Genomic DNA, 60,948 nt, shown 5'->3' with positions numbered 1-60,948 from the left:
AATCCTCTCAATATTCTGATACAGAATGCTTGAGATTGTGTACAAATTAATACATAAACAAAAACAAATTAGAGATTTATAAAGAAATACATTAGAGATTTACAAATTAGAGATTTATGAATACAAAATTTGCTGCAGAAGTACATGAAAAAAAGAGAGATATTTCTGCTAAGAAGAGAGAGATTATTGTAAAAACAAACATGAAAAAGAGAGATGATTGAATAAAATTTTATTGAGTTGGTTGGGTGACCAACTCAACCTACTTATCATTGTAATCCCTCAACTACTCCAAACCCTAATCCCTCAACTATTCCTACCACATGTAAAAAAAACAGAAAAAGTGATGTAATAGGGTTTAGTACATACCTGAGAATAGTGATGGAGGAGAATGATTGCTGTATATGTCGATTGCAAGCCACCTGATGCCTAACTCTTTCCCGGCAAAAGAAACCTGTCAATCTCATTTGAAAAAATGAGAGATAATGACAGGTTTCAGGCTTTTATAGTCATTGGTTGGGCGACCTACATCTTTTATTGAGTTGGTTGGGTGACCAACTCAATATAAACCCTAAACCAGTTGGGCAACCTGCTTAAACTGGTCACCCAACCATTTGGGCGACATGCATCTTTTATTGAGTTGGTTGGGCGACCCTTTTAAAAATATATTTCGATTGGGCAACCTTTGACAGGGTTGGGCGACCTCTACACAGGTTTATTTTTCGCGCCTTCTTCCTTATCGAAATTCGACGGTGCAGATCGCACGCACGCGCCTTCTCTGAGCAACCTGCGCCGTCTGTGGCCGCGATTCCCTCACCAGCCCTCTTTATGATTTGTGTCCTAATAGACACGTGGCATGTATGTATATATAATATATATAGTATATACATAGATATAGAGAGAGGTGTATTATAATTTATGCATTTCAGTAGATTCCAAACAGTACACATATTATCTGAATCTCTTTGCATTTGCTCTCACACTACAGGCAGGCATCACGTTGCCACATGATTCTTGGAGATGTTGGGTTTAGGCGAAGGTGCCATGGCTTCTTCAATAATAAATCAGACCCATATGGATGATCACCACTTACCCTCTCTACAGAACTATGCGGATATCATCTACCAGTGCAAGAAAGACAAGAATCTAGCGCAAGCAAGATCCATACACACACAATTGTGTGAATATGGCATCCAAACAGAGATGGGGAATTTCCTTGTTCCGTTATTTGTGCAGTGCGGAAGTGTAAGCAATGCGGAGCAACTGTTTCTTCAGTTAAATCATAGAAGTGATCATTCATGGAACCATCTCATTCAAGGATATGTGGATTGTGGGAGGTTAGAGCAAGCCATTGATGCTTATAAGAGTTCAAAAATGGATTGTGTTAGACCTAATAAGCACACATTTGTGGCAATTCTCAAAGCTTGTTCTAAGATGAAGAAAGAAGATGACGGAAGAAAAGTTCGGATAGATCTCGCTTCAAAAGGATTCGAAAAAGACCCATTTGTTGGTAGTACTCTAGTTTCTATGTATGCAAAATGTGGTCTTATTGACGAAGCAACCAAGGTTTTTGTTGATTTGCCTATTCGTGATGTGGTTGCCTGGAATGCCCTTATATCTGGGTATATAGACAATGGACGGGGTAATGAAGCATTGCATTTTTTTGATGAAATGATATCAGAGGGTGTTTCTCCTAATGTTATAACATATATTTGTACTTTGAAGATATGTTGTAGCTTGGGATATGTAAACAAGGTGAAATTTCTTCATGCCGACATTGTGAAGAAAGGACTTGAATCCGACCTCTTTGCAAGCAACACTTTGGTAGACACATATGCCAAATGTGGGTTGTTGGAGGATGCTTGGGAAATATTTGATCACCTGGAACTACAAGATGTGATATCATGGACTTCCCTTATCACAGGATGTGCAGATAATGGACACAATGAGAAAGCTCTGTTTTATATGAGTGAGATGCAATCACGAGGTTTTGCTCCTGATGGCGTTACTCTTACTTGTAGCTTGAAAGCTTGTGGAAACATGGGAAACGTTGAGAAAGGCCAAGAGGCACATTCTGACATTGTTAAAAAGGGATTTCATGAAGATCCATTCATTGGGAATGCTTTGGTAGATATGTACATTAAATGTCAATCCATCGAAGAAGCTCGTTACGTATTTGACAAACTGGCAAATCGAGATGTTGTCTCTTGGAACACATTAATCACAGGTTTTAGTGAAGAAGTGTTGGATGATAAGGTATTGAATTGTTTTGAGCGAATGCAAGAAGATGGGATAGCTCCAGATGATGTCACTTTCATAAGCTACTTGAAAATTTGTGGTAACATGAATGTTGCTAGTAGGGGGCAAGATGTATACTCTGAGATTGTCAAGAAAGGATTTGAGAAGGATCATTTTATTTCTAGTGTTTTGGTAGATATGTATGCTAAATGTGGGTATCTTTCAGAAGCAAAACAACTTTTTGACAAACTAGACAACCAAGATGTAGTCTTGTGGAATTCACTAGTTGCAGCGTATGCTGGAAAAGGATATCATGATGAAGTATTAAATTGTGTATACCAAATGCAATTGATAAAAGTCTCTCTAGATCCTGTCACTTATGCTCTTTGCCTAAAGAGCTGTGGCAGTGTTGGTTGTGAAGATGATAGTAGATATCTTCATTCTGAGATTGTAAAGAGAGGATTTGAAATTGATTCCTTTATTGGAAATACCTTAGTGGATGTGTATGCCAAGTGCGGTTCACACATAGAAGCCAAACACGTTTTCGATGATTTATCAGCTAGAAATGTCATTTCATGGAATTCCATCATATCGAGCTTTGCTGAAGGTGAGGATGTCGAGCAAATGTTTTCTTGTTTGGAACAAATGCAGCTTGAAACTTTATCTCCAGATTCAATTAGTTTTATCTTGATGTTAAAAGGTTGTTGTAATATGAGAACCTTAAACAAAGGTCGAGAAATCCACACTCTTATAATTCAAAAGGGATTTGAAAGAGATGAATTGATAATCAGTGCCTTGATTGATATGTATGCAGAGTGCATGTCACTTAGTGATGCGAAGTTTGTCTTTGATAGTATTCCTGTTCATGATGTGGTCTCATGGACTGGACTAATCACAGCATATGCTGAGTTTGGTTTTGATGAGGAGGTATTGGTTCTATTAGAGGAGATGAAATTAAAAAGACTATGTCCAGATGTGGTAACGTTGATGTATTTCATGAGAGCATGTGGAAACTCTATGGCAGTTGTAAAGGGCCAAGAAATGCATAGTGATATAGTTGCTAGAGGACTAGAAGATGAGATGCTCATTTACAACAATTTGGTGGATATGTATGTCAAGTTTGGCTTGCTTATAGATGCAGTAGAGATTTTCAATAGATCGCCTACTCAAAATTCTGTATCTTGGTCTGCACTTATTGTTGGGTATAGTGGTGAAGGGCTGACTGGGAATGTTCTTCACTCTTTGGAACAAATTGAACTAGAATGTGTGACATTTGATCCTGTCACAATTCTTTGTAGTTTGAAAGCATATGGGCGGTTAGGTTTCATTGATAAGGGTCGAGAAATACATATTCAATTGGTTAAGTTGGGACTGGATTCGAGATCAATTATTATCAATGGCTTAATGGACATGTATGTACAACATGGTGATTTAGAAGAAGCACGCAAAGTGTTTAATGAATCATCAGTTCGAGATGTAGTCTCGTGGAACCTTTTAATTACAGCATATGCTGAGTATGGATTTGATGAACTGGCACGAAACCAATTAGAAGAGATGCAAACTGAATTTATAGCACCCAATGCTGTCACATTTGCTTGCATCTTAAAATGTTGTGTTAATCGGGGCACAGGTCTAGATATACATATGGAAACTGTGAAGAAAGGTTTTGAAACTGATCCTGTTGTCAGCAGCATATTGATGGATATGTATGCTAAATGTGGTCTTCTTTTGGAATCGAGGGAAATTTTTAATCAGATCCCATTTCAAGATATTGTCTCATGGACCACACTTATTGCTGGATATGGTGAACATGGAGACTTTGGGGACGTGCTTGGATGTCTAGATGAGATGCATTTAAAGGGATTGTTACCAAACCCTGTCACTTTTGTTTGCATCTTAAAAGCTTGTGGGAGTGTACGGGAAATAGATAGGGGTCGGGAATTCCATAGCAAAATCACAAAATTGGGTTTCGATTTTGAAGAAATGCTTGAGAACCCTCTGCTTGATATGTATGCAAAATGTGGTTCATTTCTGGAAGCTAAGTATGTTATTGATGAGATGCAGCATCAAGATGTCATATCATGGACTACATTGATTTCTGGCTATACTGAGCATGGCTATGCCATGAAAGCTCTGAATTGTTACCATATAATGCAACACAATCACATCTCTCCAAATGCTGTAACATTTTCCTGCATTATGAAAGCTTGCAGTATGACAAGCGAACTATTAGGTGGCCAAAAAATACATGCTGACATTGTGAAACAAGGGTATGAAAGAGAACTTGTTGTGAGTAACAGTTTGATACTGATGTATTCTAAATTTGGTCGACGTAATGAAGCATTGGAAACATTTGACAGCATGTTGGTACGAGATGCAATTTCATGGAGTACACTCATGGCATGTTATGCAGATGCTGGGCTTTGCAATGAAGTGTTCTTATGTTTCCAACAAATGCAGATAGAGGGTGTGGCCATAGATATAATCATGTGGAATTCATTGCTGGCGGTCTATGCAAATCAAGGACAATGTGGACTTGCCCTCGTGAACTATATGCAAATGCAACAACAAGGCATACTTCCAGATAGCACGATCATTATGACCATCTTAAGGGCATGTGGGAATGCATCAATGTTAGAAGGTGGGAAAAGAATTCATGCTCAAACTTTAGTTGCCATTGAACTCATGGAATCTCGAGAGTATCTAGAAGCAGCTCTCATTGATATGTATGGGAAATGTGGGTGCATGACGTATGCACACAACGTTTTTTATTCAATGCCCTCTAGAGCTCTAGTTACTTGGAATACATTATTAACATGTTATGCTCGTTATGGAGAAAGTGATATTGTTTTTCGTTCTTTAGAAACCATGAGTCAAGAAGGTCTACAATCTGATGATATCACATTCTTGTGTGTTATCAATGCCTGTAGCCATGGAGGTCTAGTCGATCAGGGACAAAATTATTTTGAGAGGATGAGCGGAGAATTCGGTATCAATCCAAGTGTTAAACACTATACTTGCATGATAGATCTCCTTGGTCGTGCAGGTCAATTAGATGAGGCTTCAGAACTATTTAAGATAATGCCTTTCATGCATGATCGTTTAGTAATCAATAGTTTATTGGGTGCTTGCCAAAAATGGGATGATGTTGAACTTGGGTCAGAAACCTTTGGGTTCATACAAAATTTAGACAAAATGGATCATGCCTCATTCATCTTGATATCTAATATATTTGCTGGTGGCAGGTCAGATAAGATGAAGAAGAAATTTGTGAATGCTTGAGAGCTTATATATGAACATTTACTGGATGTTCATTCAATATATGATGATGGCCCATGACGAGTGAAAAATAAGCACTTGATCCAGTTCAGAACAAGTGGTGTGGATGACAGTGCGAGGCATGGAAGTGTGTATATGTACTTGTAACATAGCAATGCCAATTTTGTAAGTACTTTCCAAGAGGAATGAGAAGACTCCTCATTCCATATATTTTTGAGATTGAGTCAAAGAAAGACAATAAATGAAACTTTACATTTGACTCATGCTTTGAAGGATCTATACATGTTGCAATGGTTGCCCAAGTGCCCCTCTGTGCAGGGAGCGAGAATAAGCTTAATCATATTGATCCTCAACGTTATCCCCATAATAGCATCCAAAACTTTTGTGATGGCTAAGAAACAAATGTTTTCAGATGATAAAAGTCAAGCCAACCAACTCACTGTTGATAGCAAACTTTTGCAACATTCAACCAAACCAAGTGTTGTAATAATTTCTCTAACAATTTGTCCTTACCTACAATTATACAAAAAGAACATGCAGTAGCTACCCTAAATAATCGTGTTATTACCAAAATGTTAGATAGGAGTCTCACATTGCTTTGAACAGTGTTCCTCTTGTATGTGTTTACAGTGATTACTGGTTTATTCGAACTGTGGAATCACGTTGAACAATTAACTGTTAGGCATTAATTCTTACTAGTCTTTTAGGTTCAAATAAATATGAATGAGCAATAGTCCAATCAAACTATGGAATCATTTTCATTATGTTCATGTCCATAATGTTTTATATCACTCAACATGTCAAATATGAATCATGTTGCATTACAAATGTTAGTCTTTTAACTTCATTGCAGCATAAAACAAGAAACAAGAGTTTACATTGTGGAACATATTAATAACCCGAATTTTGGTTTACCTGTCAACTAGAGATTTAGTATTGCTTATAAGTGTATTTATCATGATACTTTGTAAAGTCATATGGATGTTTGGACGGTAAAAAGCAGTTGTATAAATGGTAATATTAACATGGGGTATGCAAGTAAAACTAGGAATAACTACCAATAAGAGATGTTAACATACTAGAAATGGTTTCATAAAGCAATTCATCACATTTTACAAATATAAAGACTAATTGTAGAAACATATGATATAGCAGTAAAAACTATCCAAGCTAACAACAACATAGAATATATAGGCTAAGAAAAGAAAGACAAAAACTAGGTTATTTACCACACCAATGACTTTGCCCAATTGTTGCTCTAAATATTGGGAAGAATCAATTTATCTAGCAAGACAATGTGTGAAGAAGCAATTCAATAGAACAGGCAAAACAATGGAAAGAAAGATATATTAACATCTTCTGAGACCAAATTTGGCCCAAAGAAAGAAAAATATATTAACATTTCTTTAGAGGCAAAAATGGCCTATGAAACAGAACCAGACATTACATCTTAAAATGGTGTCTCATCTTTGAGACCAACAAACCAAAATAAATATAATTAAATTTGTAGAATTGCTTAAGGTGCCAAAGACAATATCATTAGATAGGTAGCATTCTACCCTTGGAAGATCTCCAACATGGCCAGATCCGAGATGGACAGATCTCCCGACACCAAGGAAGCACCTTTAGTGCTAGATGATAATGAACTTTATTTGTAAGTGACATGGGTGACTGAAAGAAAGAAAGAAAGATATATTGATGTCTTTTAAGAGGCCAAAATGGCCTATAAGACCAAACAAGAGATTACATCTTAAGTGTGGTCTCATCTTTGAGAACAACAAATCAAAATAAAATAAATATCATTAAGTAAATATAAAAATAAATAAGATAAAAGTAGACTAAAGAATTAGGTTTTCGGCACATGGGAGATTCTCAAGTTAGATATCTTATAACTTTAGACTTCGAAAGATCTCTAGCATAGGTTGATCCAAAATGGAGAGGTCTGCAAAGCGAGGGAAGCACTTACAGTGGCAGGAGATAATGAACTGAGGACATGATCCGTGGGGCCGAGGTCTACGTGCATGACAAATTGCTATTGCCCGATCTATTATAACCCCTTTGTTATGTCCTAGTTTGGAGCACATTTGTGCTGCCCTTGATTGACTTGTAGCATTAGTAGGAGTGATGGGCAAAAGAAAGTTGTGATTGTTCTTCGTGGATGAGCTTGTGTGGTTGTACTATTGTCCTTCAACAATATTTCCCTATGTCTCTTGAGTTCTCACAAGGAAAGTCCTAGGCACCGTTGGTCCTCATATTCTATAACCTTGCATACTAGGCTAAAGCCTTGTTTAAAGAGGCAATGGGATCTCCCTCTTATTTCCTAAAAAACACTACAATGACACACATAGTGTTCTTCATATTCTACTCCTTGATGTCACAATTGGCAAATTCTTTCTTCTAGAGGTTTTCATGTATATCTGCCTACCTCAATCTCTAGATGATGTGATGATGTTCGCAACTGCCCTATCACACTGCACATCGCATAGGATATATGTATGTCCATATAAGGTAGCCTAATGATGAATCCATCTTCTGATGTTTGTAAAAAGTGTGTCTTGTAGTGGGCCATCTTCGTACCAAGTGATATTTTTGGGTTGATCTACGTTATCTTTTTTTCCAAGCTAATAATATCAATTCGGATCACTCTATTCTTTTCCACTTTGGTCATATTTAGATGAGCACAATCCAAGCTATATTGGATGGGGGTAGTGCATTTATGCTTATGCCTTGTGACTCGAACCATTGTTGCATTTAAACATACCAACAATTAACGTCTCCATTCTCAGTCAATTGTCTTTATGCCATAAGTGCCAACCTTAGGTACCTTCATTTAGGGAGCTCCCCAAGACGTTGGATACAAGTCATTGATTGGAACCATAGATTGACACATGCGTGATATTCTCTATGCACAATATTCGTAATATTCGAGAATACGAAATAGCCCCAAGAATATTATAAAACCATTCGTTTTGCAAAATAAATATAAAAAAATTAATTAATTCATTTTTTTATTTAAATAAATTTATTTCACCAAAAAAAGAATAATTATTCATTAATAGATTATAGTGTCAACCTTCAGGAGAGTTTATGAAACTTATTTTAATTAATTAAATTTTAAAATATAAATATTTTTATATTTATTATAAAAATATGATTAGTGTGAACTTTCCAGTCCTATTTTTAATGTCAAGATAAAAATATCCATAAATTTTTGAGGGAATAAAAAGTGAAAAATTAATGAACCTTTATTTTATTTTATTCATTTATTAAAAATAAAACGAATACTTATAATTATAAGTTACACATTTATTATAAAAATTGAGTAGTGTCAAGTCCCTCTTTTATTATCCCTATTTGTTGTCAAGTTCCTTTTTTTTATCCTAAGAAATTAAAATAGATAACTTTATGTACTCTCTTTTTTCTTTTCTTTTTTGAGTCAAACGAATACTTGACCACCCATTCGTATTCATATTCATTTGCATTCGAATGGGAAACCCCACGAATGTGAATATGTCAATCTATGATTGGAACAATGCCTCAATGATTATAGGGGCTGCTCCCATCTCTGCCAGGATTATGTCATGGGACACTGATGCTTTGCTCGTTATCATGTGTGATCATTGACACTAAAGGTCTCTCTAAATCTTTCCAATGATTTGCCTTGTTAAGACTTGGTCCCCACGTTTCTACTCCATAGAGAAGAGTTGGTATGACAAGTGTATCAAATAACCTTAGCTTAGTTCGAGGCTCTTGGAACTAAAAATGTGCACATTGTCTTTCGAGAGCATAAAGGGCTACATATGCACAAGAAAGTTAGGCACAAGGAGTCTCTCATAAGGAGAACCTAGGCCCTGTAAATGTTACTCCTAGGTATGTGTAAGAGCATGTATATTCCACCTTTTCCTCTCCCAAGAAGAATTCCAGTTCTGATCTTGTTAACCATGCTTGAGTGGTGCTAAACACCATCGCTTTAGTTTTATCTATGTTTATCAACAAACCTTTGTCTGTACAAAATAGTTTGAAGGCATTTAGATGTCTTTGTAGTCCCTCCGGATGAGTCAGTCAACGTATAGTAAATTAGTAATATTTGTATAGCTATACTTGCTAGGCATGCTCCCGAACTGCGAATCTCTCTATGTAATGTGATTTGTCTTCTATATAGAGACAGAAGAGAGTAGGCGATAGTGGGCATCCTTGCTTCACTCCAATTGTGCTAGCCATCGCCTCTGAAAAACCCTTGGAAGACCACACTTTTTCTGACATTGATTCATAGAGTGCATAGATTCCCCATTACATATCTGTAGGAACACCAAGGGCTTCTAGCCATTGCATAAACCAAGTACATGGCAGTGCCAAAGGCTTTTCGGAATTCTACAAAGCAGCAATAAATCCTCTTATAATGGGCTCTGCTCCCCTTGATAAGGTCTCAGAGGGTCAATATGTGATCCAAAGTTGAACCCCTTCCGCAATCCTGCCTGTCCAGCTGAACGGCAGCCACACATGCATACAAAGATACGGATATGTGATTCATGAACATGACATAAAATGGAAATGCAGATAATTATGAGAAGATTCTATCTTAATATGTCTACTTATTCTAAGCCATTTATCAACCTCCACTCTTGAGCTTTGTACTCCACGTATATAGTCATATTACTAGATAATTATAAAGTTTCTAGATGATTCTCAGTTGTCAATGATGCATGATTTGAATATACACATCAAATGGAATTGTTTAAAATCTAGCTAGGCATACCTTTGCTGAGTCAACATCCGGAACTTCCAGTGTTGAGATACTATTTTGTCAGCTGGATCATGAAACATCAGTATTGATCAAATCATTCCTTTGGCATTCCATCTTCTTCATTAGTCAGTAGCCAGAACATTGAATCAATCGAAGAAGGTTGGTGGTGACAACACCTGGATTTGGTATCGTCGAGTTCCATTCAGACTAATGCTCTTTATCTGCTAACACAGTGTAGTTCAACTGTGCCTTCTTTAAGTAGAGCTTATATGGTGATCCACACAGATGCTGGATAAGGGTTTGTGTCTGAAAAGTGATCATTACATATCAGACTGGAATATTTTACAGGTTACATTTATGGGAGGTGTATGTTTGGTGAACCATGAAATGTTGGCATTGATCGAATCGTTTGACATTCCATTTTCTTCATTAGTCAGTAGCCAGAACGGCCAAGCAATCAAGGCTGGTGGTGACAACTCCTGCATTTTTGTATCTTTGAGTTCCCTGCAGACTAATGCTCTACATCCTATAACAGGCTGTAGTCCACCTGTGCACTCTTTAAGTGGAGCTTATGTGGTGATCCACGCAGATGTTGGATTTAATAATTTCGTGATCTGAGATTTCCTATCCAAACTGTCTGATACAAACCACACTTATATAGGCACATAGTCCTTTGATATTTTTGAAGTGTCACACTCCAGACAAACCAGTCGTTGATACTGGTGTCTTCAACGATCTTGAAATTCTTAGTGACCTTTCTAACTCATGAATAAGTCTCTGTTTCCTCCAAAACATGCCTTTGTGTCTCATCATCTCAACTTGTTTCAAGAAAAATGTTAATGCAAGTTCATGATCTATTATCCGCATACATGTTCGCCATAAGAATATAGGAAGATTCTAGCATTGGATGCAAATGCACAGCACTCTTAAATGCTTCTTTACCTAGTTCAAATTTTCCATGATGACGGCATGCACTCAATAAACACAACCAAGTAGTTAAATCAGGATTCATTGGCATTTTAGACATTATTTCTTCTGCATTTCCGAAGTCCCCTGCTCGTCCGAGGATGTCAATCATAATAGAGAAATGCTCCATCTTTGGATTGATACCATAATCTTTCAACATCAATTTGAAATACAGTATACCATCACTTGTAACTCCGGCATGATTACAAGCACAAAGGAGCGAGAGAAATGCAACACCATCAGGCTCAATACCTGAAAATTGCATTTCCCTGAAGTTTCGTAGGTTTACAGAATAGTTTCCTTGCTGGGCATAACAAGTCAAGAGTACAGTCCATGATATTATGTCTGCCTCCTCAAGTATATCAAAAGTTGCTTGAGCATCTCTCACAGTTGCACAATTGCCATATGCGTGAATAAGGGCAGTTGCCAAAAGAGGAATCGAATCATATTCACATGAAACAATCATCCAGTGGATGTGTCTACACATGTCCACTGTCCCTATCATGCTGCAAGCTTGTAAGGCATACCAAAATGTGAGATGATCCATGGAAAAGCTTTCCTTTTGGATAGCTCTAAAAAGATGGAGAGCACTTTCTGCTTGGCTATTCTCGATATATGCTGCAAGCATTGCATTATGGGCTATGAGACCACAATATTGTGATGATTCAGACAAGACTTTTTCCGCTTCTTCTATGCTTCCACATTTTCCATACATGCTCACAAATGCACTCACAACGAAGGCATCCAAACAAAACTTACCCTGCCTTGCATCCATATGCAAAGCACGGCCAATCTCAAGAGACGTAGATTTGAAGGACTGCACTTCCACTCCAACTTTTTCTTCTTTCTCAGCAATTGCACAACATGCTTCAAGAGCCATTACAAAGGTTCGGCTATTTGATCTGAACCCTTTTCTTTGCATTTCTGTATATATTTGTAAACCTCTCTCGGGCTCACCTTGATACACATATGCATGGATGATAGAATTCCATGACACACTGTCTCGTTGCAACAATCCAGCAAACACATTCTCAGCATCCACAATGCTCCCGCATTTTCCATACATAGCAATAAGAGAGCTACTGACAAAGATATCTGAATCCATACCTTTTCTCCTTGCCAGAGAATGTTGCAATCGACCAAATTCCAATGATATTTCTTTTAGTGTCTTCCCTTCCCTAACTACATTTTCTTTCTGTGCAAGTTCACAACATGCTTGGAAAGCAATTAGAAATGTTATCTCATCTTGATCAATGCCTTCTTTCCACATTTGGTTGAGAAGCTGGAAAATCTTTTCTTCAAAGCCATGCTCGCCATAAATGGAAAGCATTATGTTCCATGGCACAACATTGTCTTTACATGAGCTGCCAAAGAGCGCCTCTGCTTCCAGAATGTTGCCACATTTTCCATACATACAAATAAGACTGTTATTAACAAATGGATCTGCAATAAACCCTAATTTTTCAATATCTTGATGCATTGCTTCTCCAATTTCCAGACACATCGTTTTGATGAATTGACTATCCACAAGAACAGCTTCTTCCTCCTCTGCCAACATACAACATGCTTGAAGAATGATCACAAAGGTCCTATTGTTTGGCACTACGCTTAGATCCTTCTGCATATGTAAGAAGAACTGTAGAGCCCTTTCAGGAAGATTTTGCTTAACATATGCCAATAGCATAGTATTCCAAGTCACCATGTCATAGAGAGATAAGCAACTAAACACATTCTCAGCCTCTACTATGTCACCACATGTGCCATACAAACCTATGAGAGCACTTCCAACATATACATTTGAAAGCATGCCTTTCTTAGTAGCATCAGCATGTAGACCCTGACCAATTTCCAAAGCCATAGACATGATAGGTCGAATAATCATATCTGTATCCTTATCCTTTTCGCCGAGCAAGTTACATGCTTGAAGAGCCATTACATAACTCCGCCCATTATCACCCAAACATCCTTCTTCTGACATTTGTCGGTAAAGCATTATGGCTTTTTCTTGATCTTGATGTACATAAGCTGACAGCATGGACATCCATAACATTGCATCACATGGAGAGGATCCATAAAAGACATTCTCAGCTTCTTCAAGAACCCCACACTTACTATACATACTAAGAATGGCATTACTTACAAATGTGTCTAGATCCAATCCTCTTTTAACAATATCAGCATATATCGATTCACCAATTTCCAAAGCCAACTTTTTCATTCGTGCATCATCCTGAGCCTCCACATTTTTTCCCTCTGCAAGTACGCAACATGCTTGAAGAGCAATCACAAATATTTGTTCATCAAGAATCAAATATTTTCCCTCAATTTGGTTGAATAGTTGTAAAGCTCTTTCACCATCACCTACTTCAACATATGCTGCCATCATTGCACTCCAAGCTATTGCATCGGGGTGCTGCAATCCTTGAAAAACATTTTCAGCTTCAACTATACTCCCACATTTTCCATAGGTACTCACTAATCTACTTCCAATAAATACATTCGAATGAAGGCCATTCCTTCGTACATCTTGGTGTAAAGCTTGGACAATTTTCAAGGAAAAGACTTTTATGCTTTGATTCACCACAACAAACACTTCTTCCTTATCCAAAAGCATACAGCATGCCTGAAAGACAATAGAAAATGTCCATTCGTTTGGCTGCACTCCCTCTTCTTGCATTTGTCGGTATGCAAGCAGTACCTTATTTTCTTCTTCTTGCTCCAAATAGATTGACAGCAATAACGTCCATGACACCACATTCCTAATGGGCATATTGCATCTAAACACATACTCTGCTTCACTGATACGCCCACACTTTCCATACATGTTTACGAGAGAATTGCCAACAAAAACACCCAATTCAAATCCTTTGAAACATGCATCCATATGCAATGTTCGACCCACATTCAAAATCGTTTCTTTGTTTTCTTTCTCTTGCAGAGAGGTATCTCTCATTGTCTTATCTGCAATCATGTAGCATGCTTGTAGAGCAATCACAAGGGTCCTTTCATTAGAGCTCACACCTTCATTTTGCATTGTGGGTTGCAATAACAATGCATCCTCTTCTTGACCTTGTTCAATATAAGCCGACAACATTGCATTCCATGTCACTACATCTCGCTCTGAGAGTTCATCAAATACCTTTTTAGCTTCTATGATGCACCCACACTTTCCATACATCGTTATAATGGTGCTCCCAACAAATGCATTTACTTTAAGCCAAGTCTTAGTCCATGCTTCTTCATGCAACACTTTGCCCATTTTGAGATCGGCAACATTGGCACATGCTTTGAACATATTAACATAATTATACGGATTGATGGATTGTGTGAATACCATTTCTTGCATTTCTTGATACATTCTAAGAGCATGTTGAGATTGCCCAGATTCAATATATTCAATGATCAAATTCGTCCATGTATTTGAAGTTGTATATGGTAAAACGTAGACCATTTGAATTGCATCGTCAAAACCACCACATTTTACAAGCATTTCTACTAAGCCTTCACCAATGAAAGTGAATGATTCCAAACCGTAGCTAAACAAGTGAGCATGCACAAGCTTAGCCTCGTGCAAACATTTCTTCTTACAACAAGATCTGAACAGAGTAAGAAACAGGGGAGGAAGAAGGCTTGATTGAGGATCCATAATCTGGAAGAATAACAAAGGCAGAGCTTCTTGAATGTGTCCATTTCGGCATAAACCCTCGAAATCTGAGTCATTCTGATCACAAGGAGAAGAAGGAGAAACATGAAGGTAGTGTTGAGAATAAGAAGGTACATGATAATATCTAGTACAAGAATTATGTGGTGGCCTCATGGTCAAGACACTCTTCTTCTTTATCACCATCATCAGGTGGTATTGGTGATGGTGATGGTGATGGTGATGGTGATGGTAGTTGGTCGTTGAAACATGATGATATGATGGAGAGAAATCCATGGCAACTGCCATCAAGAAGAATCCTGATCCTAGGTTCTCGATTTCTCTATGTCATTACTTGAATTGAATTGAATTGAAACAATTGCTATACATACTTGACCAAAACCCTCAAATATATGAATGGCTAATAATGGTAACAATTGGAGACAGTACTTCCTGCATTCACCCATTTTACTATCAAAGCCAATATTTTCATTGCAAAAGGCACTACTTTGTTCATTGATGAGATATATGTGGTGACCAAGCAACTTGTTATTGACAAACTTTCGCCGAAAATGGCTAGCATGTTAGCAAGGGCATTACTTTGTTCATCGATGATATATGTTTTGTGACCAAGTAATTTGTTATTGCTAAACTTTCGCCCAAAATTGCTAGCATGTTAGCAAGGGCATTATTTTGTTAATTGATGAGATGTGTGTGGTGACCTAGTAACTTGTTATTGCTAAACTTTCTTCGAAAAGAATCAAGTGTGTTAACTATAAAACAATATGACGAGTAAGTTGCGCTTATGGTGATGATGTAGTAGCAACGAAGATAAGTCAAAAAGTTGTTTATGTTAATGATACATTCATATTTTTTGTTCATTGATGAGATATATTTGGTGACCAAGTAATTTGTTATTGCTAAACTTTCGCCCAAAATGGCTAGCATGTTAGCAAGGGCATTATTTTGTTAATTGATGAGATGTGTGTGGTGACCTAGTAACTTGTTATTGCTAAACTTTCTTTGAAAAGTCAAGTATGTTAACTATAAAACAACATGACGAGTAAGTTGCGTTTATGGTGACGATGTAGTTGCAACGAAGATAACTCAAAAAGTTGTTTATGTTAATGATATAATGAAAGTGTATGCTTATGGAAAATTACCTAATAATGTTTGGGTTTTCCTTCATTGTACTTTTAGTTATAGGCATTAGTTTAATCTTGTATTAGAATTAACTTCCATAATATGAGTGTGTGTACATTCCATAATTAGTTTTCCTTAAAAATTTATGTGTTTAATAGAGTTGGTTAAATCTTTATTTGCGTGAATATTTCTATTAATTAAGTTAACATTGCAAGAGATCAAGAAAACTACATGAGCATTCATAGCACAAGAGTGGTTGACAATGATATTTACATATCACATTACCAATAGAGTAAACATTGGTTTGATCTTGCATAATGACCTTGGTGTGAGGAAGAAATTTGGCCATCTCAATGTAATGCACCTAAAACCTACACACCATCTTTTTCTTACGTAATACACATCGATAATTAGGCAATACATGGGATGACCATATGTGTACATATTCATATGGTCGCCACATAAATGATTTCTTAGTTGGAAGTCTTCTTTTGCCCATATCCAAATCATACTTCAATAAGAGTTTGTCACCTGATAACAATAAGTATCTTGTGCAATGTAAAGATGATTCGATAAGTTAGTATAAAGACTCGTACTTTTCGATGTGATTATAAAGAGCAAGCAAAGTATATTGTTCGCTCCTCACATTTTGGGATACTTCAAAATCTCCTAGGGTCCTTGAGTGTTTTATAGAAAGACGCATGATATCATTATCGAGTACGACAACGAATCGTAACTTGCACTCCTTGAATGTGTAGAAACTCAAATCCAATAAAGAGGACACTCTTAAGCCAATGTTTTGCATTGAGTTCATTGTTTTTGTGGATGGCAAGAAAATGGACAATATCCAAATCAATCATGCCCAGAACTCCATGTGGACAACTGCAATATGTGGTATATTAAACAATAGTAAAATCCGAGTTTTTTATGGATCATATATCTATGGATAGTGCCATTGAATATGCTTTAGTTAAGAGGTTGAATCTCATCAATATGAAGCATCCAAGAATACTTGTGGCGACAAGGATGTTTAGGACATAATTGTCAAGGACCTAGAAATTGAGGTTCACAAACACACTACAAGAAAAGCTACATGGGGGGGGGGGGGGGGGATATGACTTGAAACGAATGTTTCGGCCGATGTTAGCTCCGACAAAATCCCGACCCTATCTTCTACAAAGCAGTTAGTGGGATGATCCTTTCGGTGTTCGCGTCCGGACAACTTGTCAGAAACCAGGTGGAGATATGACAAGGTCCATCTGTAAAGAGCCATGGTCATGGATAAGAAGCTAGAATTGTTGTTCCATATATCTTTCTTTCTTTCTATATGTATAGGTATATGTATATGTATATGTGTATGTATGTATCAGTATGTATATGTGTATATGTATACAGTATATATATGTATGTATATTTACACATATACATGTGTATGTATACAGTATGTATATGTATACGGAATGTGATCTTGTTCATTGAAGGAACCATGGATGGAATCATGGGAACAGAGTAAGCGAAACAAAAGACAGTTTTGGGTATGCATAAGATGAGTACTCTGCCCCTGCCTCATGCTTCTACTTCCCCATATATCTCGCCTGACTTGTCTTATGTGGATCAGTATCAAGCCTCCATGGATCAATTTATCCACCTCTTACAGACCTGCAAAAAAAGAAAAGATCTAATCCATGCCAAGAATCTCCATTGTCAACTATGTTCCCACGGCATGGAATTCCACCCTGAGCTCGGGAGCCATCTTATTCAGCTATTTGTAGAATGTAGATGTATGGATAGTGCTCATAGAGCTTTCCATAGATTGTCTTATCACAATGAGTACGCTTGGACGTCCATTATACATGGATATACACAACATGGTGATTATTTAACATATCCCTTTGAGCTCTACATGAAAATGAAACAAGACCGTGTAATTCCAAGTAAGTTCACATTTATGGCTTTGTTGAAATCTTGTATGAAGGCAAAATGTGTTGAAAAAGGTCGAGAAATTGAGCATGAGATCTTTGAACATGGATTTGAGAACGATATCATCATAAGAAATAGCTTGGTTGACATGTATGTGAAATGTGGTTCGTTAGTGGAAGCCAGTGAGGCAGTTAAAAAAATGTTTGTTCGAGATGTGGTTACATGGAACACTATAATAGGAGGATATGTTGATCATGATCTGAACGAGGAAGCATTGGTTTACTACCAGGAGATGCAAAATGAGGGAGTGGCCCTCAATGATCTTACTTATGTAAGTCTTCTCAAAGCATGCAAAAATTTAAGAGATCTAGAACGAGGCCGAGATCTCCACTCTGTGATAGCAAAGGAAGGGTTTGAAAATGATTTGTTTGTCACCAGTTCTTTGCTTGATATGTACGCCAAATGTGGAATTCTACGAGAAGCACAAGATATATTCGATGAGTTACCACTAAGAGATGTCGTTGTATGGACAACACTGCTGACAGGCTACATGGATCATGGTCTCAGTGCCGAAGCATTAAATTGCATCGAAATGATGGAGAGTGACAATATCTCTCCTAACGTATTCACATATCTTTGTGCTTTGAAAGCTTGTTGTAGTTTGAGAAATATAAAGAAGGGCCAAAGTCTTCATTCCGAAGTAGTTAAAAAGGGTTTTGATGGAGAGGCATTAATTGGCAACATTTTGGTTGACATGTATTCTAAATGTGGCTTACTTGAAGATGCAAAGGAGGTATTTGATTTGTTGTGTGTTCAAGATGTTGTCTCTTGGAATGCTCTTCTGACAGGATATGCTGAACATGGTTTAGGTGACCAAGTCTTGCATGGTTTCCAGAAAATGCAACAAGATGGTATCCCTTTAACTTCAGCAACATTAGTCTCTAGCTTGAGAGCTTGTACGATCTTAGAAGAAATAGATAAAGGTAGGACTGTACATGTAGAAATTGCTCAAGAAGGTTATGAAGAAGATGCATTTGTGTGTAGTGCTTTGGTGGACATGTATGCCAAATGTGGCTCACTTGAAGAAGCTCGGGATATTTTTGATAATCTTCGTGTTCATGATGTTGTGACATGGACCACACTCATTGTTGCTTATACTGAGCATGGGCGTGGCGAGGAAGCCCTGCAATGCATGGAGAAAATGAAGCTAGAAGGATTCATGCCTGATGCCGTTACTCTAGTATGCACCTTGAAAGCTTGCATTAGCATTGGATCTTTTAAAACAGGTCAAGAACTACACGTGTATGCTCTCAAAGTGGGATTAGAGAAAAATGCCTATGTTGCTAATTGTTTGATAGAGATGTATGGTAATCATAGCTCATATATCGAGGCTAAGTATGTTTTTGCTAAGCTGCCATGTAGAGATGTGGTTTCCTGGAATTCATTGATATCAGGATATGCTGAACATGGGTTTCATGAGGAAGTGTTGGAGTGTTTTGAACAAATGCAATTAGAGAACGTGCCACCAAATGCTGGCACATACATCTATTTTCTTAAGTCTTGCGGGAGCATAGGAGCTCTAGAGCATGGCCAAAGAATACATGCTAATATTGTCCAAAACCAACTGGAGGAAGATCTCTTTATTGGAAATAACCTGGTCGACATGTATGGAAAATTTCAGTTGTTAATTGAAGCTCTGGAGGTGTTTGAAGAGCTTCCGATTCGAGATGTCTTTTCATGGAATGCGTTAATTGGAGCTTATGTTGATAATGGTTTTTTGGAGGAGGCACTCCTTTCCTATGAACAAATGCAACTCGAAGGTGTTCCTTCAAGCCACATAACACTTACATCTTGTTTAAAAGCTTGTGGTATCCTTGGAAATATAAATAAAGGTTATGAGTTTCATGATGAAATGATTAGAATGGGGTTTGAAGTAGACACATTTATTGGCAACAGTTTGATCGACATGTACACAAAATGTGAATCTCTTATAGATGCCGAGAATGTATTTGAGAAACTGTATGCTCCTGATCCAGTTTCATGGACGATACTGATTGCAAAGTATGTGGAACACGGGTTTGAAGAAACAGCTCTGAAATTTTTGGAAAGCATGGAGGTGGATGGTATTTCTCCTGACACTTTTGCTTACCTTTGTAGTCTAAAAGCTTGTACAAACATGGAAGATAAAGAAAAGAGTCAAGAACTTTACGCTACAATTGTGAAGAGAGGCTTAGAGATCAATCTTGTGATTGGGAACGCATTGTTGGATATGTATGCAAAACGTGGATTACTCTCAGATGTTGCTGTAGTGTTTAAGTTATTACCATGTCGAGATGTGATTTCTTGGACCACATTGATTTCAGGGTATGCTGAGCATGGCCATCATGAAGAAGCATTGCATTGCTTTGAGCAAATGCAAGCAGAAGAAGTACCTCCTGATACAGTTACATTTATGTATATCCTGAAAGCTTGTGGAAACATGGGGGCAGATAAGAAGGGCAAAGATTTCCATAATGATGTTGTTATGAAGGGTTTCGATACAGATTCCTTCGTTGGTAACATCTTAGTGGATATGTATGCAAAGTGTGGTTCTATTGAGGAAGCAAAAGTAGTTTTTGTCGGGCTTTCAGAACGAGATGCTTTCTCATGGAATGCACTTTGTGCTGGATATGCTGAGATTGGGCTTACGGATGAAGCACTAACTTGGTTCCAAAGGATGCAGCGTGAAGGCGTGGCAGCTGATGTAGTTTCCTGGAACACAGTGATATTGCTGTACATCGAACAAGGTGATAATGATCATGCCCTTCATTGTTACCTGGAAATGCAAGAACAAGGGTTGGCACCAGATAGTATGGCCTACACTAATATCTTGAAGGCATGTGGTAATGCTGCCGCTTTAGATGTAGGGAAGATGATTCATGCTCAACTTTCCAGTGACATCGAGGGGAAAAAAGATATTGTGCTCTCAACTTCATTTCTTGACATGTATAGTAAATGTGGAAGCATGTATAATGCACAAGAGTTGTTTGAAGCAATGCCAGTGAAGGATATTGTGGCATGGAATGCACTCTTGACAGGATATGCTCGCCATGGGGAGACTCATCAGGCCCTTGTATTGTTTGAAAGAATGAGGAGAGATGGTATTCAACCAGATATAGTTGCATTCTTGAACGTGCTCACAGTGTGCTGCCATGCAGGACTAGTGGATAAGGCACAGAAGTACTTCCAACTCATGATTAATGAATATAGAATCACTCCTTCAATTGAGCATGTGAATTGCTTAGTTGATCTTCTCGGTCGTGCTGGGCAACTCAGTGAGGCTGTGAGAATGCTAGAGAATATGCCTTTTCAACCAGATTTAGTTGTATGGAGCACAATGTTAGCTGCTTGTCACAAGTGGGGTGATGCTGAGATTGGTAAACAGGCCTTCGATGGTGCAGTGAGCTTGGATGAAGAGCATTCAGCAGCATTCATTTTGATGTCCAATCTTTCAGTAGACTCTCATAGAACACAAGGGATTGCAATGTAAGCGATGGGAATGGTAAGAGAACCCTATGGACATCCAGTTGTACATTGTAAACAAATATATACTAATCAAAATCAGCACATGTCAGCTGAGAAAGATTGTCCAGTGGAGAGGAGAAGGTCATGTGTTCAATCCTTACATTTGGCAAGGTCATATTGTCAGTTAGTGTGATCTGAACCCCGACGCATGGGTTATCATCATTAATAACCATATGGGTTATCATCATTGTATAGACCCAATTGGGAAAGTTCAGATACACATTCAGTGCCAAGGTAACTTGATGTGTGTGCATATCAAAAGATCTTGCATTTTTTTTCCACACCTTGTGGCACCTGGAACTCCTCTTTGATGAGAAATCACTCAAGTGCTTTCTGTACATGCCCTGCTAATAATTGAAGAGTGCTAGGACAACTAATGCACTTTTGAGCATTTCTGATATATGTGTTGTGATAGACACGATTGGATGGAGAGGAATTGTGATGACTAAAGATCATGGCCAGTAAAGATCATAACCTACATGAGTTGGACAATCTGTATTCTTTGGTACATATAGTCTCCATCATGCTGGAACTCGGTCTAATTCTAGAGTCTTGCTCATGGGCATGCAATGACATAAATCACTTACAGATGTGCAATTAAATAAATTGCTTACCGACATTCTATAATTGCAGGGTATTGTTGAGAGACTGAATATATGACCTACCCTGAATGTGCAATAAATCACTTGCTTGCAAAGCGAGATTAGATGTAGCTTAATTCTTGGTCAAGATTTGTATGCAAAATTAGTTGAGTTTCAGTTGCACACCGGCATTTGGACATGAAACTTGGGGGAAGGAAGATTCAGGCAATTTTCAAAATGCTCCATATTTCTGTAGTATTATTGCAAGATTGAGAGATTCACCGCAGGCCGATATGCTTCTCTCTTGCACCTCGTGGAATAGAGTTTTAATCCAAGCAAGCTTCTCACCCATGTGACTTTTTCAATTGATGTAAAACCCATGTCAAAATTCTGTCATGCCTTAGTTTGAATGTAACATGGGCATGACCCAATTAATCAGTCTTTCGACAAAAGCAAAACTACCAACATATTTAACAATTAGGTGGTGGAATAATCCAACTATATTATGATGGGTAGCCATGTCAATGTGTTTGCGCTCACCCATCAACTTCATAGAATGATAGATACTTTTGTAACACAACTTAAACATGCATTTTAACAAACACAAAGAGTGCAATAAAAAATCATAGAAGATTGATGATAGAAGTGTCTAGGCAATCATCCTTTATATATACCCTTTGGCATGCTTGCAAGATTGCTATATATTTTCTCGGAATCAAACAATGTGAAAAGGAACTAAGATGTGTTGAGCACCTTCCTTGAGATCTTCACAATCCTAGATAGTAACTAATTTATAGTTAGCAATTGGGAGCTTCAACCTCTTCAAATCAATGGAATTTTTGAGGCAATATAGGCTCTTTGACATTTTTTAACATGCCTTTGTGTGATTGTTGATGTAGGCCAACTAGTGGGTTGGTAACAACAACACTCTTATGACCGTAAGGTCAACAACTAGTTTGCAGAACCCCATATAAACTCGTATTCGATTTGTGGGGATGAGATAATAAAAGATGGGGAGCTAGAGATGGTTCCGTTGCGACATACAATGATGGGGCAAGTGTCAAAGTTCATAAAGCTTGTGACATTCGGCAATCCTCGATCAAACGCAACATTAAGTCAATGAATAGGGAGGAGGCGAGGAAATAACAGAAGCTTGTGGGCATTGGCGAAACAGAGAGAAAGGCGATCAGTTTTTTTCCGCGTTTTTCAGTTTATATTTGTTTAGGAATCCCCGATGCGGATGGCTCAACCCCATGGCTAAAACTCGAACGTGGCGTGTGATAGTGTCGATGGTTCTTATATTTTTTTTCATGTGGCTTGGGGGCTGGTGTGAATGGAACCCTTTCCAAAGGAGAGAAACCCAAAATTTATGTGGTCTCCTACAACACACAATTCTCTAAGGATTTGAGGATGACACAAATCAGCAAAGAAAAAAGGAAGGAGAAGGAGAGAGAGAAGGAAAAGAAAGCAGAGATTGGCCAAAGCAGCCATGGCCATATCCACCTGTTGCTGCAATTACATGGGCATGGCCAAGACAGTGCAGATTAATGTACATCCCATTAAACATCAATACTCCTACAACCAGTCCTTAAACTGCAAAACCATATTCAGGGCATCATCATCATCATCATCATCAGCAGCAGCAGCAGCAGCAACAGCAGCAGAATCAACAGCATCTCCATCATCCCCACCACCATCAACATCGCCATCAGTACCTCTCATTAATGAAGATCAACAGATGATAAATCGACCTCTTTGGCTTCCCGGTTCGAATCCGCCTTCTCATCTCGATGGATCGTAAGTCCTCCTCATCATAAATATCCTTTTATGTTTAAACTATTATTGTCATTCCTCATGAAATGACGGGACATTGCCTGTAATGAGTGATTTGAGGTAGATAGATGATTTGAGCACATTGACATCCTCCTCCTGGGAGGGTCAAATATGAGCTATTGGAACATTTTTGTGCAGTGTGTGAGGAGGTGATAATTGAGAATTCCAGTAATGAATTTCAAAATGGAGATTCTACATTGTGGTTGGCAGACAGAGGTGTGTAGAGATAGATAGGGAGACGGATTTGGATTTACAAAAAATAAAAGGATCTCTCTCAGCGTGATGTAGCTCAATTGGTAGGATTGTTTTACGACGATCGGAACTTCATGCGTTCAATACCCACGTTACACAATGTCGTCTTGCATATTTGTGAAAATTTTGACATTTGAACCCTGGAGCATGGTTGCAGTAAAACATTGCTGAGAGCGAGATAGATATATTGATTGTTACTGTCAATAGGAAACTGAAATAAGATCTATGGGATGATGTTGAGCCCGTGGAGAGGATCAAACAAAAGGCCAATGTTACATCCATGCAAATCTTATAGAAGTCAGGTAGAAGAAAGAAAAATCAAAATTTACCTTAACTATGTAGTTTCTCTAAACTAGCGCGTGAGAGAGGGAGCCTAGACAATTTTAGCTCAGCTAGTAAGATTGTCCGGTGTAGACTAGGACGATCATGTGTTCAACCCCTATCTTCCATAGTGGAATCTATGGTATTGCATTTAGTGACATTTGAACCTAGTGTCCATGGGTTAATAAAGACTCAGTTTATCACTGGGGCATCTTTTAACGTCTTTTAAGAGGCCAATATGGCCAATAAGACTAAACAAAAGATTACATCTGAAGTGTTGTCTCGTGTATGAGAACAACAAACCAAAATAAATGTTACTAAGTAAAAAAAAAGTAAATAAGATAAAAAGTGACTAAAGAATCTTGTTATCAATACACGCAAGATTCTCAAGTCAGATATATTGTATTTTTTGTCTTCTAAAGATTTCTAGCATAGACTGATTCAGAATGGAGAGGTCTCCAAAGTGAGGTAAGACTTGTGATGGCGGGAGATAATGGCTTTTCTTGGCCAATGATAAAGGTGGTGAGGTCACGATCCATGAGGTGTGGGCCTATGTGCATGGCAAATTGCTATTGCCTGATCTATTGTAACCCTTTGTTATGTCCTGGTTCCTGAGGAAACAAATGGCAAATGCTTTCTTCTGGAGGTATTCATGCATGTCTGCCTATCTCAATTTCTAACTGATGTGATGAAGTTTGCAGCTTCCCAATCACACTATGCAACGCATAGGAACTGATGATAAATCCATCCTCTGATGTGTATAAAAAGTGTGGCTTATTGTGGGCCATCTTCCGACCAAGTGTATTTTGGGGCTGATCCATTTTATCTTGTTTTCCAAGTTAATAATATTAGTTCGAATCACTCTATTCTTTTCCACTTTGGTCATGTTTAAATGGGGACAATCCAAGGTATATTGGAATGGTGTTAGTGTTGCCAATGGCATATGATGGGAAACCACCTCCAAAGCAAGTAATTTATCTATTTTTAAATGTTATTTTCATATAAAGGCAAATAGTGAGTTTCGAGTTCAACATTTCTCTTCCACAAAGAAATGTAAAGATCACTAGGATAACTATTTTATATGTTAAATAAATATATACTTAAAGATGTAATCAATATAATCATTGTATATAAGCTGAAGCATGAACGCTAAGTGGAGACATGCTGTTAGCCCTTAATGCATGTGAGACCCTCTATAAAGGATCGCTCATCTTATGTAAAAGGAGGGAGGAGAAATAAGGGAAAAGAAAAACAAAACAATATCTATGTGTCGGGGAGAATAAAAGAGCAACGTGGCTCAAAAATTCTCGAAAGAAAGGTCAAAATCTGAGGCGTAAGTTCGTATATATTATAGGGGCTGCTCCCAACTCTACCTGGATTATATCATGGGGTATTGATGCTTTGCTCCTTAACATGCGGGTAATCATTGAGAATAAATGTGTCTATAAATATTTTGAGTTAGTTTCCTTGTTAAGACTTGATCCCCATGTTTCTACTCTATCGAAAGAAAGAATGAAAGAAAGATATATTAATGTCTTTTAAGAGGCCAAAATGACCTATAAGACCAAACAAGAGATTACACCCTAAGTGTTGTCTTGTCTTTGATAACAACAAAGCAAAATAAAATGAATATTATTAAGTAAATATAAAAGTAAGATAAAAAGAGACTAAAGAATCTGGTTTTCGGCACAGGTGAGCTTCTCAAGTTAGATATATTATAACTTCTGTCTTCGAAAGATCTTTAGCATAAGTCAATCCAGAATGGAGAGGTTTCCAAAGCAAGGGAAGCACTTGCGATGGCAGGAGATAATGGCCTTTATTTGTCGAGGACAAGGGTGCTGAGGTCAAGGTCCATGGGGCTGGGGCCTACGTGCATGACAAATTACTATTGCCGGATCTATTGTAACCCCTTTGTTATGTCCTAGTTGAGACCCATTTGTGTATCCCTTGATTGATTTGTAGCATTAGTAGGAGCGATGGGGCTAAAGAAAGTTGTGATTGTTCTTTGTGGATGAGCTTGTGTGGCTGTACTATTGTCCTTCAACAACTTTTCCCTATGTCTCTTGAGTTCTAGCAAGAAAAGTCCTAGGCATCATTGGTTCTCATATTCCATTACCTTGTGTAGTGGGCCAAAGCCTTGAGGCAATGGTATCTCCCTCTTATTTCATAAATCAGTACAGTGACAGACATAGTGTTCTTCGGATTCCACTTTTTGATAACACAATTGGCAAATTCTTTCTTCTAGAGGTATTTGTGTATATCTGCCTACCTCAATCTTTAACTGATGTAATCAAGTTTGCAGCTGCCCTATAATACTGCGCAGTGCATAGGATAGATGTATGCCCATATAAGGTGGCCTGATGATGAATCCATCCTCCGATGTGTGTAGAGTGAGAGATATTAATATATTTTAACTGACCAATGTGGCCTATGACACTAAACGAGAGAGAAAAAGAAAGAAACATTAATGTCTACTAGCCACCAAAATCAGCCTTTTAGACAAACCATGAATACAAATATCGGTATCTTTACGTTATGATACAAATACAGGTTTCTTATAGATCTATAATAATGATCTTATTGCACGAAGTGGTTTTACAATTGGTTGTTATTTTTGAGATGGTTTAACTACTATTTATGGGATGAAAGAAAGAAAGATAGAGAGATATATTAACATCTTAGAAGAGGCTAAAAGGGCCTATAAGACTGAACAAGCAATTACATCTTCAGTTGTTGTCTTGTCTTTAAGAAAAATGAACCAAAATAAATATAATTAAATACAATGTGCTAAATAGTTCTCTAGGCACTTACAAGTTACGTAGATATGACACTGTGATGTGAAGAGGTTCGGAGCTGCCATATGACATTGTGTAGTGCCTGACATAAATGTGTATCGATATAAGAAGGCCTAGCGATAAATTCATCCTACAATGTGTGTAAAAAGAGGGCTTTATATTTGGGCATCTTCCTACCAAGGGATATCGTGGGCCTAATCCATATTCCTTCATTTTCCAATTTAATGATATTATTTGAACTATTTTATTCTTTCGCAATTTGATCATGTTTAGGTGTAGACAGTCCAAGCTATATTGGAATGGGGGTAGTTATGCTGTATTTGGACCTAGCAATGGGTCCGGTTTCGGCTCAAACCAAACTGAACCGTTAAACCGTGGCTTAACGGTTTATTGGTTCAAAAATAAATAAACCGTTTGGTTTGGTTTCAAATGTTATCATCCGGTTTGGTTTGGTTTTGAATTTCATGGTTTAGCGGTTTCGGTTTATGTGGTTTGGTTTAAAGGTTTAAAGGTTTAAAGGTTTAAAGGTTTATAGGTTAAAAAATATTCCTAAATTTTCACCTCTAGGGTAACTTTCAACTTTTAATTTTAAACCTCTAGGTTCTAACTTATTAAATTTTATATACATTATAAGTAGAGTGTCCTTTTGATGTATGATTATCAAATTTATGATAAGTATGATGACCAAAATTATAATATGTATGATGACTAAATTTATGACAGGTTTGATGACCAAATTTATAATAAGTGTGATAACTAAATTTATGATAAGTATGATGACCAAGTTTATGATGATTTTCTCACATAGATTCATAATATGTATGATAATCAATATCTCAAAAAAATGATTTGGTTTGGTTTTGATTTATGATAAACCAGTTTGGTTTGGTTCTAAAATTTTCGTAAACAGTTTGGTTTGGTTTTTATTATAAATAAATGGTTTGGTTTGGTTTCAAGGCCAAGAAACTGAACCGAACCGAAACCGAACCGGGCCCATTGCTTTTTGGACCCATTCTTGCATTTCAGCATCTGATTATGTCCATGTTCCGCAAGCTGTTTTCCAATCTTGAGTACTTTTTCTTAGGGAGATCTCCAATCTGTTGGGTACTAATCACTAATCGGAAAATGCTTCGATCACTAATGGGGTAGCTGCCATCTCTGCCTAGATTATATAATTGAGACTAAAGGTCTCTCCAAATCTGTTTAATGAAGGCTCAATCTCCATTCCATAGAGAAGAGTTGGTATTACAACTGTATCAAACAACCACTATTTTGTTCACGGTTCTTGGAATTATATATGTGCATATCCTAGAGGAAAGAAAGATCTGTTACTCCGAGAAGAAAGAAAGATCTAATAATGTCCTTTACGAGGTCAAAATGACCTAGAAGACCAAACTAGAGAGAGAGAGAGATATTTCATTATCGTCCTTGGAGGAAGAGTATGAACTACGGAACCTTTCACATTATGTATGGAATTGAGTTGTGACTCTCTATATTTAAGAATTTTACTAATGAAAGTTACAATTCATAGTGCATATTGTGACTCTGAGAGGAATGTGTATGTGTATGTGGAGAGAGAGAGAGAGAGAGAGAGAGAACTGATGGGATGTGGTTTTAAATTATACTCTTTAATGAAAATAATGATGTAGTCTTCCAGGAGATTTCGGGTTTGATCCTTTGGAACTTGGCAAAGATCCGGAATCTCTGAAATGGTATATACAGGCTGAATTAATTCATGCTCGCTTTGCAATGGCTGGTGTTGCCGGCATCCTTTACACAGATGTACGTAAGACCAGCTCCTCATTAGGAATAAAACTAATGATTAAGTCTATTAACTTAGCATATACTTTTTAAAAACACCATGAATAGAGTTGATACTACCCCTTATACTAGGGCCACGGTTTTATATGATACCATAGATTAACCTGAACAGCTCAGTAACGTTCGTGCTAGATACTTGAACTTCCTTAATCTCTAGTCGGCAGGTTGATTAGATATGTAAAAATGCACAGGTTATCTATGTGCATTAGGAAGCAAGAGCATAGGAAATCAGGATAATCGTTTAAAATTTCACTATATTCAGCTTACATTTAGCAAATATTATGTGTAATGCCGTGTGAATTTGGGCAAATAATTTCTATTTGTTTCCCCCAATTTATACAGGTTTTGAGGACGACAGGGCTGAAGGATCTTCCTGTGTGGTATGAAGCGGGAGCAAGTAAATTTGACTTTGCAGATACACAATCACTTTTCTTTGTACAACTCATTTTGATGGGGTAACATGCCTATTGATTTATCAATTAATTTCTGTCCCCAAAAACTAGTTTTCACTCATGTAATCTTTTGCTTACACTTCAGGTTTGTGGAGACGAAACGGTACATGGACATTAAGGTACCTCATTCACAGGGAACAGAGGACTCATTTTTTGGCTTAGAACCAGTGCTACGAGGGTTAGAACCAGGGTATGAATTGTAATACACCTTGCTTGTTGGGAATTTACCAGAATAACCCTCTGTTGTACAAAATTAGAGGTATTCTGGTAATTTTTGCTAGGGCTATTCTACTAAATACCCAACTAGTTGGGGGGTGCTTTGGTGGTAGCCCCACTATATCATATAATGATATGATTATCCACAATTAGCTCATATCTTCTGCTTCAGGCTAAAGTTCAAACATGTCGAACTATAGGTATCCTGGTGGGCCGATTTTCAATCCGTTTGGATTGGGTATGGGTGTTGGTGCAGGGAATTTCAAGACATTAAAAGAAAAGGAGATAAAAAATGGTGATGTGTTATTTCTTACCATATTATAGCTTGGCATGTTTAGTGTCGATAAATAATTAATTTGCTGATTCTGTTTGTTGACATTGATATATTTGTAGGAAGGTTGGCAATGGTGGCAATGGTTGGTTTTGTGATTCAAGCATATTTGACGAACGTTGGACCCATTGACAATCTCTTGACTCACTTGTCTGACCCTTGGCACAACACTGTTGTACAAACCCTTACCACTCAACACTAACTCTCATCTTGTATATTATGATACATATATTTTGACAATGCTTAAACACTGGAAGCTTGTTGATATCTTGAGGAGTCCTCTTGCTCTCATATTGTATGGTCCGAAGTCAATAAATGACTTTTTTTTTGCTTACACATGTCCAAAATGATCCATTTCTTTACATTGACATGTTTGTCTCTATCAAGAAGTGCAAATATGTTTGGACTAGTTCAGGGGATATTTTTTTTGTAGGATTTAGAATGCTCGGCTTTATTAGAGATTTGGGTTAGCTCTTTTGAAATAGGTTTGGATATGTCCAGAAATTACAAAACAATTTTTTTTCTATTTTATTGTTGTGTTATTATATAGCAAGAGTGCAAAACAGGTTTAATGAATAGAAGGCTAGGGTAATGTAATTGTACCTAAATGAATGCAATGGGTTTAATTAAAAGAAGGCTAGGGTAATTCATATATGTGCTCATAATTAAAGATGAGTTATCAAGAATCTAGTAAAAAAAATTAATGAAGTTGTAATAATGGGTCCAACTAACTCTTAACATCTTCATATATTTCTTGCTCTAGGGATAGTGTCCTCTAGGGAAAATACAATGTCAAGAATAATTTTTTAAGAATGGATCCAATCTAACTCTTAACATTGTCATATTTCTTGTTCTAGGGATGGTGTTCTCTTGGGAAAATAGAATCTCCCTTGAAGGATTGTCTCCATTTAGTGGTGGCTAAAGCACATTACAGCCTTCAAAGTTCTCTTTTGAATGGGATGCAAGCTCTAAATGAAGGCTATCTATCACATTGTGCGCTGCTCTCAAATTTGAGGTTTCTACCATGAGCTAATTGATTGTTAGCATTGTCAATCATAGGATAGTAGTTCTCACATAAGTGAGAGAACCCCAATATATTGGTAACATAGATGTCCATGGTGTTCTCGTAAATGACATTTCTAAAGCCATTAAAAACATTGACAATTATTTTTTCACAAAGATAATCGACATCAAATTAGTGCAATTAATCAACGCTTAATGCATTTATTCTTGTAAACTATAACATATTAATAAACCATCCTCCAAATTCAGTTATGTATGAAAAAAGAGGCGTGAATCATGTTTTATAAGAAGTAATACATGATATCGATTAACCATACTAATTCAGATCAAAAGCTATGATTTACATAAACTAACAACATATCAACAATAAATTAATATCATGCCAAGGATATTAAATGGTTGAGAGTTTACGTTTTCATCATCGTTGGCGTTGTGTAGTGTAATTGGATACCAAACCATTCCGTTCTTGAAGGTTTGGTGTCCAACGAAGGTTTGTCCCATGGAGCGCAAGTGTTGACTTGCTAAAACTAGATCAATGGGCTTATCATATAATAAGTTTAGGATTTTCCCTCTCCAACTATTGGTATTCTCCTTGAGCAATATGGGCCAATGAAGCATGGGGATCTTACTGATTTCTTGAAATAATGAAAATGAAGGACAAGAAAAGTTTTTCTTTTTTTTTGTTAAATCCAGAATGGAATCAAGTTGTTATGGGTTCCGACTTCATTAGTTGTGAAAGTAAGACTATGTTTTATATTTAGTATCCTAAAATATATGCTTTGCCTAGCAAGACACCTTTACACACATACTACATACATAGATACATACTTGCAATTACATACATATGCACATATATTGCACACAACCACACATGCATTTATAAATATACAAGATATATGTATGCATGTATCTGTGTGTGTGTGTTGCTTGTGTCTATTTGCAACCAAATAATAAAGAAGCTTGGTGAGGGAATCACGATCACAGATGGTGGAAGGTGCATTTTAACAACCCCATGCAATTTGCACCGTCTTATCATTGTCCACAAGTGTGCACCCATAACTAACTTGACTTTATCTAGCATCTGTCATGTCTAACCCGGGCTAATGAAATTTCTAAGACGGCTTTGTCCTTGCATCATTCATGTCTAACCCAACCCAAAGTTGTTAGCCTAGTTTACTTTTTTCTAACACGGCCTCGCCTTTCTAACCCAACTAACCCTACCCAAGTTTGTAACCCTGCTACTTGCATCTAAGCCAATTGAAATTTCTAAAGAGACTAGAAACTTCAAAGGTCACCAAACATTTCAAAAACATATTTTGAGATCAAAATATCCGAGTTTTAGATATAAAAGCTCCACTCACCAAAAACTTCAAAAATCACCAAATCTAAATAAAAAAATCACAGATAATTAAAACCACCTAACCTTCTTAGATTTCATCCACCATAAAAGTTCCCCCCCCCCCCCCCCCCCAAAAAAAAAAACTCCTTCCATTAGTTATAAAATTTTACATATGAGATTAATATATACAAATCCCTATAGGGATGCGATGAGTCCATCTTATGTGGATGCCCATCTTATGTGGAGGTCGACCATTGCTAGATGAAGGCTAGTCATTGTCTTTCAACTCCATCGGAGTTGCCCTTGAGGCCATCATATTGGCTTTTTAGAGTGGCTACGGCTACAACTCCACTCCATATCTCTTGCATTAACACGGATGATTGTGTGGTTTGGTTGGAGAAGACCCGTCTACACCCTTGTTTCCATAGAGTCCAAAGAGTTATTAGGCTAACCAATTCCAACACAACTTGAGATTTGCCATTAATAGGAGTTAAGTGGACATTGTCGATAGTGGAGAAAAAAATCTCTTGTGCGTTTATCACCAAAGCCATCCCCTCTTGATGCTCATATCGGTCAATTGGGGCCTGCCATGATAGCCAACATATATTTCCCCATGTGATTAAGCCTTGCACCTGGCATAATTGCAATAAGCGGCCAACCCCCTGCCATATTCGATGGGCCTCTGGGTAGTCCCACAAAGCGTGCCGGATTGATTCTATTGCATTTGGGCACACTACACAATTAGGAGAGGTAAGGTTCCCACGCTACCATGCACCAACCGGTAGTGACCTATGTATTAACAACCATTGGAAAGTGGTGATTCGCCGTGAGTGTTGTTGAAAGAAAGGGATGGGTTTGCTTCCTTGCCCCGCGTAAGGATCAGGTCATGTCCATTGCAAAGGGTCCCAACTAACCTTACGTAGCCATGTGTTTTCATGAGTACATATGTGCTAATCTGGTTGTACTTTGACAGGATCAGGATCTACAATCCATTTATGCCCAGTATACGCTAGTACTCAAATTGCCTTATTCTGTGTTGGTGTCTCATTGTCTTGCAATTCAGAGCTTGCGATCCTCTCTAGTGTTTTCCTACCTCTTGGGATCAAGGAACCCTCCTCGTAGCTTATCCTGTCACCATAAAAGTTTTAGCCAACATAAAAAATTCAGCCACCAATTTTCTTTTTGAAGAGACACGAAACTTCAAAGATCTCACAAAAAGCTTCAAAGATCACACATATTTTGCAAAACCAAAATCTTCAAAGATAATGAGGTCTTCATATTGAAACGATTTTAAAATTTTGGCTGCCATAAAAATTTCAACCACAAAAACGTTAAGACCCTAAAAAATTTCAACCACCATAAATTTTTTTAGTAATACATATTCAGAGATCAAAATCTCAAAGTTTTAGATATGAAAACTCTAGTCACCAAAAACTTAAAAAATCACAGGACCTAAATAAAAAGTTAGAGATCATGGCTCTAGCCTCTTGTTCAATGGATGGCAAAATACACCCACAATTTTTGCAACAATCAACATTAAAGTCCTTGAAGTTAATGTCAAACTATCACAATACAAACTTTTTACCTTTTAAGTCTCACATATTGGCAACTGCCTCTTAGCAAACGAGCACCTCTTTGTAATCTTCCACGTGTGTTTTGGTCTTGTTTGGGGAGCTTTCCAATAAGTTATTGTGATGCATGATCTGAATGTAGATTATATGCAATGCTCATAGACCGAAGCTTCGAAGAGGATGTTGATTCCGAAGATAAGATAATAACAAAACAAGAATACAAGAATTTGTATTACCTAAAGACCAAGATGACAAAGGTGTTGAAGCCTGACGTTGAACTTGAGTGGTTCAATAATAAGCAGATCTTCCACTTACATAGTATACATGGGATGACGCATGATTACCACTTGGCATACATGCATGCATGCCATTTGGTGATCGTCCATTGTGTATAGTGCCACATAACTCTTAACTAAAAATAATATGAAATGCATATTTGTTAATTCTCGTTTGGAGGTTATAGGTTTGAATTTTGATATTGATGTTTTGTGACAACATGCACATCAATACCATCCACAACAATTTGAATGCATGAATAGTTGGAATGTACTCTTGAATGCAGATTATACCCATTCGCATCTCTCTCTCTCTCTAAAGTTCTTGGACATCGAGAGTCGCTACTCATGTTCACATATATTATGTGAAGTGTAATATTTTTGGTCTCGTAGGGTCATATTTGACCTTCGAAGACAATAGTAAAGTATGTACTCGATACTTTGAGAAAAATATACAGCACATAACAGTTAGTAATATCATGGAAGGATTGGCCCGGGTTAGAGAATCCTTGGGCCAGGTTGTATGTAAGCATAGTACGTAATATACTTGAATGCATTGGCAAATATTCTTTTTCATATGAACGAAAACGAATGTGTATGTTATCAAAACATTCGTATGTTATTATTATTATTATTATTACACTTTTAACCTTAATTTTCTTACCTCAAAATAAACAATGAATACAAAAGTATGCTACATACTGTCAGTACTATTTACCATACTATGGAGGGTGTTTACCGTACGCGAATGGTAGAAACATTCTCGAATGAGAACGCGAATGCACGTATGGTGCGTATGGTTCATAATATGTATGTAATTTGTGAAAGAAGAATGCGTAGAAAGAGATGTTTGAGTAGAAAGCAATATGCAGCATCCTCATCACTCCTCCTGGAAGAACCCATTTGCGATCGATGCACAGCAAAATGGCGACGAAATGCAGCAGAAGAACCCCCCACACCTTCATCTTCATCATCATCATCAATGGCATGATCATCATCTATCAGAGGAAGGTGCCATTTACATGGATGCTTCTTGTTCTCTTGCACCGCTGCCAAACCTTGTTTTACTTGAATCCGTTCTCTCCATAACTTGTCGGGTTGGATGTGTTCCGTAGATGAAGAAAACTTCCCCGATCAAATTGTTTACCATGATGAAGAGCATCTCCAGAACCTATTCAGCTTGTATAATCGCCCGGAAGAGGTATGCACACATACATATATGCACGTACAGTACGTATAATACAAATATACATACATTGCACACATACACTACATACATATAATACAAACATTCGTACATGCGTATGTGTATATGTACTTCTTGTACTCATTTTAAACAAATATTTATCGAAACCATAATTTTAACAAAAATAGGCTTATAGTGCTTTGGGTTAGCATTTAGGGAAGTCAAAATTGAGGTATTTGACTGTATCCTGATTAGGGAATTGCATAACTTTTAAATGCTTTATCAATACCTTAAAGTAATCAATCTAGTACAAGTATTATGCATGTATATTTATATGTAAGAATATTTGTAAATTTATATGTAATGAAATGTATGTATATATACTGTAATGATCAGTTCATGAATCACCTTGCCAAGATTGTCCAGATTGATAAATTCACCAAGTTATGTTTGTGTGAAATTGTGCTGTATTGGCAAGTTAGCATCAAGTCGTAATGAGCTAGCCTGATTACTAGAATAATGAGACATCTAAAATAGTTCCTCAGAAAGATTCTTGTTTTGCAATATTGGGCAGGATGATAAGTACCAAAGTGCATCAGAAACTCATCCGGATGAGACAGGTCAACGTTTAGTCCTTCACTATTAGATTTTGAACCATGATTGTATATTTTTAGGAACATTCTAAATTCTATTCAAATAAATGATCTTGTATATGCCTTTTTAACTTTAACATGTTTGTTGTGATAGTTGTTTGCTGGCTTGGTTTTCTTACAAGATCCATCAGCTGGTCAGGTCATGGGAAAATCCTATGTTAGCAGAGATAATGTATAACTATACAGGAAATGGTTGGTTGTATGGAGAATATTTATATCTTTTATAAATATATAATGATATCTTTCTCTTCTCGTGTTTTATGAGAAGTACAAAGATGAAGCACTTCTTACCCATCTGGGTTTTCCTTCATTGCCAAGGGTGAGGTTCTGTTAAGCCCAAGCATGGCTTTGAAGTCTGAAGACTCCATAAAGAAGAAGATCGGATGCTACTACTGCCATTAGAAATAGAATAAAAAAGTTGATAGCAGAATGAAAGGGTTGACCCAAGAATTGTGACTAGCGGATACACAACTCAACCTCTATAAGGATGCTATTTCATAAATTCACTGATGGCATTGACCATGATTTACCTATACTAATTTGTTATATTGAGGCTCTGTAAATGTTTGTGCTTGTGCATGGGAAGCCTGAGTTTGTTTTCTAAAATTCAAGAAAGTGGCATTTAAGAAATTTGGCTAGTAAGTAACTTTTTGAGTCCCATTATTTTTGGTTGGCTAACTGTATCAAATAGGACGCAATTATTCTCTAGCATTGGTGAACTATTTAAATTTGAACTTTCAACTCAATTGCACGCCTGTATATGATGCATATGTTACACGTAAAGAGCTTCTAAGACTTTGTCATGCGTTATTCTGATTTTCAGATTTGGGACAGCAGAGAGTTCATGTTTTTCCAGCCCTTCCATCAGTTCAAGAAATTGCAGTATGGAATACTTTAGAGGTTCTTCATCTATTTATGCTATTCTCCGAACGTACTTGTTTTTAAAAATTCAGAAAATTTCATGACTCATGATCTGTCGTTGTGCGAGAATTTCAGGATGCATTGGAATGCTCTAATCATGACAATGGGAAGCAGAAGATATCTGACAGCATCAGATCTGCACAACAGAGTACTGATGATCTTCTAGTACATGAACTAGGAACAGAAAATGTACGTTTAGATTAGTCACAGGCCACTCAAATTATACCATATCCTTCTTCTCTTTGACAAATACAAATACTATCCATTTTATATTCGTTATTATTTCAGCCATTTGTAAATCAATCCATGGAACTCATAAGTGATGTCAAGGAAGTGCGGAATTTGAAGGATGCTTGGTATAATTCTGAGGTGAATGCTGATCTTGGTGAAATGCGATATCACATCCTCCCTCCCTCTACAATGAAGAATAAAAACAATTTAAAGCAGCAGAAAGGTGACATTGCACTTACTTTGTTTCTTCAATAAATTTTCTATAACAATAAATCCTCCCTCATTTATTTATTGTCTGGTATCTTCTTGTTACTTGGACAAAAAGCATATCATTGTATTGCTTTTTTCAATGCTCCAATTTCATTTAAATTATGGTTTTTGTCATTTTATAGTATGGCACTTCATCTCACTCTTCTGTCATTCGAGTCCTAGTAGACATGCAATGGGGTGTCTATGCACTGATGATTCAGTGTTAGGAAAAGTGTGTGCTCCTAATGGGTTTTCAAAGGATGTGGTTAACACGAATGAGTGAAACAAGGATGCCCACTATTACCCACTCTTGCCAGTCTTTATATAAATGTATAGAGATTGGATGGTTCAAGAGCATGCATGGTACGGACAGTCATACCTATATTTATAAATGTTGATGACATTGTGTTGATTTTTAACTCTCTGGAGGCTCTATAGAGACATTTAGGACCTTCAACGTCAGACAAATATTAAAATAGGGAATTCCTGATACATAGAACATGAATAAATTCTAATTTAGATGAATTTAAGGAAGATGAATCGCGCGAGTTTTGGCAAGGCCCATGCAAGATTAATACCTTCACTGCCTTTTGTTATCCCAGCTTCTCTGAATTCCTTTTTCACTGAAAATATTATCCTTCACCACGTTTTACTTTCTTTTAATGCCGGGGCACCAGATTTAATACACTTGGCCTACTTCTCCAAAGAAAATATTCTTTAACTTTTTCTAGCCATATCAGAATTCTGATGTGCTCTGTGCCTAGCTCCTCTAGCACAGCTTGGACACAAACTCATCAGTATAGTTATAAATTGTAATTAAGTTTTTTGGTTTTGCTTGGTTTGTTGGCATCAATGACACTGTCATACAGACACTCTGTATTTGTTGTCTAGTGAGGCACATGCAAAATCCAATAGTAGGAACACATATATAAATAAGTGGAAGGCACTCAAATTAGTCATGTGGTATTTAATATAGGATCAGCATTCACTTTTTGATTGCCAGAATGCTAGTATAAATCAATATCAAAAACCTGTAGAAGGCAGATAATTTGAGAGTGTCATTGCTATATTGTTTCTTGTTCTCCATCTCTCTCTGCTTAATTAAAGTGATTAAACAGGTATTTGTCTGGATGAAGTGCTGACTGATTGATCATGATTTACGGAGATAGCATAAGTTTATGTTCAGATTGTGTCTGATTCCTTCCAAACATGTAGCGTGTCTCCACCCTTGAGTGAACTTTGTGTGAAAAAATAAATGAAAAAATATTTTAGTTAATAAATTAATAAATGGATCCAATATGTTCATATACATATTTAAAGACTAATTTATAAAGGAATAACATCAACTACATTCATAAAGATAGATAAGAAATATTACAAGCCCAAATCAATTAGATTGCTACTCCAAATTAATAGCACCTTGGCCCAAAAGCAAAAAACAATTTGAATGATTGCTGAAAAACACAAATAGCGGGCAAAAATGTAAAAGAATGAGAGAAATGATTTACAAACAGTACAATGTCAAACGAATTATTTTTCTGATTCCACATCTCGATGCCATAATTGGCAGATCTGTTCTTCTGTAGCTTTGTGTGCATATTTGCTTTTCTCAATCTCTAACTATTGTGGAATCTTGAGTGTCTAAAAATTTATTTCGTTTTGTTGAACTCTGTCTCAATTTGGTTGCTTTTTACTTCTTACGTTTGACTTTGTTTATGCAGGTAAATCATGTGTTTATTGCCTTTGAAGAAAGGGATTGGACTTACATAAATCAATAACTTTGTTTCTAAACGAGCCATCCTTGCTTTAATCCAGGAGCACACAAAAAAAAACCTTCGTTTAGTTTTGGGACAGTAAACAACAAGCAACTACAAAATAAAGTTGAGCGAAAACTTTCTTTAGCTGAACAGCTTCTAAATCTCACTAAACCAAATGGCTCATCTGATTCAAGTATTAGTTTGCACCATGGATCCAAGAATATGGTTCCAAGTACAAATATGGCTATTAATCAAAGGCTTCTTCAACTTGTTCAGCATGAGTCAAAATTTAAACCACAGGAGGTAACATAAACTTGCATCATTTTTTGTAATTTTAAATGGAGTGGTTACCTACATCTAAATAATGTCATGTTTGATGTAAAACGAGCAGGCAAGTGATAATCAAAACAAGTGTAACTCATCTCTCAAAGTGGACAAATTTGCTGATGGAGATAATAATATCAACCAACACGATGAAAGGGTATGTGTCTGTCAAAGTCTTAGACAGTCTTATCGTAGGTCCTATTATAAATCAGATATAAGATTTAGTTATTTATTCATGGCAAACTTGATGGAACTCCACCACGTCTTGAAATTTAGGGGCTTTCATGAGAAATATTAACAGAACCTTACAAACAACTTGAGATACATATTAACACAAATATGATTGTTGTTATTTTTATTACTACTATGAGATGTCATTAGTCTACTCAGATTATATCCTAAAGTTTTAAATGTACAAAGAGAGATTAAATACCAGCATTGCTATACATCACTAGTCCATTTAAATGCAACAATAGCGTGCTCCGTGGTAAACTAAGCGATAACATAATGCTTTGGCTGATAAATATTATGGTATGAAACGTTTCTTAGCAGGAAATTTGGTTATTTAATGATTGAACTGGCTAACGAGACTGCTGATGCAAAAACATCTGCATTGGTGCAACATCACTGCCAAACTGTGATTTTAGGGGGAGGAGGTTTTGACATTGTGGGTGGCTCGGGTAATGCAATAATTAGTATTTTTATATGCTTTTGTCAGACATTGAAAACTACAGGCTCTAGAATAAGTATACGATCAACAAAAAATATGAGGCAAGACAGAGCATTATCCTAAATGTGCCTTACGAATACACTAGTGGTTCTGTTGCTGGAAAACATTTATTCTCTGTTGATATCCAAATTGCAAGCTGTAAGGCTGGCAATTAATGATTCAAATTCATTTTGTGATTCTTGCCTTATTGTTGTATTATAGCTTACTTGTAAGAAGTCATTCCCATCATACCTATCCAATGTAAGGCTCCATTCACAGGACAACATGCGACTGCAAGCCATAGAACATTTCTATTATTATTCATGCTCAAGTAAAAATGGGCTTTTGATTCTGTAATATTTCATAAATATAACCTTTTCTGCTACAGTATACTTTTTATGTTTTTGAATGTGCTAATAATATCCAAAAATTAGGAAACACTAAGGCTTCCATAGCTAAAATATTTTCTGATTAAATCAAATGGCATTTTTCTCAGGGCAGTCTTAAACTGTCACACATCTTGCCTCATGAGAGCATACATCAGAAATTGCAAAAAGCTTTGCTAGAAGCTCCCCCTGTAACCTTGGAAGATTTAAATGTGCAAGGAAAAGGACAAGCATCAGGGTGAATAAATCTTGTCACATCTCTTGTTATTGTTATTTCTTTTTTGCCGCAGACTAGTACCAGGGGCGTGTTTGAAAAATCCTTTTTTGTTGGAAAACAGTTTTGGATTTACAGGACGACTCCAGAAGATTTTAGATCGTGAAAGAAATGATCGGGCTGCATTCTTGAAAATGTTGCAAACAAAAGATAACAGAACAGGTTTTTTGTTATTTTTTATTTATGTGTTTTTGCAGTTTGTATGTATGCATTCATAATCTAGTTATATAAAGATTGTCTTTATATACATCCATTTACAAATTATCTATTCACATGGCCTTTTTGTTTTACGACTGCTGTCGTGAAAGTAAAAACTTACCATCTTCATGAACTGGACAATCTTCAATCAAGAAGTTGACTTCATAATAATGGAATTATAACTAAGCAATTTAGATGCCATATAACTGAATTTCTTGTTGACACCTGCTATTGTATAGCATGACTGCTTTCTATACTTATTAACTCTATTTGGCCTTTTGGTCATGATATTCCACTGCCAGGACTAGAACCCTTTGTGAAATGGCAATATGCCCATAAATACTCTTTCACAATATTATATTTTTTAGTTTTTTGTAGATTTTTTTAAATATTGGGGAAAACAAGAGGATGGACAGGCAGATTCTTGTGGCAGGCACACAATAAAGAAAAAAGAGATTAATATATTATTAGCTCATGCTCATGCCCTCCTAAACAAGCAGATGCAAATACAACATGAACTCTAGCTCATGTGCTCCTAAGCAAGCAGATTGAAATACAACACAATGAGTGAAGTGAGAGTACCTTAAGGTTTGTTTGCATACACTAGGTTGTTAGATACAATGGCTAACCCATCTACCATATTCAGTGCAACCCTCTTTTCGTGTAAGGTTTATTTACATACAGTAGGTTGTTCGATACAATGGCAAATCCATCTACAATATTCACTGCACCTCCTTTTCTGTGTAAGGGGACTTAATGCTTGTTTATACCTAACTGAGTTATTCTTGACAAGTGTTTTTTGGACGTGTTTCCCCCAAATAAGGTAGGATATGCTATTTGTAGATTCTTCTAAAAGATTAAAAGTATCTACCAATCATAAGCAAATGAGCAAATACCACTGAGAAGAGACATAATAGGGAGAGAGTTTTATCTACTTTTCCAAGAACCATGCTATATATGCCTTAAAAGAAGGTTAATAACTCCACAACATGATACTTGGATAGAAAAATTAGCATCGAAAATAGCCCATACAATGCTGAAATAAACCCACTTTTTTGTTCGAAATATTCATGTAGTCAATTTCTAAATGTAGGATTATAGGACTACCTCAGAGACAAAAAACATTTGGCATGCAATTGAAATTGCTGTGATGGGATTTTGTCTTCTTACATTCACCCCTTTGTGTTCTGATATTGGACATGGTATTTAAGATGTCTAAGTGATTGGGCTTAGAATGTCTCAAGACTTCGTTTGAAATTGTGCAGGACAAGAAAACTGCATGGAGCTCAAGATTTGTGACAAATCTTTGGAGGCTCGCTTTGCTGCGTGTGTATGTGAAGTCCTAAAATCACCTCAAGTAGGTTTTTTTAAAGCATGCATCATATAGTATCATCAGAAGATCTATCGAAATTTAATCTGATGAACCACCTTCTAATCGCATAGTATTTGTAAACCCCATATGAACTAAAAGAAGAGATGATATAGTATAGTTCTACTTACATGTTTCAGAAATAAATAATATTTTCATAATAAGAACATTTCTCACACTCACATGCATCAACTTTTCCATGATCAAATTATTAGATGATAGACGTTTTGATATTTTTGCCATTCCTAGAGCTGGCAGCTGGATTGTGCTAGAGCCCAAACCAATACCAAATTGACGGTGATATTCAACTTGCAAACAAATGCAGAATTGGAACTTGAAGTTGGAAGCATTATTCGGCTCTATCCTCCTTGGTAATTGTTCTGTAGGTTCTGCATCTTTTAGATTTCCGTTTGGGTCTTTCCGGCTTCATTTTCTGCATCGTTTGGACGAGGTGAAGTATGAATTGGTGCATTTATATTATAAGTAGGGCCCAGGGTTGGTAAAATTTCCAATGTAATGTTCTTATTTGATTTTGTCTGTATGCTTTGTGCTTTGTATGCATTCCTACTAGTAGTCGTGCTGTTTAGGTGGATAAATGGTTGATCTCTGAAGTGTTTCTCTCTATGTCTAGTTCTCTCTTGAAGGAAGAGCAGTAAGAATCTTTGATCATTGTACTCCGTTACTCTATGGAGGGGTCTGAATCCTTCACCAAAGAGATTAGTTTCTCAGATCTCATAATAAACTTGAAAAATATATGAGACCTAACAAGTCTTTAGCCACGCAAGTAATGGTGTCGTGGAGATCTATCATCAGGCTTGATTTAGAAGATATAGGAACAAGTACCTGACAAAACCAATGGCTTTCTTCAAAGTGGTCGTGGTAGGTTATGGCAATCCTATGCATGACCTTTTCAAACAACATAATATATTGTGCTCTGAGATATTGCATTTTATCAAAGATTGTCATGCTCTCAAGCATTGCCAATCACTGTATGAAATAGAATCCATGAGGTAATACCTTGATAGACATAGAATCTGAGTTCGTGAGGAAGAGTATATTTGGGATTGCTACTTGATGGGGCATGACAATGATCCTTTAAATGGGTTTAAGAAATCTAGAGGATACTTCCACATGGATTAGTATTCCCACAGGAAATTATATTTCAGTAGCATTACATGTGACACTGGTGACTTTTGCCTTTATTGTATATTTATTTTTAGAAATATTTTGCCCTCTCTTTGTACAAATTCTCACATATATTACTGGGAACATGTGTCTGTTTCTAACAGACAGGGAAATTAAAAGTCACTTGTCTCCATAGTATTCTAGAAATATTGGTTCTGTATTTCACTTATTTTAGATGCATTGGATATTTTCCTCGGTTACTCTGTTCCTGAGTTTGTTGGGTTTACGTTTGCTGCCCTATCATATCATTCTATGGTATTATTGGGTAGTTCTATGACATAGGTCTTTCCGATTTATGTTTGGCATCAATGCAGCTAGTCTTTCTCTTCCTATAGTGCTAGTTATCTCTGCATCCATATGTCAAGACCCTCTTGTGAAGATTCCTCATTCATGCTAGTTTTAGAGGGAGAAGTTTTATCATCTCACGAATCTTCACAACACACAAGATGGCCTTAACACACTTCACTGTTTCTGTTATAATTGAAATGCTATGTGAGTGAAACATATGGAAGTAAAAGGTCAGTATTGTCAATTATGTTTGAAGATCAAGAGTTTCTTGTAGCCTAACAATCCCAGTCTCTGCTTGCATAATATCCCTCCTGCACAAGGAATGCTGTTATATAAAAGTCAATAGGCACTCCCTGTTTTTTTAGTATATCATATGTAGTGAGTCCAGGGTTTCTGCGGAATTGGTGTTGCATATGTAAACATCCCTCAAGTTGGAAGATCCGAAGTGTGAACACCAAAGGGTGGAGCTCCAGAAGGAGGCAACGAGCACCACTTTTGTAGATTATATAAAGGCACTCAATTCTAGGAGCTCTCGGACTTTACCCTTGCATAGATTTCTGATGTAAACATCCCCTAATTGGAAGATCAAGTGTGAACAGCCAACTGTGAATCCCTAATGAGGGGGCGATGAGCTCCACATTTGTAGCTTATATTAATCTAGTAGGCATAGTTGGAAGAGAAAGAAAGGTGAAATTATATATTAATGACTTTGTGTGGTACATACAGGAAAGAAGTGGGCTCAACAATATTGTGTACATATTTCTGTGAACTTATAGGAAAGCCATAAAACACCTTTCACTGATCATAAAATTTGTAGAAAGATGTAGTTTGTAATCCTACTGTAATCATTAATATCTTCCCTGTCTAAAACCTTTTTTATATGTTTGTGGTAAAGCTGGACAAAGTTATCAGGACAGAACTACTCTATTCCATGCTCTTTGTATAGGAAATGAGGTGCAAATATAAACAGGTGCTTGAATGCTTTAATATCATCTTTGTGAAGGAAATTTCAACAGGATATTTTTCTTTTTTCTATTTTTGTCAAATCATAAGTGTAGAACCATCCAAGCAGTGTCACAAGGACAATAATGTACGTGGCATCAAATTGTTTTTATCAACAAACATTTGAACCATGTAGTTGAGGATGTGTGCTAATGAATGAACCTTAGTGGTTCAGGTGTAAGTTTGAAACAAAGTTTTCTTTTCATCCCTCCCTGAGAAGGGGACATTGTTTGCAATGTGCATACAAGGTACGTTACATAAGAATATGATTAAACCTTGTTTAACATCCCAAACTGTAGTGCCAACACTAGAATCATGCCACTGAGAATCACATAAAACAAGATCCCGATGCAAATTGTTTGCTTTGACGAATCATTCCTTATTTAGACTAGGAATTGCTTCATGGAACATGTAAGAACTCACACATCAATATTAAAAAATACTCCCAAGTTTCCAAGAATTTTTGACACATTCCTTTGTATTCAAGTAGGTTTCTAAATTAGTGTCATATTCTATTATTTTTTTATTGCTAAATGGGTGCTCTAGTTTTTATATTAGAATTTTTTATCCTCATTGCAAACACCCTTTGGGGAATTTTGGTATGTTGCCCATGAAAACATGTATAATGTTATGATCATTGTTTGTTTATCTGTCAAAATCAACAAGCATTAAAGCAAATTAAGCTAAGCTGTATATATTGAGTGGATTAAGGATGATTGATCTACATATATACACAGAGTATCATACATGTTTCTTATTGATTATCATCTAACATGTTTCCATTGACTGCATGCGACATGTTTTTCTTTTCAATGTTGAAAGGACCTTTAAGTCTAAACAATTTTCTTTTTGTAGTTGTAGCAGTATCTTGTTAAAATATGTACTCCAAAATCTTGCCAATGGTCACTCTGCATCATAGCAAATGCTATTATACGTACACTGACTTTTGCTGTTGTAGAATGTAGAACAAACTAAAATGCCAAAACAACTAAGTTTTTAACGTGATAAAAATCTGATGTGAAATGTAAGGCAATTAATGCATTATTGACAACATTACTCAACTGGGAAATAAATTTTGCCTGATAATACTATATGTGAATATTCGAGGATGCATTTTGAGGTTGGTTCATTGCTTGATCGGCATTCTTCAAACGTTTTTCAAATTGTTTCATTTCATCGAAGCAACGCTTCCTCACCTATGAGAAATTTTTCTTTGCATATTAACTCTGCCTCTAAGATGATCAATATGGAAAATACATACTCTTTTGAATATTCTTATTTCAGCAAACAACTTGTGAATGAACATGCTCTTTTTCTTACCCTTTCCAATGGGGATGTTCCATTGAGTGGCTCCCCCTGAGAGAATGTAAATGTAAGTTTTATTTTTATTTTATAAATAGAGTTTTAAGATACAACCAAAAAGAATGTCAAGTAATGCCGTGTATAATTAAAGAAAACCTGATTCCCTAAAGATGGCACAGATTTGTGAACAATATACTCTGCATCAACTACTCCTATCTTTTCAAAAGCTGGCTGCAAATAATGGGAGAAATTGAAAGGAGATCAATAATCTTGCAAAAAGATATATTCTTTTCCATCACTTTAAATAAAAAAAAAGGTGGTCCAAGTATATTATGGTGAGAAATATATGCCTTTAAAGAAACTTGGCTCATCATGAAACATTCGGCTATGGCTCAAAGTTTCGTCCAATGCAAGAGTACGTATATACTTGCATATACACACAACATGCATCTTGTGAACTAGTATGACATGGTGGTATCTCACAATTTCATGCTATCTAAATATAGCACTTGATTTGTTGATCTATTTGAGGCAATGATACATCAGAGAAAACATAGAAGAAGGGTGTTCTTGTAGTTCTTGAAAACTCGGAAGTATCCTCGTAAATATTAGAAATGTTAGGGGGTATGTCTGTGTTTTCTGATATACATATGTAAAAATATACATATAGGTCTCACCTCAACACATCTCCCAATCTCAAAGTCTAAGCCCCAACCATGTATGAGATCATTCTGGAAAATAAAGAAATGGCAATGATCCATCAGAAACTAATAGCTACCGACAATGGAAAGAGAAATGATGCAACATAAGAAACATTGGCACTATGCATAGGCTAATATAAACTCTAGTGATATAACCATATCTATGAGGGGGTATACATTACTCCAAAAGAGAAATATGCAACTTGTCAAACCTGTAACAAATGCCAAACACATCGCCACGCAGATCTCGAAAATACGGGTGCCATGATCTCCACAAACCTATTGTGATCATGTTAGAAGTCATGGTAGTAGGCTTATGTTTGTTGGTTAGTTTTAAAACTGTCCCCTTATTGTACAATGCAATATTGAGGTGGATGCAATTCCTACCCAGCACAAGGCGGTCGGATAGAATCTTTACAGCGGCCGGGTTGCTCTTTCGTGGACCTGATTAAATTATGCGGTATAGGAATGATAACATAATCACCCTGAAAATCGATGAAAATTGTACGAATAAATTGCGGACTTACATGTGAACTTCTGAATCGGCTAGTCGTTTCGTCATTTCCCATGCCAAAGCCTTTCCAGATGAATTCAGACCAGGTTGGGATATCTCCAATCCATGTTTTCTTACAAGTTGGATATACCTGGGCATTATACATTGGATGAAAGCATATGAGAATGGGTACATTCATAGAGATCCATGGTTGGCTATCTTAGTTATTACTGCAAAACTCAGGACACAATGTACCTCTTTTGGATTGTTTTAACTAATTTTCTATTCCATTTGAGCTTTGTTTTGATTAAAAAGGTGAGAAGAAGCATTGTTCTATGTCCATTTGATTCAATTTTTTATTCCCATCCTCTGCTTATAACCCATATAATGGCAATAGGTCCTTCTATAAGCAAGATTTAAATAATCGGATTCGAATGAGTTGATTTTATTTGAATTAGGTAATTTTATTCAAATACATACTTCTCACTGTCGAAGTGCTCGACACCCAGATCCTCATCCCAAATAAATACATACTCGAAAGGTGCCACAACATCGGGGTGAAGGAATCTCTTTGCAAACCACCTGCAGATTCAGAATGGAAATACAAGTATTTCATTAGAATTATCGAGTAATATATTGAATCGAAATCGGCAGAATATTCCATCGGAGTTTGGACAAACAAAAACCAAAAACAAATACAAGAAGAAGCATAGTACCATTTGCTTTGCTTTCTAGCACTAATATGAATGGCTGTCTGAGCCCATTCAAATTGGTCCCATTCATCTATTCTCCCATCATAATGGAAGAGAACAATTGTCCAATTCTTAGAAAACTGAATAAAAGCACCATTAAAGAATCATAAAGAGTTCATTAATGTAACTAAAAATCAATATGACAAACTACTATTACTTAAGCATAGGTTTTCAATGAAAGAATGCAGATTGGGAAAATTTACCTTAGACACAGCTTCATTCACAACATCCTTTTGATCAAACCCAACTGTGAATGTTACTAAATACTTTGGTACAAATGGCAAATCCTGTTGTGGCCATATCAATTTCCTCCATTAGGAAAGACTAGATTGCATTACTATGAATTGTCACAAATCTAACTTCCATTTAAAAGCTAATGATATAATTCACTTACTCTAATCACTCACATATTAGTTGAAGCAAATTCTTAATTAGCAACTAAACATACATTGACCACTTTCCATTCTTTCTTTTTTGAATCGAGATTGGACCCTGGTCTGATAATAGTATCACTGAATCTCACATAAGTGATGACTTGAGCGATACAAGACCAGATTTATATTAGATCATATATGCATTTCCAAATCTTACAAAATTCACCATTACTATCTCTTGCTTCGATTCCATTTTTGTGCAATCTATTGCCTGCATCCATACATTTGAACAAGTTATATTGCAAAATATGACGGCCTGCTATATAGCCATGTTGTGAAGGATGAGAGATAGTTGGTGGTCCTGTCTTGTCCATGATTAGGAAGGATCTTAGAATACTAGAGGCAGGTGAAATTCTATATTGCCTGGTAGAAAATGTTAAGCATTATGTCAACCATCGTGTGACGAAAAACAAACTGATGCTGGAGAAAAGAGGCATCGAACCGAAGGTATTGGGATTGGTGGCCCAATTGCATTCAGAATACTTCCATTTATCTGTACATCTAAAGATCATAAGGAAATGATCTACTATGCACCTCCATATAACCTTACACTGAGCAATCTTTGACAATAAAGCTCCATAATGCATCCTTCTTGTGAGTATGGTCAAGCATGCTCCAAAGGTGAGCGAATCTGTACCGATTAAAAACGTATGCGAGAGTTGGGCCATTCAGGAACAATATCCATCATACTATGCACAAAGGTAGGTTTCCCCACATTAATACATTACACATCAAAAAACATTTCGACCAAGTGATAAGATTTACATAAGGGATTGTCACAATTCTGGAGGACTTCAAACAACATTTGGAGACCATCTAAGGACAATCTTTGAATGCTTAAATTTCAACATATCCCAATCTTGATAAGCTGTAAACAGATTAGACATACCATCTTTCTAGGACTGTGTATGACATTTTTTTTCATCCATTAACTCGATCTTGCTTTAGAAACTGAATTTTGGCAGTCCCCAAATGGTGTCTAATTTAGCGGATGGATTTGGTGTACCCAACACATTTGGAATGCATCAAAGCTGTAATCTACACTTTGAAAACAGCTAAGTCCAACATCGGATTAAAGAGGTACAACCACTTGACATTTTGTCAACATCATAGGCTTACTCTACTGGTAAGCACATCTAGTATAAGATGCCATTGTTGAATGTAGGAGTTGAAAGAAGCATGGACTTATTATTGATCTCCACTGGACAAACCTTACCATCTGAGAACTCTCTCACTATCAACTTGCTATAACATTTTTGAGTTCATCGATGTTCATCAATAATCAATTCCACACACACAATATGTCATGAAAATGTTTCGCTAATTTGGTTCCATAGATCATATTTGAGCGAGATAGAATGATAATAACTCTCTCCCCCAAGTATCAAACTTTGATATAATGCTCTGTTTTTTATCACTTCCGACTATGCTTTCCGCACATCTTTGACCAAAATCAATCCTTCCACAAATGGCTCTCATAGTCACGGTGTGCACTCTCGATTGCAACATTCATTTAGTAAAGTTCTTGAACATCGAGGATTGCTAGTCACTTTCACATGTATTACGTGAAAATGTTATCATTTTGGTCTCTCTCTCTCTTTCCCCCCAAGTATCAAACTTTGATATAATGCTCTGCTTTTGATCACTTCCGACTATGCTTTCCGCATATCTTTGACCAAAATCAATCCTTCCACGGATTGCTCTCATAGTCACAGTGTGCACTCTCGATTACAACATTCATTTAGTGAAATTCTTGAACATTGAGGATCACTAGTCACTTTCACATGTATTAAGTGAAAATGTTATAATTTTGGTCTCAAAGGTCATATTTGACCTCCAACAAGGATAATAAACTCTCTCTCTCTCTCTCTCTCTCTCTCTCTCTCTCTCTTGTTGGGTTGGTGGTTTAACATCAGCATCAAAAGTCATAAAAATGAAGAAAACCTAGGTTTGATCTTTGCTATGGGATAGGACTTGTCTCATAGATTGCATCAAAAGTCATAAAAATGAAGAAAACCTAGGTTTGATGTTTGGTATGGGCTACACCTTGTCTCATAGATCGCAATCGGTTTTCCATGGACATTAAAGAGATATCTATCTATCTATCTTGGCCTAGTGATTTGATGATTGCTATGCGCATGCATCCCTTCAATCTTAACTGACATGAGACGCACTGGATACATGACACTTACTCTAATACCTCATGCGGATTCCCCCAAAGTCTTCGAAAGAAAAGATCCGTAGTTGGAGCAAGTATACTAGGGGGTAGAGCTTCTACACCTCTTGCATGTCCATCATGAGGCCTAGCTTTCGCATTTGCATGAATTGCCTGGGTAAATCAATAAAAAAGCGAAAAATAAGAAGCATGAACGATTATCTTCACATATGATGTATGAAGTAAATCCACTTAAGCAATGATTTGAGATTTCATGCATAATGATTGAGGAGGGTTGGGTCGTTATCTAGGCAATGAACCGGTTTCCATTAACTAAGGCCCAAAGTTGAGTTAGGGAATCTATGTTGTTGGATTTAATGACAAAGTGATCAATGTTGCTAGCCTCATAATCTCCCATGTGTGCTCCCATGGTATCTAGTACGAGTTTATTTATAACCCATGTGTGATTAGCTAGTTAGTGTTTATGGAAAGCATTTTCATGCACTATACTTCTTTCCATTTTTATTTGAATAGCTTACCTTAACTTAATAATAAACTAAGCTAATCACATTGTGCCAAATTGCTAGGCCATCCAAAGAGACGAGATCTATCACAAACAACAAAAAACTTACATTGTGAACTTATTTATGAATATGTGTCTTCAATATGATCCGACTTCATCAACCAAATTATGCAAAAAAGATCGAAAGATTCTATAGTAATGCCAAATTATCTTCTTTGGTGTAGCTCCCCAAGTAAAACGATGTCAAGTTGTCTTTGAGATAGTTCCCAAGTAATGATGTGGACATTGTGAGTATGTAGTTCTAGCTACAAAGGATATGGTTGGTTACCAGGATGATCCTAACTTAGATCGTTGGTCCCTTGAATCTTATTACGAATTAAGTCCAGGATTAATGTTTTCATACATTATAATTGTGTGCCATTTCCGGGTTCCATTGTCAAGTTTTTTCGGAACTTGAAACCGTGGGTGGCATTGATTTCATAATTCAATCAATCTCTAGTATGTAATTGATGGGTCCAATAGGTATAGATGGGTCTGGCTATATAATCTAGTTAAACTTCATAAGGCTCCTCCATGATGATGTCAACTGTTGGACCAACAATATGGCTTCATGATCATGAGAAAAGGTTCTATTAACTATAGACATTATGCTAATCAAAGAATTAAGCTTATCAAAGTGCTAATAATATATATATATATATATACATACATACATATATACCTTTAAGATTGATCTGGAGGAGATGGTGATGACACCAATGGGAATGCCCACCATGATCCCCAAGATGCAAGTGATGACCAATGTCCCCATCCTATACTGCTGCCTCATACCCTTGTAATTCCTCCTAACATGATTAGCATTATGATTTTGATTAGTGTTATAATTACTGGCGAGGGAATTAATCATCATCATCACTTGCATGATCATAAATTTGACTGATTAGTAATCAAGACTAATGACAAGGGTTATTTCCTCTCTCCAAATTATATGATTTAGAAGTAGTGGGGTGAATCATTGACTTATTCATTAGTTGGATATAGATCATAATTGATTGGTTAACAATGGAAAAGTTAAATGCTGTGATTTATGAGCTTGTAACCATTTTATTTGGGCATTATGTTTGTGTGTAAACCTAAGAGGTTGTAACTTGTAACCAATGTGAAAACATATGAAGAGACTAGAGGAGCTCATGGAGGGAGCAGGAGATTCTTGGGATCTTCGATGTGATTCATGAGATGTCACGGAATTATACGAGATTCATTTTTGTCGATCTATTTCAGAAACATTGGGGATACTAATTAAATGGGGGGGAAATAGTGGTGACCATGACTATGTATTGGATGGTTAGGGAAAAGATATGCAAATCGAATCGTATTGTTATAGTTGTTAATTTGTTGTGACTCGAGCTAATGAATCGACATGTTCCTTTCACAATATAGATAGATCGATGCCATACATTACTCGCTATGTGTAGTGTTATTGATCGATTCACGATGTTTATATATCATGTATGTTAAATCATACTTTGCATTATGCACATACGATACCTTTTGCTTGATCATAATTGACTTTGGTTGTACATCCCATTATCAGTTTATGGTTACTTTGGCAACTCCATATTTATGTTGTTACGAAAGTTTTTTGTTGACATTTCACTTCCTCGCTACTTGAATTTATATTTCTACAATAACTACAGTCTACGCTAGATATATGATTCGATTGTTTTATAGTCTATCGAATTGGTTATAAACTTAAAAGATATTATGGTACAATGCTTACACAAATTTGAAAGTCTTATATGTTGTCGGTAGACCGTATGATATTAAGTTTCCATACTACAAGATTCGTCATTTAAAATTCTAACAATTGTTATGTTAAGATCTAAATCCAAATAATGATTAAGGGTATATATATATAATCATTTTCCGAGCAAATATTGGTGAGCTTCTTGCTTCAAGAGGTGAGGATGTTTGTATGCAAAAGAGCTTTTAGGAGTTTGTTTTTATCTCCATGAGACATCCATGATATTACCATTTGGAAACAATAATTGATTTCATTCTCATAAGATTTCCCCTGTTCAACCCAAGACAAATTAACTTCTTCTAGAGAGGATTCTTGATCCCGTAATGTGGTGTTTTTTGGAGTTTTTGACGTTTAATGCCAATGACTAAAGCAAACCTTTAAGTAACAATGCTTACACTCACAAATATCCAAGAGACATGCCTTACTTCAAAGACTTAATCACATTAAACAACTAGAAAATACAAATAAAACAATGAGCTTAAACTAATATCTAGCAATCAACTTGATACCAGTGTTGTAAGTTGGGATAGTTTAAGTGTTGAGTGATTGATTACACAAGATTAGGATGAGGGAGAGAGAGAGAGATTAGGAAAATAAAATATCTTACTTTGAAGTTAGGAGACAAGGAAGAGATGGGAAGAGATGGGAAGAGCCTTCAAAGTTAGCTTTTATACTCCCCTTAAATTTAGACCCTTTTCTCATAAGCACTTTCACACTAGGGAATGACACGAATTCTACATTCTTACAATTGCAAGTCACTTGATTTTTTAGGGGTACTAATAACAATGATGTTTAGACTCAGGGCTCAGGAACTTAGGTTTACATACGTTGCTTAACACACGCCTTGACCTAATGGATGCAAACTTCTAAGTGCATGAATTAATGAGTAAAGAGTCCTCGAGGTCAATGATGAAGTCATCTAGGGAGAGGAATTGAAGATGTTGGCAAGGGATTGAGGGGGTGAGGGTTGATTGGTGTGTGTTTTAAGAAGATTCAAATGAAGTTCTTAAGGAGACAATTAAGAGTTAAATCCACCAACTCCTACTAGGTTATACTCTTGGACGTAGGTGTTTAACCTATAGAGATATCTATTAGAACTACAAACAATATATCGATACATTATAAAGCTACAGAATACGAAAAATTGTAGATTACCACATATTGCTTGCAATGTTGGATGTACACAACAAAAGAATCATAAGAAAGAAAGAAAGATATATTGATGTCTTCTAAGACCAAAATTGGCCCATGAGACAATTGGTTTACAACAAATTGAGGTGTGTCACAATCATCGAAAATAAATTTAAAATAAAATTAAACGTAGATAAAAGAGTTCTAGTATTGTACAAAACGTGTTCAGTAAAAAATTGGCCCATATCTTCCAAACAAGGTGAAAAAGCTAGGTAGGAAATCTGACATGAATTAGTCTTTTGGGACCCGGGGACCCGTGGATGAAATTTTCTTCGATACCAATGATAGATTTGTACTAGTCAATGAACCTTCATTGGATCAATGCTATATATCCAGTAGCTATGATGCAACCACCTATTTTGAGACCGTTGTGGAAGATGTTTTGGCAATGTATACAACTATCACTGGAAAGGTTTTGGATTTGTCTGTGGATGTAAGTGCAACTAGTGCAGTTGATGAGTATTTCTTTTTGCCATCTCTCTTTATGGGAGACATACAGTTCATTACAGAGCCAAATTGCAATATTTTTTTCTCCATATGTTAAGACCAACCAAATTTTCTGGTGTCTTGCATAGGGTTTGCCAAGGACAATGATCATGATTAGGAATGATTATTATGGTGGAGAGTCAGCATCTCTCAATCTTACACAGTTGTGGTCCAAATTTAGAGGTAGTGACAAGCCTCCTATGTTTAAAGCCGTTGATGGGAGCTATGTTTTTAACAAAGGGAAGATCCACAAGGTTCCTGCTACAGATGTAGTAGCATTGAAGTCTCCCCTCATGGGTCTATTTGAGTTTGACTTGGGAGATGCAAGTTATTTAAGATATATGGGACTGCAAATAGCTTGGAATGTGTCTATAGAATAACTTTCAGATTAGTTGACTAGTTTTCTCTACTTTGGAGTACATAGATTGCTTTCCTCAAACCATCATCTTATAAAGATGAGTTGGGAAAAATATTTTGTATGTTGTTGTTATGACTTTTCTAAAAACTAATGGAAGGAATGTTCTTTTGAAAAAAAAATAAAAAAATTTGGCCCATAAGACAATTGGTTTAGAACAAAATGGGGTGTGTACCCAATCATCAAAAATAAAATAAAATAAAATAAAATGTAGATAATAGAGTTTTAGTATTGTACAAAACTTGTTATGGTGTAACATATTCTATAAAGGAAATGGCTTTGTGTTAGGCGTAGTTTCATTTTCATCCCAGTCTCTCGAAAAGGAATGGGATGTCAAAGGTTTCGATGTGGGTGTGGCCCGTGGTTCCAATGTAAAAGGTACCCCAACCATAGCTTCTAGGCGGTGTAATTAACGTTCCCTTATTTTCTTAATTGGTTCTACACCATGAGAAAACTTAGTTGATCCAGTTTGGTAGTTGGGTACACATGCCTAGAACATCCATCCACCTTTTGGAGACACTCCCATAGCATGTGCCCATTCATAAAGTAAAAGGGAAGGGTGCCTACAACCTCCATGCACCTTTTGGAGACGCTCTGATTGTATGTGCCTGTTCGTAAAGTAAAAGGGAATGGCTTAAACCAAGACTCATTTGTAAAAGGGAAAGTGGCACCCCATTTTAATGCATGATCAACTAAGACTTGGGGATGCTTTAAAATGAGGACCTTTGGGGATTGGATTTTAAATTAGATGTGGTAAGCAAGTGATGTGCTAACATATCCTATTGTAATTCTCCATGCATTATAGAAAAGGAGTCATTGTACATATGCGGTCATGTACATTTGTGTATTTTCTTGGACCATCTCCACTTGGGGATAAGGGCTCAATGCAACCACGCACCGATCATGCCATGAAATTCGGTTAAATGGTCATGAAGTGTTGTAGGGTAGAGATGGTGATCTTGACACCTATTGTGAAGTGGCTTATCGAGGAGGGGATGATGGAGGGAGAAGATTACATCTTTGTTCATTTTTACGTAATGTGTTCCATATGATGTTTTTTGGCAATGTCGCAAGGGCCTTATATTTTACGAGGAAGGGGGTGGGATTATCGATGATGATGAGTGAGAATCTGAAGTGGTTTAATGATGACTCCACTACACACTCTACACTCATGAACATAGAATAGAGGACTTGTAACTTTCTCACATGTTGACAATGATGCGCATGTGAACAACAGAAAAACAAAGAAAGTCAAAGAGGAATAGAAGGAAGAAGAAGAGGAAAAGAACATGTGAGAGAAGAATAGAGGAAAGGAAAAGAAGTCAAAGAGAACAATAAAGGATTTGAAGGAATCTAGAGAGAGTGTGTGTGGTGCAATGTATTTTGGAACCCATGCTTATATATTTGTTATCATTGCTTCCTTGGACTAAGAAGAAATTACAAGAAGTGTTGCAACATCTTTGGTTCATGTTGTGGTGAAAGAAGGAACATGGCAATTTCATGGATTTTATGGGATCATTTGGCTACTCTCTAGGGACTATTTTGTTCTACATTAGTAAATTTGGATATGTAATTGTGTCGACTTTTGTTGTAGATATGTCGATAAGAGCAATCACGGATATATATATGATCCAACATTCTATTGACAAAGAAGGATTGATGCATGGGAAAACTATGATCAAGGCATCATGGTGGCAATGCTAAATGGGAGCATTCCTCTTAAAGTTCAACACTTTGTATGTGCTCAGGAGTTTGCATGACCTTGACCACATGCTTTGTCTTATTTTTAATGGGTACGATCAAAGAGTTAGAGCAATGTAACTCATAACAAAGGGTACACATACTTGTTTCTTCTCACTTGTTACAGTGGCGTGGAACGGAAATATTAAGCGCTTAGTTCATTTATTTGTTTTTGGCTAGGGGTTGTTGAAGTGGGCACCGTTGATCTTGTATCTCAAAGACGATTAGAGTTTGGTGATGCTAAAATATAGTTATGTCTTTCACCAAATTATGTTTTTATTTGATAAAACTTGCAAAGCATAACATTGTTACTAGGATGTCTTCCCATGAAGATAAATCATCAATCTTGGGTGGACTAGTGTTTAAAGGGTGGTATAAGATTTTAATGGTACACAATAATATGTTGTGTCATCACTCCATGATATTACTTTCACGGCTCTTATCTATAGCACAAAATGAGTGGAATGTAGGCAAGTGTGATGTAGGGTGGTGTAAAATGTTGTAGGTTGGTTGGCATTCTAAATTGCCTTATCGATCAGGTGTTCATTTGGAGAGTGATAATTGAGGGCCTTTAGGTTCAACCATCAAGAGGTGAGGGCCGGCATCAAGCACATTCTTCTTTTGTTCTGTTTAATTGGAAGATAGTATACATCGATTCATTTCATGTCCTATACCATATACTATTTGGAAATATGACAAGTTTTATCATCTTTTTCAACGCCTAGACAATGGATATTTAATTAAGCATATGTGCAAAAAAGTTCAACCAATAAGCTGAAAACCATGTTTCAATATTGAAGGTATCCGAGTTGCAACACGATTGGGATATGCGGAAGGCTTTAATCTCTAATGGTATAGACATGGAGTAAATGTATGTATATATCAGAAAGTTGAAAGGCATACTAATGTGGAAATTGTGGATATTAGAGCATGTGAGGATTGTTTCATCATGTCACATGTGGATATTCAACTCTTTTGATGACACTTGGGAATGGCCTTTGCGAGGAATGGATAGCACTTGGGGAATGTCCCTCTTCAGGGGATTCAAATGTTTGGTTCAACGAGGGCAAAGAAGAACCCGAGTAGTTATAACACTTGAGAAAGAAGACTCTTAGCCTACAATAGGAATTGAAGATTGGGCTTAGCAAATTGTAATATCAATGGGACAAAACCAAACCCATTCCTTCAATCAAATAAAGGGACGAATGTGAATAGAAACATGGGTGGAATTATGTTGTTTAGTCAAGATATAATATATTGGATGGGAGGTGGATTGATGCCACGAGCTCTGATTAGACAAGTATGTGATGTTAATTATCATCTTCTAAGAGGAGGATATGAATATGGGGGATAAGTATTTTCTAGCCCTCCTTTTACGAGGATGGTTCAAACTTTTCCTACTATGGAACTTGATTCTCACCCATATCTTGGTAATGCCTTAGCTTTCAGCTCGTTGGCTTTAAACAAGGTTTTACGGAGTTAGAAGTCCCTAAGCAAAAGGATAATAAGGTAGTGGGTATGACAAGCCATCCCAAGAACATTAAATCATCGAGTCATGAATATGAGAAGGATCATTCGATCGAGAAAATGAAAAGAGTGGTAGACTCAACCACAACATTGAAAGTAAGAAAGAGCAATCTTTGTGAAATTAATACCAAAACACAACAACAAAAAAACAGATTGACGATCTTTCAGCACCGCAAAACTGATCCCGATTCGGTTCTTCTGGTGATCTTAGGTAAATTTTCTATGAACCTCGGAGTCTTGGACCCTTTCTTTTTTTTCTGTTTTTTCTAGAACGGTTTGTTCGAGATGTGTTAAAGGCTTTAACGTCATTACGGGAAGTCCACTTTCGCAGGTGCATAATGCTCAAGGACAGGCGGGGGGGGCAAGGGTATCTCGTCATGTCCGCAAGAAGACGTTGCCCGCCCGCCCGCCCGCCCGCCCACCGGGCCGTTCGTGCCCCTCGGGTTCCTTGGGTTGCTAGCCCAAAGGACAGAGAGTGTGTGTTGTGGGGCTCTCGAGCCAATCAGAGTCTCAGAATCTTTAGGAGTCGGAAACGGCTCGGCTCAAGCCTAAACCGAGCCGTTAATAAACGGGTTAAGCCCAAACCGAGCCGTTAATAAACCGGATATAAACCAAACCGGTTAAGCCCAAACCGAACAGAGACAATGGAAAAACCTTCTTCCTCTAGTGTGAAACCTCCTCTTCCTTCCCCTGCTCCTTCATCTCTGTTCTCTGTTCTCTGTTCCTGTCTCTGGCTCTTTGTGTCAGTGAAGAAGAGAAGAGGCTGGAGATGATGATCCGGATGCAGGAGCCGGAGCACATGAAGAGCTTCCCTGCTTAGCAAAACAAATGCTGCTACACGGGAGTGAATTCTGAAAATCTAGGTCTCTCACACAATGAGATTGAGATGAATTGATCTTCTCTTCTCTCTCTCTTTACTTTGTGTATGTTTGTATGTATGTATACATATATGCAGGTATGTACTCCCTTAAATCCCCTTTCCCCCACCAAACAAAACAAAATCCTCTCTTTTGATATCTTCTTCTTCTTCTTCTTCTTCTGAGATTCCATGGTATTTAGATTATTCTCCCTAAATTCTCTTTGAATTTTGCGAGATCTTTTTGAGATATGGAATAATTTTCTCTTTTCCTTTCGAATCAATCTTCTTTTTACCCTGAAAATACTCTTCAATTCGAATAATTATGCTCTTATATGGTTTCATTTTTATTTTTTTAACATGAATTTAGTCTCTTTTCTGTTTTATTCGCTTATATATACCCAGAAATTCAGCTCCAGTTCCAGAGATAGTACCAACATAATCTCAAAATTTCTGTGTTTTATTATAATTCATTAATTAAACTCTAATTTCATGCCCCATGATAGTGGATCCAAAAAAAATTCTTCAATCTTTGCTCCCATTTTGGTTCTTAATGGCTTCCATTAATGCCATCAAAATCTTGCACGGGAAGAGAAAGGATAAATTGAAGGGGAGAAAACTCCCCAAAATACCCCCAGTCTCTATTTATGTGCTCAAATGCCCCTGGTTCAGGCTTCCCCCAAACCAGAGAAAAAGGAGATTGAATACAATTTCCTAGTAGACATTATAGTTGTTGGAGAGAGGTTTGACAAGGGGCATTTAGTGAAATAAAGATAAATAACTTGGGAACTTCATTCAGATTATTTTTCTTAGGTTTTGTATGTTCTAGTTTTCATGACATGAATGAGTATGCTGAGCAAAAGATTTTTTTCTCTCTTTTTGTTACACTTTCCTAGTGTATTGGTGGTCAATCTCATTTCACAATGATAAGGTAGTTTCTTTTGTTTCTCTGTGAAGGGCTGCTTTTCATACCTAGGAATAAGGTAGTGCTAATTGCGGCATTATAAGAGAAACGACATATTCTCGATGGAAATGTAATACTAATTGTGGAGCCTGCTCTAAAGCAACCAGGCAAGGTTTTTCGTGAAGTGATGGGGGCTAGTAATAAACCAACAAGAGATGGTAATTCCCTCAAGGAGAATGAGGAAATAGATGATAATCATGATAGTGAAGAAGATGCCAAAGAAAACAACATTGGTTCTCAAGAAGATCGTGACGACGTGCAGAATGATGATTACATTGAAGAGGGCATCATTCAACAAGACGAGCTTCTAACTGTGGTTTATGAGGTTTTGGAAGCTCGGAAACTCACTGAAACAAGGCCATTACCGGTTCTCGTGAAGGGGAGAGAGGTGGACCTGGTGAAACTGTCTGTGCAAGTGAGAGCTCTTGGGGGCTATGATAGAGTCACAATGTGGTCTTCTATATCGAAAAGCATCGGATTCGGCTCCGAAGGTGGGCCATTGCTCAAACTCGTGTACGCCAAGTATTTAAAGGCACTCGAGAACCGAAGATTAATCGCCGGTCAAGTTGGAC

General features: G+C 36.8%; 6 protein-coding genes across 6 annotated transcripts in view; 5 read left to right on the top strand and 1 right to left on the bottom strand.

Moving 5' to 3' along the window:
- The first annotated feature begins 949 nt into the window (after positions 1-949).
- LOC147860850 (pentatricopeptide repeat-containing protein At2g39620-like) lies at positions 950-5,773 on the top strand. Its single transcript, XM_087323553.1, has one exon. The coding sequence runs from the start codon at positions 1,018-1,020 to the stop codon at positions 5,515-5,517; it is 4,500 nt and encodes a 1,499-aa protein (XP_087179679.1). The 5' UTR covers positions 950-1,017; the 3' UTR covers positions 5,518-5,773.
- An 11,706-nt stretch (positions 5,774-17,479) lies between these two features.
- LOC147860849 (pentatricopeptide repeat-containing protein At3g09040, mitochondrial-like) lies at positions 17,480-22,507 on the top strand. The gene has a single exon (XM_087323472.1). It carries the CDS (start codon positions 17,545-17,547, stop codon positions 21,454-21,456), a length of 3,912 nt encoding a protein of 1,303 aa, XP_087179598.1. The 5' UTR covers positions 17,480-17,544; the 3' UTR covers positions 21,457-22,507.
- Positions 22,508-23,487: 980 nt separating this feature from the next.
- LOC147860848 (photosystem I chlorophyll a/b-binding protein 5, chloroplastic-like) lies at positions 23,488-30,455 on the top strand. Its single transcript, XM_087323691.1, has 6 exons — positions 23,488-23,869; positions 28,923-29,055; positions 29,437-29,549; positions 29,632-29,736; positions 29,963-30,057; positions 30,156-30,455. The coding sequence occupies exons 1-6, from the start codon at positions 23,562-23,564 to the stop codon at positions 30,293-30,295; spliced, it is 894 nt and encodes a 297-aa protein (XP_087179817.1). The 5' UTR covers positions 23,488-23,561; the 3' UTR covers positions 30,296-30,455.
- Positions 30,456-35,173: 4,718 nt separating this feature from the next.
- Positions 35,174-45,062, top strand: LOC147860847 (uncharacterized). The gene is made up of 13 exons (XM_087323409.1): positions 35,174-35,312; positions 35,417-35,502; positions 36,062-36,107; positions 36,964-37,040; positions 37,137-37,250; positions 37,350-37,515; positions 39,357-39,601; positions 39,690-39,779; positions 40,828-40,955; positions 41,056-41,153; positions 42,455-42,546; positions 42,808-42,929; positions 44,758-45,062. Exons 1-13 carry the CDS (start codon positions 35,237-35,239, stop codon positions 44,816-44,818), a joined length of 1,401 nt encoding a protein of 466 aa, XP_087179535.1. The 5' UTR covers positions 35,174-35,236; the 3' UTR covers positions 44,819-45,062.
- A 1,011-nt stretch (positions 45,063-46,073) lies between these two features.
- On the bottom strand, positions 46,074-52,333 carry LOC147860846 (uncharacterized). Its single transcript, XM_087323410.1, has 12 exons — positions 52,115-52,333; positions 50,916-51,044; positions 48,485-48,568; positions 48,246-48,361; positions 48,010-48,111; positions 47,564-47,680; positions 47,424-47,480; positions 47,249-47,315; positions 47,013-47,066; positions 46,492-46,566; positions 46,354-46,389; positions 46,074-46,229 (listed from the first exon to the last, which is right to left on the bottom strand). The coding sequence occupies exons 1-12, from the start codon at positions 52,319-52,321 to the stop codon at positions 46,122-46,124; spliced, it is 1,152 nt and encodes a 383-aa protein (XP_087179536.1). The 5' UTR covers positions 52,322-52,333; the 3' UTR covers positions 46,074-46,121.
- Positions 52,334-59,290: 6,957 nt separating this feature from the next.
- Positions 59,291-60,948, top strand: part of LOC147860845 (uncharacterized) — a 2,852-nt gene continuing 1,194 nt past the window's right edge. Inside the window, exons 1-2 of the mRNA XM_087323895.1 lie at positions 59,291-59,419; positions 60,370-60,948. The exon at positions 60,370-60,948 is cut by the window's right edge and continues 446 nt beyond it. Of these exons, the coding sequence (XP_087180021.1) occupies positions 60,504-60,948 (445 nt within the window). The 5' untranslated portion in view covers positions 59,291-59,419; positions 60,370-60,503. The remainder of the gene's footprint in view (positions 59,420-60,369) is intronic.

The sequence above is a fragment of the Azolla caroliniana genome, unplaced genomic scaffold (assembly GCF_043228905.1).
Source record: "Azolla caroliniana isolate FFs.n. ecotype wild unplaced genomic scaffold, voAzoCaro1.0.p SCAF_8, whole genome shotgun sequence".
NCBI lineage: Eukaryota > Viridiplantae > Streptophyta > Polypodiopsida > Salviniales > Salviniaceae > Azolla > Azolla caroliniana.
This window is presented reverse-complemented; position numbering and strand designations above follow the sequence as displayed.

Excerpts from the sequence above, each read along its gene's own strand:
- LOC147860849 (XM_087323472.1), top strand. The coding sequence starts at position 17,545 with ATGCATAAGATGAGTACTCTGCCCCTGCCTCATGCTTCTACTTCCCCA.
- LOC147860850 (XM_087323553.1), top strand. The coding sequence starts at position 1,018 with ATGTTGGGTTTAGGCGAAGGTGCCATGGCTTCTTCAATAATAAATCAG.
- LOC147860847 (XM_087323409.1), top strand. The coding sequence starts at position 35,237 with ATGCAGCAGAAGAACCCCCCACACCTTCATCTTCATCATCATCATCAA. Across the intron at positions 37,251-37,349 it reads ATGAACTAGGAACAGAAAAT|CCATTTGTAAATCAATCCAT; the intron begins GTACGTTTAGAT and ends TTATTATTTCAG. Across the intron at positions 42,547-42,807 it reads AAGTCCTAAAATCACCTCAA|AGCTGGCAGCTGGATTGTGC; the intron begins GTAGGTTTTTTT and ends TGCCATTCCTAG.
- LOC147860848 (XM_087323691.1), top strand. The coding sequence starts at position 23,562 with ATGGCCATATCCACCTGTTGCTGCAATTACATGGGCATGGCCAAGACA. Across the intron at positions 23,870-28,922 it reads CCTTCTCATCTCGATGGATC|TCTTCCAGGAGATTTCGGGT; the intron begins GTAAGTCCTCCT and ends ATAATGATGTAG. Across the intron at positions 29,737-29,962 it reads CTACGAGGGTTAGAACCAGG|GTATCCTGGTGGGCCGATTT; the intron begins GTATGAATTGTA and ends GTCGAACTATAG.
- LOC147860846 (XM_087323410.1), bottom strand. The coding sequence starts at position 52,321 with ATGATCATGCAAGTGATGATGATGATTAATTCCCTCGCCAGTAATTAT. Across the intron at positions 46,567-47,012 it reads AGATTGGGAGATGTGTTGAG|CCAGCTTTTGAAAAGATAGG; the intron begins GTGAGACCTATA and ends CATTATTTGCAG. Across the intron at positions 46,390-46,491 it reads TGCCATCTTTAGGGAATCAG|GGGGAGCCACTCAATGGAAC; the intron begins GTTTTCTTTAAT and ends ACATTCTCTCAG.